This window comes from Natrix helvetica (assembly GCF_964273705.1).
Source record: "Natrix helvetica genome assembly, chromosome: Z".
In the NCBI taxonomy this organism is placed as follows: Eukaryota; Metazoa; Chordata; class Lepidosauria; order Squamata; family Natricidae; genus Natrix; species Natrix helvetica.
In genome coordinates this window covers 31,477,340-31,549,428 of record NC_138554.1, presented here as the reverse complement: position 1 = coordinate 31,549,428, position 72,089 = coordinate 31,477,340, and the positions used below count along the sequence as shown (strand labels likewise).

General features: G+C 39.8%; 4 protein-coding genes across 4 annotated transcripts; all 4 read right to left on the bottom strand.

The window, feature by feature from the left end:
* Positions 1 to 12,188: 12,188 nt before the first annotated feature.
* On the bottom strand, positions 12,189 to 13,103 carry LOC309401863 (olfactory receptor 14J1-like; the record flags this gene model as incomplete). The annotated part of the gene is made up of 1 exon (XM_081971163.1): positions 12,189 to 13,103. One exon carries the CDS (start codon positions 13,101 to 13,103, stop codon positions 12,189 to 12,191), a length of 915 nt encoding a protein of 304 aa, XP_081827289.1.
* A 22,536-nt stretch (positions 13,104 to 35,639) lies between these two features.
* On the bottom strand, positions 35,640 to 36,557 carry LOC309401395 (olfactory receptor 14A16-like; the record flags this gene model as incomplete). Its single annotated transcript, XM_081970464.1, has 1 exon — positions 35,640 to 36,557. The coding sequence occupies one exon, from the start codon at positions 36,555 to 36,557 to the stop codon at positions 35,640 to 35,642; it is 918 nt and encodes a 305-aa protein (XP_081826590.1).
* A 5,468-nt stretch (positions 36,558 to 42,025) lies between these two features.
* On the bottom strand, positions 42,026 to 42,940 carry LOC309401394 (olfactory receptor 14A16-like; the record flags this gene model as incomplete). Its single annotated transcript, XM_081970463.1, has 1 exon — positions 42,026 to 42,940. The coding sequence occupies one exon, from the start codon at positions 42,938 to 42,940 to the stop codon at positions 42,026 to 42,028; it is 915 nt and encodes a 304-aa protein (XP_081826589.1).
* A 7,683-nt stretch (positions 42,941 to 50,623) lies between these two features.
* On the bottom strand, positions 50,624 to 67,156 carry LOC309401861 (olfactory receptor 14A16-like; the record flags this gene model as incomplete). Its single annotated transcript, XM_081971161.1, has 2 exons — positions 50,624 to 51,282; positions 66,874 to 67,156. 2 exons carry the CDS (start codon positions 67,154 to 67,156, stop codon positions 50,624 to 50,626), a joined length of 942 nt encoding a protein of 313 aa, XP_081827287.1.
* Positions 67,157 to 72,089: the final 4,933 nt, after the last annotated feature.

Below are 72,089 nucleotides of genomic sequence, written 5' to 3'. Positions count from 1 at the left end.
TCTCATTCCCCACGAATTTGGCGTGCTGCATCACCTACGTCTAACAATCAAAGTTGTAGTGATTGCATCTCCACCACAATACACAGTGGCAAGGTCTCTAAGACATTGATATATCATACCATCAAACCTGAACATTGTCAAATTACTAGTCCATCAACTTGTAGAGTCAATAATACTGTTGATCACATGTGTACCCTTAACAACAAGATTCAATGTTACAACCCAAAAGAAGCGAAAACCGTTACTACATATGTAATGTCCATTTACACCATTGAATGCGGTAGACAAGAATTACTCAACAAAACTGAGTTTAAATCCCTCAACACGCAAGTCCGCCTCAGTTTTGACGCTTGCTTAGCAATCAATCGCAACTGTTGGAAATCAACTTGTGGGACATTACAATGGGAAAGGAGTCTCATGCTCGAACGAAAATACATGTGCTACAATAACAAAGGGACTTGCTCCGACCGGGACACTTACAGCTTTTGTCCATATTGGTCCTGTGTCAGCATGTGGTCAGGGGATCCACCTGGTGGAAACCATAAATGCAAGTTGGAAACGGGCATAGCCAACAGCAAGTGTCCAAGAAATTCGTGCAACCCAATTACCATAACTTGCACACCTACCAAAACATGGGAAGTAGAATATGGCTTGGCCATAGAAGCAAATGGTAGAGACCCACACATTGCGTTACGCTGGACAGTAACCAAGCAAACTAAGCAACTGCGAACAACTAAAGGACTTTTTTGGTCATTTTATCAGGAAATTGAGAAATTGAATATCCCCGAAATACCACAACATGTTACTAACACTTTTGTCCAACTGGCAGAGGACATTGCTAACACATTGAATGTTACTAATTGTTTTGTATGTGGGGGAACCAACATGGGGGAAAAATGGCCCTGGGAAGCCCAAGAACTGAATTATTCTAAAATAATGGAAATGGACAAGCTGGGTAATTTGTCATACACACAAGGGAAAGATGGGGACTGGACTCCTACAACAAATCTTGTGGGAAATGTTTGCTTCTCCAGACCTGTTGGTTCCAAATGTATAAAAGTAGGGAACTTAATTTGCACTGGGAAATGGGAAAATGGGATATGGTGGTCAGGAAAAAATAGCTCAGCTGGACAAGACGAAACTGCTTTGTTTACAGTTACAAACATGAAAAAGTTCTTGACAAACCCAAACAATCAATCACTCACATGGTTAGCACCCGATGGGCTGTATTGGATATGTGGAAAAATGGCCTATGGACACCTCCCAGCTAATTGGTGCGGAACATGTGTCTTGGGCATTATTAGACCTGGGTTTTTTCTCCTCCCACTAAACACACGACAAGTCTTAGGGGTCCCCGTTTACGACAAAATAGGGAACCACTGCAGAAAGCGCGAGGACGTTGTTTCCTCAATAAGTAAAGTTGTCATGGGAGGGAACCAAGGCACATGGGGAAATGATGAATGGCCAGCTGAACGTATCATACAAGTATACGGCCCTGCCACATGGGCCGAAGATGGTATGTATGGATACCGCACACCCATCTACTTATTAAACCGACTTATTCGTTTACAAGCTGTAGTAGAAATAATAACAAATGAGACTGTCAAAGGCTTGACACAATTAGCCAAAGAAAGTGTAAAATCCAGAACATACATAATGCAAAATAGACTTGCACTAGACTACCTGCTTGCTAAAGAAGCAGGAGTATGTGGAAAATTCAATTTAACTAATTGTTGTATTGAAATTGATGAAAGTGGTAAAGTCATTAAGGAAATTACTGACAAAATGATGAAAATTGCCCATGTTCCTATACAAACATGGAATGGATTTGATTTTGGAGGTATGTTTGATGGTATTTTACCCAAATTCCCAGGTTTAAAAGCTGTTTTTATATTTGTTGCAATGATTGCTATGGGATGTATATTATTACCCTGCTTATTGCCTATTTTTGTATACATGATAAAGCGTAGTTTGAATGCCATTGCTGAAGCAAAAACTACTGCACAAATTAATATGATGCTTGAGAATAATGCGTATATATTGGTACCAACAGATGACAGTAAGCAACCCTTGCTACATTTATCCTCGGATAACGATTCGGAAGATGACGCTGAAAGAATGGTAGGTGCAGACACAGGAAGCCTGGGGTCGGAGGGCAACACGCGACCTGAAATAGCACTCACCTCCATGGATGTAAAAGCTCCATGTTTTCAGCTTTAATAAAGTAAAAACAGAGGAGATGTAGCGATTATGTTAAAGTTGCTAGCTGCATCACATTTCTGCTGAGCCTGCACAAAGCTTGCTCAAGGTTCTGCTTTGCAACATTTCTCTGCAACATTTTTCTGTAACAAGTGAACAAGCTTGCCCAGTAACAAATATAGGTAACAAGTGAACAAAGCTTGCACAGTAACAAGCATTTTAACCAATCATGTAATAACACGCTGTAAAATAGAAACCCTTTGTATGTTTTCAATAAATACCGTCTCAATCGGCCAGCCGGGGTCTTTTGATCTCGCTGAGCTGGTTGGTGCGTTGCAACACACCATGGAGTCCGTTCTTCCTTGGCAGTTCCAGACCCGCCTAACCTAGGCGCACCCCTACGGGGGTCCCATAGCCGAGCTCAGTCAGGCTCACCTCTGCAGGGGTCTCGATGCCTAGCTCCGGCTCACCTTTGCAAAGGTCCACACCCAAAGATGAGGTTGCCGCGTGGCAGCCAGCCACTCACTCAATCACAGAACACAGTGTAACTGTAGCCTTCCGAAGGCTGAATGAGGAGACTGCGCCTCACAAGGTGCAGTGGCCAGAAAAGCCCCTCAGTGGCGCCTCTGCCTCCTACATGCATATAAAAGACAACCAGCACCAGGGTGGTTGTGGCTGCAGTGGAGAGGAAGGTGCTCGCCCTACCTGCTCCACTCTCACCAGCCAGAGGTAGGCTCCGTGCCACTACCTCCCAACTGGAGCATCACATTTGTTTGCTGCTGATCACCTCTGAGGAGAGAGCTGTTCTCAAGCCACCCAGGCTCCCACCATGGGGGGAGAGAAGGAAAGGGAATGGGTGTGTCTCCCCAAAGGGATCTGGGTTAAAATTGCCTAATTTTGTGTGAATCTCCAACACTTGGCTTTGCCTGCCAGTCTCCACTCCTTCTCCACAGCACAAGTGGTTGGACTCACATGACACATAAAGCTGGGTAGAAGAGCATAGATAGATAGATAGATAGATAGATAGATAGATAGATAGATAGATAGATAGATAGATAGATAGATTAGATTAGATATATGGAGGAAGGGAGGGAATATTAGATGAAACAGAGAGAAAGAGCAGGAGAGAAAGAGAGAGAGAGAGAGAATGAGAGAAAGAGAGGGCAAGAGAGCAGAGAAAGAGACAGAGAGAGACACAGAGGGAGGTGCCCATTTCTCACAGAAAAGAAAACACCAGTAGCCACAAACCTGGGAAGGGGTGGCTGAGCAGGGTTATGTGGCTAGATGGGAGTGAGTGATATCAAGCTGGTGTTTTAGGTTGCAAACCCCTGGGCTATATCCAAATGAGGTCAGTCATCGAACAGCCACAACTTATGATTTTCAAGACATTACCACACTTGTTTTACAAGTATATTCTCTAATACTCCAACTAATATTCTCCAAACAAAGGTATATTCTCTTTTTTATTTGGGGAAAATGTTTTGCCCATATACATTGATATGAATACATTAAAAAAGCTAATATAGAAGTAACACTGCCAAGTACTCTTGTGCTGAAAGTTCTTTAAAAAGGTAAACATCAAATGTAATAGTGACCTGGACTCCATAAGTTATTATCTCCTTATTTACACAACATTTAAATCATATTGTTTCCTAAATGTTAGAAATAATATTCTGTCATTAGTCTAGTTAATAGATTTTATAATTATGATTTATTAGTTCATTTGTTTTACATTCCAGCAAACTGTAGTTGATTCCACACTAAACCAGTGATGAGATTCAAATAATTTAACAAACGGTTCTCTGCCCTAATGACTGGCTGGGTAGGCGTGGTTAGTGGTCATGTGACTGGGTGGGCATGGCCAACTCAACTTCACTTGCCACACCCCTCCTCTTCCCACCCCTCCTAGCCACTCCTTGCCCGGACTTGCCTCGTCTGGCCTCTCCTCGACTTATGACTACAATTGAGCCCAAAATTTATGTTACTAAGTGAGAAATTTATTAAGTGATTTTTGGCCTATTTCACAACTTTTTTTGCCACATTTATTAAGTGAATCACTGCAGTTATTAACTTAGTAACATATCTGTTAAGTGAATGTGGCTTCCCCATTGACTTTGCTTGTCAGAAATTTGCAAAAGGGGATCACATGACCCTGGGGGATTACAACCATCATAAATGTGAGACAGTTGTCAACCACCTGAATTACGATCATCTGACTGTAGGAATGCTGCAATGTTGTAAGTGTGAAAAACGGTCATAAGTCACTTTTTTTCAGTGCCATTGTAACTTTGAATGGCCACTAAATGAACTGTTGTTAGTCAAGGATTACCTGTACAAAAATACAAAAAGCTTTTTTGCTTGCCAAAAGCTGCCCTAAATGTCAATTTTAGGTTAGAAATGGCTGAATACACACTGAAGATCAATGACACAGCCATCATGGAAACCTAAACCTTTCTGTCCAAATACTTTCCTTTTCATCAGCAATACCTGCAACACAGTGGTGGGTTTCAAAATTTTTTGGAACCTACTCTGTGGGTGTGGCCTGCTTTGTGGGAGTGGCTTGCCGGCCATGTGACCGGGTGGGAGTGGCTTGCCAGCCATGTGACCGGGTGGGAGTGGCTTGCCGGCCATGTGACTGGGTGGGAGTGGCCAAGAATGAGTCACTGAATTCTTTGCCCCAATGGATGATCTACAGAAAGAAGATATAAAAAAGGAAATTTATTATTTTGTGCACTTACTACTTAAATAAGATTAAAATAAGTACACACAAAAAAATAAAAGAGCTACTTACAGAAGGTAAGCAGCTACTACTTACTACTTGTATTTCAAAGGGAATACAATACATATTTAATTTTACACATGTTAGCAGCTGCTGGAATTGTGTTTGCATAACAGTGGAAAAACAAAGATATGAAAATGAATAAATATTAGAATGTGCAGGAATGAATTGACAATTAAAATCAAGAAGGCTTCAAATACTTTTTCACATGGGATTTGTTTTATCAATTGCTAACTAATAGAAACAGCAATTAGAAATCTAAAAGTATGAAAGAAAACGCCAATTATGTAAGGAAAGGTCACTAAAATGTATAAAGAAATATTATTAGTACTTGATCATTATTAATGTGTAGATAACTGCGGGACACTACACACCCACACACACAAACTATGACAGTGCCAGGAAAACATCAAAAATCAAGAATTTTCCCCCAAAAGACTGCAGATGAAACCAGTTTTTTCCCCTAACCCGAAGGACAGGAAAGACAAAGCCACTGGAATAAAAACCATCAAGGCATTGTGGGAAATTATAAATGACAATGCCAGGAAGCTCAAAGAACCAGCAACCACCTCACAATTACCCAAACAACCAGGTATCACACAGAGACACACAAAATCTGGCAAAGCTGCCTTGCACCAACCTGGCCTGCCCATAGAAAAGAAGCCACTTTGAGACACATAAGCCATGCACCAACCTGTACACTTAAAAGCAACATATTGCATCACAAATAAAACATTTGCAAAAAGGAATAACATTTCTTGTAATAAACATTCTATAAACAATAAATAAATAAAAATTCCCTAAAATAATTTTTTAAAAAGATATTCTACACATAAAAAATTAAAATAAAATCATTAAAAATATTCTATACACAATAAATAAAATTTAAGATTGTGGAGATGTAATTCCAAGGCTGGTCATTGTGGAAGGTCTTGATGAGGAGATCATGATGACCATGAGGCAGGAGGCATATAAATTTAATAAATGAAGAAATAAATGCCCCGTGGTTTCAAAGGCTTGCTTGCAGATATTTTATCGTCATTGGTGTGATATACCTAGCTGGGTCATGAAATGTCTGCAAGAAAACCACCAAGCTCAGGGAACACAAAGGACCCCACTGTTGTCTCTCTCCTCCCCCCCACCCCTCTTCCTCCTCTCAATATATCCCACACTTTCTAGCACTGATGATGCTACCCAGTTTGGTAATGAAACGTCTGTAAGAAAACCATCAAGCTCAGAAAGCAGCAAGGATCCCACTTTCCCCCACCTCCTCTTTTTCCCTCTCTTTCTCCTTTTTGTCCTTTCTCCTCCTCCCCCCCCCCCATTCCATTCTAGCACTGATAATGCTACCCAGTTTGGTAATGAAACGTCTGTGAGAAAACCACCATCAAAGGGACAGGCAGGCTGCCACAGCTCCACTGAGAAGACATTTCTGAGAAGCAAAACTTCTCCGATCGGGCTGCACCGGAGCTGGTGGAGCGCTGGCAACAGCCTGCCTGTCCCTTTCAGGAGCTCTACTGAGAAGACATTTCTGAGAAACTTCTCCGGGCGGGCTGCGGCCATGCGATCAGATCAACCACGCGGCTCACCTCACTGACTGTTTCCCTGCCAATGGGCCGGCTCCACCAGGTCATGTGCAACCGGAGAGGTTTCTCTTCTCAGAAATGTCTTCTCAGTGGAGCTCCTGAAAGGGACAGGCAGGCTGCCACAGCTCCACTGAGAAGACATTTCTGAGAAGAGAAACTTCTCCGGTCGGGCTGCACTGGAGCTAGTGGAGCGCCAGCAACAGCCTGCCTGTCCCTTTCAGGAGCTCTACTGAGAAGACATTTCTGAAAAGAGAAACTTCTCTGGTTGGGCTGCGGCCATGCGATCAGATCAACCATGCGGCTCACCTCACTGACTGTTTCCCTGGCAACGGGCCAGCTCCACCAGGTCAGGCGTGACCGGAGAAGTTTCTCTTCTCAGAAATGTCTTCTCAGTGGAGCTCCTGAAATGGACAGGCAGGCTGCCACAGCTCCACTGAGAAGACATTTCTGAGAAGAGAAACTTCTCCGGGCGGGCTGCTTCCATGCAATCGGAGTAACCACGTGGTTCACCTCACTGACTGTCTCCCTGGCAATGGGCTGGTGGTTGCCGGCAGTCCACCAGGTCGGGCGTGACCAGAGAAGTTTCTCTTCTCAGAAATGTCTTCTCAGTGGAGCTGTGGCAGCCTGCCTGTCCCTTTGAGGTGTTTCGACCCCCGGGAGGGAGGGTGCGGGGGGCATAACTCCAACCTCACTTGCATACACACACACACATTGCCCAGTAACCCTAATCTTCACTCTCTTATCCACACTCTCCTCGGCTCCTCATGACTGCAATAGATGACCAGAATTGGCTTTTAGGGCTAGGCCTTCCAGCCTTCGCCACTTCTGGATGTCTATTGCCATCGCAAGGAGCCAAGAAGAGTGCAGAGAAGAGTGTGAAGGTTCTTGGCACTCCGGGAAGCCACACAAGTGGCTGGGAGAGGCGCGCGGCTTGGTTTAGCCTCCCTGGACATCGCAGCAGCAGCTTCAAGTGCGCTGATCTCACCATTTTTTGCATCGGGGCATGCTGCAAGAAGGGGGGAGTGAAGACCTTTTCCAGCTGGTGCAAAGGACTTCCCCGGACTTGCTTTAGTGAGCACAGGCCCGCACCTCCACCACCAACAATCTGGAAAAGGTCTTTACTCCCTCTCTCTTGCAGCACGCCCCAGTGCAAAAAACGGCAAGGCCTTGCAAGGTCCCCAAACTTGGCCATCCCTGCCACATAATCTCCCACCACCGTCCCCACCCCCGCGCTTTCTGGCGGCCATGCGGCCCTGCACTATAAGTGAGCCCGGGATCCTTGCAAGGCTGCAAAAGGACTCGCTTATAGTGCAGGACCATGGCAGCCCCCTTCCCCCGCCCCATGTTTAGTTGCAGCTTACTTACCTCCTCAGAGTCAGCAGGCAGCAATAGAATGCCAAACAGGGGAAAAAAAAGGTTAGTGGGTTTAGGTAGGGTTCTTAGAGGTGGGTGGGGCAATTGGTGAGATAGCCAATCAGTGAGCGGTGGGCGGGTCTAGGATAGTGCAGATGGGCGGGGGGAGCGAGCCAGGGAGTGGCTTCTGGATGGGTGGGGGCGAGTGAGCGAGCGAGTGAGTGACGGGGCGGGGCAGGAACTTACGTCCAGGTCCATTGACGAACCGGTCCGCTTGAACTGGTGCGGACCGGCAGAAACCCACCACTGCTGCAACACAAAGTTACAAATCAGGCAGGATTCCAGAGCACCTTGAGGAATTAAAATAGTTAAAATGCAACAATAACTATCAGCAGCCAACTCTTGCTCATCAAGTAAATCCCTTTAGCGTAGAGGTCATTTAAGCTCTCCAGAAAGTGGGTGGGCACACATGGACTTCAAAATGCCCAGCTAAGGAGACAAATTAACAAAGTATTCTCCAGAACAGGTGCAAACAGGCTGAATCCCATCACTGCACTAAACTCTCTAATCATAATTTAGTGTGGTATGTGAAACACCATCTCTGGTAATAAAGTAGGTGAAGAAATTTTGTCTATTAGATCTTTTAAGATTTGAACAATCCTGTGGGGAAAATTTTTATAAACAGATGTTACCAAGAGCTGATAAAGATATTTCCAGATGAAGCTGGAACTAAAAAGACTCTTAAAGAGGTAGGTGCTCATTCCTTTTTCTCATATAAAATGGGTTAGAAAGAAACAAACAAAGAAAAAGTTAATTGAAATTTAAAGAGTTTATTGAGAAAAGCAGAACAAAATATTCACATTAATGGCAAAGTGTAATTTAAACAAGTAATATCCACAGGCAAAAAACAGGACAGCAAAATTCAAAAGAGGACTTAAAATGTAGAAGAAAATTTAATAATCTTTTAGCTGAAAGTTCCTCACCTTCATCAAAGGAAGTTACTGATGTCACCTTGGTGATTCAATAAGTATATGGCAACTTTCCCGCCCGCAAAGTCCTTGATGAACCTTCCATTTTGTACACATTTTGAGGGTGGTGGCAGAGATATCACAAAATAGTGATATAGTATTTCATTATCAACAGCTTGGATGGAATTCATTATTTCTCAAGGACATTTCATTATGATATCATCCTTGGTGTAGATATTGATGGATTGTTTAAGATAAAGATTCTAAAAATTTGTTTGATACAAAAGTTAACAGTTAAGGATTAAGAAGTAAAGAGCTGTGGTGGCACAGTGGTTAGAATGCAGTACTACAGGCTACTTCTGCTGACTGCCGGTTGCCTGCAATTTTGCAGCTTGAATCTCACCAGGCTCAAGATTGATCCAGCCTTCCACCTTTCCAGAGTTGGTTAAATGAGGACCCAGACTGTTGGGAACAAACTGCTTAGAGAGAGCTGAAAAGCACTGTGGAGCAGTATATCAGTCTAAGTAGTAAATATTGCTGCTGCTAAGGCATCAGGTTGAAAACAGGACTTCTATTCCGCTTTGGAATGTAGCAAATGGGTGACTTTCGGCCAGTGCCCCACTTCAGCCCTTAAAGTAAGTAATATCAAACCCCTTCTGAAAAAACGTTGCACAGAAAATTATATAGAATTGTCCAGGCAGTCACTAGCAGTTGAGATTGACGGAAAGGTGCAAAATATCAAACTTATGGAATAAATGATCAATTAACGAGGGAAATGTAATTGAGGCCCATGTACTTTTGGAAAAGCTAAGATGTAACTAGCTACATTATGGGCCAGCATTAGAAGGAAGCTATTTTATACAAGAAAGTAAAGGGAAAACTAGACCACAGCTCCTCTAGATTTAAAGTTTTAACTCCCCTAGATTTAAAGTTTTTCCTCCATTCACATTATACCTTGATACTTACTTCACTAAACATCAGGAATTGTCCCCCTGTGGAATGCCAGAGCAGTCAAAGATCCATATTTGCCATCTGTAGAGTGCATTAATAATAATTTAGGATGTAGGACATTCACTCCACAATCCCCATCTTAGACACACCAACAACAGCTGGGCCTCCTACAGCTGTCCCCATCCTATTGAGCCCATTACCACTGGTAATTTACAGAAAATGAGGTGAAAGGTCTATTTCACAGACAAAAGCCAGGGAAAGCACCAGACCCAGACAACATAACTCCTTCTTGCATTTGTGCTGACCAAGATCCCCATCTTCACTCACATCTTTAATAAATCAGTAGATGTGCTGTGATCCTTCTTGGTTCAAATACTCTACTATCATCCCAATGCCGAAGAAAATCTCCATTAAGGAACTGAATGACTTCAGATTGGTTGCTCTAACATCTGTAGTTATGAAAACATTTGAAAGGCTAGTGCTGGCCCACCTGAAAACCATCATGGACCAGCTATTAAACCTCCCTTGCAATTTGCCTACTGAGCAAATAGATTGAGAGATTATGCTGTTTATATGATTCTGCACTACATCCTATAACATGTTGAATCTCCAAAGACCTATGCAAGGATCCTCTTTATAGACTTCAGCTCAGCATTCAATACCATCATTCCAGATATTCTTCTAACTAAACTAATCAGCTAGCTGTATCTGACCACACCTGTAAATGGATCATAAGCTTCCTAACAGACAGGAAGCAGCAGGTGAAGCTAGGCAAAATAATATCAGATACCTGCACAATTAGTACAGGAGTCCCCCCCCCCCCAGCTGTGAGCTCTCTCCACTTCTCTTCTCTCTATACCCCAATGACTGCATCTCAAAAAATTCCTCTTTTAAAGTATTGAAGTTTGTAGATGATACAACTGTGATTGGTCTCATTCAAGACAATGATATATTTGCATACAGATGGGAGGTTGAACAACTCACCTTGTGATGCTACCAGAACAATATTGAACTAAACACACTCAAAACCGTAGAAATGGTGGTAGATTTTAGGACAAATCCTCCTACACTACCAACTCTTACAATACTAGCCAACACAATATCAACAGTAAAGACCTTCAAGTTTCTAAAACGTAAAGGTTCCCCTCGCACATATGTGCGAGTCATTCCTGACTCTAGGGGGCAGTGCTCATCTCTGTTTCAAAGCTGAAGAACCAGCACTATCTGAAGACAGCTCTGTGGTCATGTGGCCAGCATGACCAAATGCTGAAGGGGCATGGAATGCTGTTACCTTCTCACCAAAGATGTCCCTTTTTCTACTTGCTTTTTTGCTTTCAAACTGCTAGGTTGACAGAACCTGGGACAAGTAATTGGAGCTCACGCTGTAATGTAATGCTAAGGATTCGAACCACCAAACTGCTGACCTTTCTGATCAATAAGCTCAGTGGCAGAGCCACTGAGCCACCATGTTCCTTCAAGTTTTTAGGTTCTATCATATCTCAAGACCTAAAGTGGACATCTAGCATCAAAAATGTCATCAAAAAAGCACAACAAAGAACGTTCTCTCTATGCCAACTCAGAAAGCTCACACTGCCCAAGGTGGTGCTGATTCAGTTCTACAGAGGAATTATTGAGTCTGTCATCTGTACCTCTATAACTGTCTGGTTTGGCTCTGCAACAAAACAAGACAGACACAGACTTCAACAGATAATTAAAACTACAGAAAAAAAATTACTATCAACCTGTCTTCCATTGAGGACCTGTATACTACATGTGTCAAAAAGAAGGCTGTGAAAATATCTACAGACTCCTCACTTCCTGGACATAAATTGTTTCAATTTCTACCCTCAAAATGACACTCTAGGGCACTGCACACCAGAACAACTAGACACAAGGACATCCTTCTGCTAAACAACTAATTCCCACAACACTGTCAAACTATTTATGAAGACTGTATTACTATTCTTCTTCTCATCCTTCCTATTACCTATCTCCTCCCACTATAACCATGTTGCTTGTATCTTTATGATTTATATTGTTTTGTTTCCTAATATGATTTGATTGTGTATTTGTATCTTATGACTATCACTAAGTATTGTATTTTATGATTCTTGATTAATGTTTTTTTTCTTTTACGTACATTGAGAGCACATTCCTTGTATGTCCAATCATAAAGAATTATATTCTATCTATTCTACTAAGCAACATATGGTGTTATATGGTTCTTCTGATTTGAGATTTTGAATTTGCCTCCATCACAATTATCCCTTTCTACCTTAATCTTTAATTCATAGAAGTAAAAAAAAAGCAAAAAATGCAAAATTGTGGTAAATAAAATATTAAAATAATTTGTCAGAATCTGCACAGTTGAGAAAGGGCACATTTCATATTTTTATTTCGCATGCTATAGATGATTGGATTGAGCAAGGGTGGAAGGAGGGAATACAGAGCAGTCAACCCGAAATCTAAGTAAGATTGTGTCTTAGGAGGAGGCCTCCCATAGGCCAAACATCCACTTAATAATAACATACACACTACTGTAAGATGGGGAATACATGTAGATAAGGCTTTTTGCCTACCTTGATCGGAAGGGATTTTTAACACTGCCTTGAAGATCACTGTGTAAGATACAATAATAAAACTGAAACAACCTAGCGCACCAATGATTCCAGCTAGAGCAATTCCAACCTCAAATAGATTTAAGCCAGAGCAGGATAGTTTTAGCAAGTGTGGACTTTCACAGAAGAATTGGTTGACCACATTAGAACAAAACAGAATGGAAAAACTGCCAATGGTATGCAACATTCCATACAGGAGACCAGAAAACCACACTAGAATTACTATTTCAGTGCAGGCTTTCCAATTCATCACTGTCTCATAGTGCAATGGATGGCAAATGGCAACATACCGATCATATGCCATGGCAGTCAGAAGGGAGAAATCAGAAGCTTCAAAGCAGAGAAAGAAAAAAATTTGAGTAGCACAACCAAAGTAAGAGATGTGTCTGGTGTTCATTAGAGAATTGATCATGGATTTGGGGACAATGACTGAAATAATGCCCAGGTCCTGTAGACTCAAATTCATTAAAAAGAAGTACATGGGGCTGTGTAGTCGACGGTCAAATGCAACTGCAGAAATGATGAGAAGATTCACTGTTACACTAGCCAGATATAACACAAGGAAGAAAAAGAAATGCAAAAGCTGTAAATGCCGATTTTTTGAGAATTCCAGGAGTAAAAAGTAAGATACTGTGGTTTGATTCTCCATCTGTCATTTAGTAGAAAGCTGCAGGGCATAACTGCAAGAAAGCAAAAGAGAGAGATGAAGTTAGATACATTTTAGTAAGTGATAATTTGATACGTGGTGAGAACAAAAAAACAAAAAAATAAAGTAGTACCCAATGAACAGAGGATTACACCATAGACATACAGAGAGAAGAGTACATTCTGTCAATTTCAACCCATCAAAAATCCACTCAAGGACCAATTGCAAATCTGATATTTTCCTTCTTTGCTCCTTTCAGTTCTACTACCCCATTTCCTGTTCAAAAAGATTAGCTAGGAGTAGAAAAAAACCCTATTCAAATCCATTTTCAACAGTGAAGATTATTGGAAACATTTGGTATGGTCACAATCCCTTACTACTGGTAAAGGATTATGGTACTGTTGTAAAAATGTGTGATATGCTATGTGTTATGAAGCACTTTGTGCTTCTAATAAAAATGAACTGTAAGTCTATCATAGAACCATAAAAACAAACTCTTACATTTTTCATGAGAATTGCTGTATGTCTCGGTATTTCTCTGTGTTTTATTTGGCAATTAGATGGAAATGTTTTTTTTCCCTCCTCTTTCTGTTTTACCCTAGCAGCTTTTAGACAAAACAAAATAAACACAAAATGCCTTTAGATTAATACATAAACACTAGTGCCCTAAACATGTATTTAATGATTTATTATTAAAAGGAATATAGAACTATACTTATAACATTTTTAAATATTCTTTCATTGGTATTATATACACTATTATCCTACTATAAATATATTTAATCAAAATAAATCAGATATTAGGAGAGTACATTCTTCCCTTTAACCAACTATCAGAAGGAAATGAAAGCTCAGTTTTAAAAAAGCAGTCTCTTTCAATACTCATCTATATTCCCATGAGAGTTTGATGGTAGAACGATAAACAACCTATTATGGCTCTGAAATCTGACATATCAGCATTTTTTAAAAAGTGAACCAATGTTTTTAATGCTAATACTAAAATGTTTAAAAAGAAACAAAAATAAAATAAAATAAAAGGATGTTTTGAAATATTACCACCCATTTATTTTATCTGTATGCATGGAAATTGTGAAATGACTTTATAGATCACAATTTACCTATTATTGCACCCACTCAATTTCATTTCAAAATTCATTTACATGCATTAAGATTTGGTCTATTTTTTGCAAATTATAGAATTAAATATACCATTAATACAAATATAGAAATCTCTGTAGATTGGGTTCTGATTTACAACAATTTCAGAATTTCTGTATGAGATCCATATTTTTAATAAATAATGTTAAAATTGTCTTTCCTAAATAGCTTCTCTATTATATTAGAACACCACATTATGCAATTATTTGATTCAATTATCATCCTAATGGATGAGTTATAAAGCTAACAGTGTTATAACACAGAAAATATATTGAAATTGTCAGGCGTGCCTCCACCAATAACCAAGAAAGAAAACTCCCAACTCCATTGTTTGTGGAATTAAAATACCTTTAATGGTTATTAAAAGATAGCAGCGAAAATAAAGCAAGATCTGAGCCATAAAGGTGTGAACAAGTACATATCAAATGATAACCTAACCCCCTCTCTCCAATGACCCCACCCCAGTGTCCAATCTGCAATTCCCTTAGGTGTCATGTGGATTGCATCTCCAAAAGGCATCATCATGTTGGTATGCAGACAGTTGGCCTTGACCAGGTCCAAACACCAGCCACCAGCATGCACAGAAGATGTTGAGAAGAAAACTCCATTTTCCATATCACCTCCTGTACCATTTATTCCCACCCCAAATACCATCCCCCCTCCCTCATCGTTTCTATGGCAGACAATATGTAAGTAAGCGAAGCAGAGACTGACAGAAATACTGTAAATATCAATTTGTTCCTTTTCTGTTAAACTTTCAATTAATCAGTGATTTATTTGTCTGTATATATTATATATTGTATGCTTTAAAGACTGTTGAATATCTTACTACTAAGTCAATGCTGTCCCAATAATTTCCATGCAGTGGAATATCTATCTGCAGTCCAGTGGTGGGTTTCAAATATTTTTAGAACCTATTCTGTAGGTGTGGCCTGTTTTGTGGGAGTGACTTGGTGGTCATGTGACTGGGTGGGAGTGGCTTGGCAATCATGTGACTGGTGGGCATGGCCAACTTGGAAAATGTGGTGAAACTCACTTAAAATATTCTTGTTTAGCAACCAAAATTTTGGGCTCAGTTGTGGTCATAAGTTCTCTCTCTCTCTCTCTCTCTCTCTCTCTCTCTCTCTCTCTCTCTCTCTCTCTCCTTCCTTCCTTCCTTCCTTCCTTCCTCTTTCCCATTTTCTTACTTTTTTCTTTCTTTCTTTCCTTCTTTCTTCTCTCTCTCCCACTTTCATTTTCTTTCTTTCTTTCTTTTTTTTTCTTTCTTTCTTTTTTCTTTCTTTCTTTTTTCTTTTTTTCTTCCTTTCTTTCTCTTTCCTTCTTTCTCTTTCTTTCTCTCCCTTTCTCCTTCTATCTCTCTCTCTCTTTTTCTCTCTCTCCCTCCATTGCTTTCTTCCTTTCTTTCTCGTGTGTATTTCTCCCAATTTCTTTCTTCCCTCCCCCCTCCTTCCTCCCTCCCTTCCTTCCTTCCTTCCTTCCTTTATTTATTTCTTTTTTTCTTTCTTTCTAAATCACAAGGTTTGATGAAAGCAGTCACAAGTTTAGGTCGAATTAAGTCTTTCTCCAACAAAAGCCTCTAGGGCAGCATCAAACTCAGGTTTTGACTTTTATCCAGAGCCCTCCAGCTTCAAAGGTTTGGAACAGACCAGGTCTCTCCAGTTTAGATTTCCAAAATAGCCCTGGCAATCAGGAAACCATGGGTGTGTGCCACCTCTGAACCGTCAGCCATCCTTGATACTACAAGAGGACTTATTGATGCTCAACTATCATGGGCTTTGGGAGAGTGGCCACCACAAGGGATGGAAGATGAGCAAGGCTAGGAGGCCTCAGAAAGGAAAGCTAGGATGAGGAATGTCTATGGGGATTCTTGGTCATCCAGGATGTCCCAAAGAAGTTTTTCCCCCAAAAACGCAGCTGGATTTTCTGCTTTTTCTCCAAAGACCTTTTGCTTCTCCTCCAAGAAGCTTCTTCAGATCCTCCAGAAGCTTCCTCAGTGCTGAAGAAGCTTCCTGGAGGAGAAGCAAAACATCTTGGAAGAAAAACCAGAAAGTCCAGTTTCCTCTTGGGGGGGGAAATCACCTTTGGGAGAAATGGATGAGTGCACCCAGTCCTAGCCTGTGCCCCTTGTGTACGGACATCCATCCCAAGGAAGGACTCAACCCAGCTTGAAAAAGGGCCCATGCCCCACAGGCAGCCAATCTGCAAAAGTGTGGAGGGGGTCACAGGGGGATGTGCATGTCCAATGTTCAAGACCAATAATGCCCAAGTTTCCCCAATATAGTGCCCGGACACGGAGGGCAGATGGGTGGGTGAGGGATAAAAGTTGCAGGCACGGCATCCCCCCTCCCCAGCAAAAAAGCATCCATGCCTTTGCATTGGGTGGTTTCTTCAACCCTTGGCTGTGCTGCGCTTTTGCAAAACAAGCCTGCCCTCAACCGAAAGCAGGTGGGTGGCAGCTGCCATTGCTATTGACGTTGTTGCTGAGCTCCTGAAGAGCTATGCACATTCTGGCGATCTGGAGGGCAGGGGGAAGAAGTTTCTCTTCTGCCTTACCACCTCCTCTCCTCCTCTTTACCCAAAGTGAGACACAGCTAGCAGAGAGCAAAGCAACCTCACAGGCTTTCAAAATCATCTGGAGAGGAGGAGGAAACCCCCCAAAAGCAGCAAGATATGGAGAGATGGGTGCTCAGTCTTTTTTGGGGAGAATCCCCAGAACCAGGTTGCCCAGCACCCTGAAGATGTCCATGTGGGACTCCGGCAGCTGCAAAGCATGTCATGAGGGTAGAAGCCCCCAAACCCAGTGGTGAGCCTAAGCAAAGGAGGAGGCAGAGAGCTGGGTGGAAGAAGGAGGAAACCCTAGTGAGAGCTGCCTGCGCCAAGTCGACTCCACAAAGAACGAGCTGCAGAAAGGAGGAGCCAATGTCATGATGTTACAAAGTGCAGTCTCGACACTCCGAGACTGCCTTTGACACTTTTGGCACTGGATGGTCCATTTGGACATAAACTGTCCTGAAGAGACGGTGATCAGGAAGACGAAGACTTGATGATCTCAGGGACACCGCAAAGTCCCTGATTGACCCAAGGGAAGCTCTTCAAGCCGGCGGTAAACAGGCAGCCCCAGGCTGATGAAGTCGGGATGGCTCCAGAAGGAAGGAAGTGAAAAGGGAAAGTGAGTCCATCTGGTGAAGTATTTTTTTCTATTTTGGGAAATACTGCCCAAAGAATTTTTTTTAAAAGCCAAATTAGATCTTAAGCAAAAGAATTAAGCACCGAAATTAACTTATATTGGATTGCTTTGGAAAGCTTTTTTTCTCTCTTTATAATTATACTTTGTCGATTGAAGTGTTCGCAATGTTTCTTGTTTCTCCTCTTAAAGTGATTAATTTTTTTCTTCTGCTTTTTGTTACTTTCTTTTTTGACTTCTGGATTAAAACCTTCCTTTCTATTTTAACAATTCTTCCTATTACTTGTTATTAAATTTCATTAAAGAATTTTCAAGCTAACCTGCTCCTTTTTCCTTTGTACTTGCTGAATAAAGGGGTGAGAAATCTTCACACAGCTCCATAGCTCCTTATACTTCTGAAAGTCTCAGACTTTTGACTCCCATTACAGAGTCCTCAACATCCTCAGATGGAACTAGCATTAAAAAGACTCTTAAAAGTTATTTCCTTATTCCTCTATGCCACACACAAATATGAATATGAGAACATGGATTAGAAAGTAATATCCACGCAAATTAAGTAAAAGTTGAGTGTATTGAATAAAGTAACAACTACAACTGCGGAATATACTGTAAACAGAAAATTACACAAATAAGGCATGTAAACAAGAAAGCAACTATCAATATAGGTGCATGAACATAAAACAAATTTTTATATTCTTTTAGTTTAAAGCTCCTCACTCTCAAAGGAAGATACTGATATTGTCTTGGTGATACCATTAAGCATATGGAATCTTCACAAAATATATTTATACTTAGCCATTATTTGGTGAAACTTCATTTAAGTATAGATGTTATATACATTTAGTTAAAATAATTTTTAAAAAAGTGTTGGATAGATGATGGCATGGAAAACACAAAATTGGATAAGGCTTTTGGTATATCTTTTCATGAGATTGGATGAAATCCTTCTCAGGCACATTTCAATAAAGTATCATCCTGATGTACATTTATTTATACTCCTTCTTTCATGTGTTATACAATAGAGCATGTATTATCTTTTCCAATTTGTATCAATTTGTAAATGTTTCTGAAAGGTTATATGATGTTCTATTACAATTTTGAATTACACATTTTGCCTTTTCTCAAAAAGTTACTGTAGTACCAGTTTATTCATTCTGCCCACCCTGTTAGGTTTCTCATATTGCCTGTGGTCATTTCACATGTGTGAAAAACAGTTTGATGTAGAGTTCTACTAATCAAGGTTAAAACCAGAAGACACTGAGATGTACTCCTGTGGTAGGAATGAAACAAAATGAGTGACTTTAGCCAGTCACTGTCCTTCTCCTAGACAGAAACTATGGCAAACCCTTTCTGAAAACCCTTACCAAGAAAAAATGCAGATAATTCTTCAGGCAAATGACATGAATTAAGGCTAACAAGGTACAAAATATCAAAAGAAAGATAAATTTGGAGCAGCTAAAGCTTTCATTTGCCATATTATGTGCAAGCAATGAAGGAAAAGCCATTTTATACAGGAAAGCACAAGGAGAAAAAAAATTAAAAAAAACCTTTTCTCCATTACACTTCTTTTTCACAATGGCATTACCCCCAGTACTCACTTCATCCAAAATCAAGGGGAGTCACCCTGTGGCATGCCAGGGGCTGCCAAACACCCATGTTTAGCACCTCAAAGACGTACTAACAATAACTAGCAATGCAGAATGTTTGCTGAGTAACATTTTGAGTTCTACCATTCTTCAGGACTAAAAGAAGTGTTTTCCTTTCTCATCTTTATTTTCCTTCTCTGAATAAAGAATAAGGCAGGAGAATGGAAATCTGCCATGAACAGGATTCAATGTTAAAAGAAAATTTCACATCCACACAATTTAGAAACAACACATTTGATATTTTTTTATTTTGCATGCTATAGATGATTGGATTGAGCAAGGGGGGAAGGAAGGAATATAGAGCAAAATCTAAGCAACATTCTGCGTTAGGAGGAGGCCTTCCATAGGCAAAACATCCACTTAATAATAACATAAACACAACTGTAAGGGTTAGGGTGGGGAATACATGTGGATAAGGCTTTTTGCCTCCCTTGTTCAGAAGGGATTCTTAACACTGCCACTAAGATACAACTATAAAAGTAAAACAACCTAATCCAATAAGGAAACTAGACGCAAGAATTCCAACCTCAAGTAGATTTATGCCAGAGCAAAATAGATTCAGCAATTGTGGAATTTTACAGAAGAATTGGTTGACCACATTAGAACAAAAGATGATGGCAAAAGTGCCAGTGGTATGCAACATTCCATAGAGGAGACCTGAAACCCCCATCAGAATCATTATTTTGGTGCAAGTTTTCCAATTCATCACCATCTCATAGTGCAGTGGGTGGCAAATGGCAACATACCCATCGTATGCCAAGTCAGTGAGGAGGAAAAAATCAGAATCTTCAAAAGAGAGAAAGAGAAAGATTTGAACAACACAGCCAAAGTAAGAAATGTGTCTGGTACCTATGAGTGAATTTATTATGGATTTGGGTACAATGACTGAAACAATGCCCAGATTCTACAGAGCTAAATTCATGAGAAAGAAGTACATGGAGCTATGCAGGCGATGGTCAAAAGCTACTGCAGGGATGATGAGAAGATTTGCTGTAATAGTTGCCAGATATAACACAAAGAAGAGGAAAAAATACAAAAGCTGCAGATGCCTATTTTTTGATAATTCCAACAGCAGAAAGTAAGACATGGTTTGATTATTCATGTTTCATTTAGGAAAAAGCTGGCATCTGTGTTTGATTGACAGACAGATGAAAATATTGGTGTCCTTTGCCCAAGTATCTATTGGCAAAAAAAGAAAGGAAATTGAAAAATAAGCATCAAAACTAATATATATAAATACTAGATTCATTAGCATGTATTTAATTATTTATAATTATATGTAATTATGTATGATTCAACTAAAGAATGAGTTTTACTTACAACATAAATCTTCTATTATTCACTAGGTCAGTGGTTCTCAACCTTCCCAATGCCGCGACCCTTTAGTACAGTCCCTCATGTTGTGGTGACCCACAACCATAAAATTATTTTTGTTGCTACTTCATAACTGTATTTTTGCTACTGTTATGAATTGTAATGTAAATATCTGATATGCAGGATGTATTTTCATTATTACAAATTGAACATAATTAAAGCATAGTGATTAATCTGCCAATTTTGTTTTGGGAGATCAGCCAGGCTAGTATTTTCCAGGATAAAACAACCTCCATGCTTGCCTCCAGCAGCAGTTCGTGGTTTACATGAGTTTCACTTTATTAAGTTTACTTTTTTTACATTCCATTCCCCCACCCACCCACCTACCCAGTTGTTGTTGTTGTTTTTTTTTCTTTCTTTCTTTCTTTCTTTCTTTCTTTCTTTCTTTCTTTCTTTCTTTCTTTCTTTCCTTCTTTCTTTCTTTCTTTCTTTCTTTCTTTCCATTCCTCCCTCCCTTTTCTTCTTTCTTTCTTTCCATTCCTCCCTCTTTTCTTCTTCCTTTCTTTCCATTCCTCCCTCCCTTTTCTTTTTCTTTCCATTCCTCCCTCCTTTTTCTTCTTTATTTCTTTCTTTCCATTCCCCCCTAATTTCTTTTTTCTTTCTTTCCATTCCTCCCACCTTCCCTTTTCTTTCTCTTTCTTTCTTTCTTTCTTTCTTTCTTTCTTTCTTTCTTTCTTTCTTTCTTTTTTTCTCTCTTTCTTTCTTTCTCTCTTTCCTTCCTTCCATTCCTCCCTCCCTCCCTTTTCTTTCTTTCTTTCTTTCTTTCTTTCTTTCTTTCTTTCTTTCTTTCTTTCCTTCTTTCTTTCCTTCTTTCTTTCTTTCTTAACACAGATTAAAAAGTTAAGCTTTAAATGGGATTTTAAACAGAGGCTTAAGCTACATCGAACTGTGCTTCCATCCTGAGTGGAATTCCTTCGGATGGATAGAATGGATGGGTGGGGCCTATCCTCCCCTCAGGCCCTCCTGCCAGCCCTTCCCAGGGGGCAAAAAGCCTCTGAGCTCAGTTTAGCCCACAGGACACGACCGGCAGCGGGGGCAGTAAAGGCAATGTCCAGGCCCAAGGCAGCTTGAATCCCGACATGCTCCTGCCTTGGCGAGAGCCAGTCCTGCCGGCTGAAGCAGGTGGCCCACATGACTCGCTGGTGTCCTGCTGTCTGGGAGACTTCAAGCACCTGTGCAGACAGCTGGGCTGAAGCAGAACCATCGACCGTGATTGCTTCAGATGTCCGTTGGAGCTGAAGCTGATCCACCACCCAGAAGAACCCATCTCTCTCCTCCTTCAGTATCTCAGCCTTTTCTTGGCATGGAGACTGGGTGGGGCGGCTTCTACATTGCGCCCGAAGGTGGGAGGAGGCTGCTTTGCCACCTGGCACTCTTACAATACAATACAATACAATAGCAGAGTTGGAAGGGACTTTGGAGGTCTTCTAGTCCAACCCCTGCCTAGGCAGGAAACCCTATACTGTTTCAGACAAATGACTATCCAAGATCTTCTTAAAGACTTCCAGTGTTGGGGCATTCACAACTTCTGGAGGCAAGCTGTTCCATTGATTATTCGTTCTAACTGTCAGGAAGTTTCTCCTTAGTTCTAAGTTGCTTCTCTCCTTGATTGGTTTCCTCCCATTGCTTCTTGTTCTACCCTCAGGTGCCTTCAAAAATAGTTTGATTCCCTCTTTGTGGAACCCCTGAGACATTGGAACACTACTATCATGTCTCCACTAGTCCTTCTTTCTATTAAACTAGACATACCCAGTTCCTGCAACCGTTCTTCATATGTTTTAGTGTCCAATCCCCTAATCATCTTTGTTGCTCTTCTCTGCACTCTTTCTAGAGTCTCCACATTTTTTTACATTGTGGTGACCAAAACTCAATGCAGTATTCCAAGTGTGGCCTTATCAAAGCATTATAAAGTGGTATTAACACTTCACGTGATCTTGATTCTGTCCCTCTGTTTATGCAGCCTAGAACTGTCTTGGCTTTTTTTGGCAGCTGCTGCACACTGGTGGCCCTTATTTAAATGGTTGTTCACTAGGATTCCAAGATCCTTCTCACAGTTACTACTAATGAGCAAGGTACCACCTGTACTGTACCTGTGCATTTTGTTTTTCTTGCCGAAATGTAGAACATTACTCTTTTCACCATTTAATTTCATTTTATTAAATAGTGCCCAATGTTCAGGTTTATCAAGATCCTTCTGTATCTTTAGCCTATCTTCTAGAGTGTTGGCTATGGCTGCCACCTTGGTGTCATCTGCAAATTTGATGAGTTCCCCATTTATTCCCCCATCCAAATCATTGATGAAGATGTTGAAGAGTACTGGGCCCAAAACAGAGCCATGGGGTACTCCACTGTATAACTCCCTCCATGTAGATGCAGTTCCATTGAGGACTACACGTTGAGTGCAATTGGTCAGCCAGTTACGAATCCATCTGGTGGTAATGCTGTCTCACGCACATTCTTCTATTTTACCTAGTAGTAGATTATGGTCTACCTTATCAAATGCCTTACTGAAGTCCAAGTAAACTATATTGATGGCATTCCTCTGGTCCACTAATTTTGTCACTTTGTCAAAGAATGCAATAAGATTAGTCTGGCATGATCTGTTTTTGACAAACCCATGTTGGCTTTTGGCTATTACTTTGTTTGTATCTAGGTGTTTGCTAATTTGTTGTTTGATTATCTTTTTCAGAATCTTTCCTGGTATTGAGGTCAGGCTGATAGGTCTGGGTTTCCTGGATCTATTTTTTTTTCCTTTTTTGAAGATGGGAACCACATCAGCTCTTTTCCAGTCCTCTGGTAGTTCCCTGGTGCTCCAGGATCTCTGAAATATATAGTTCAGTGGTTCTGAGATCTCGTCTGCCAATTCCTTCAGAAGCCTGGGGTGTAGTCCATTCAGTCCTGTTGATTTGAACTTGTCTAGGGTAGACTGGTGCTCACTTACCATTTTCTTCCCTATTTCAACTTGTGTTCCTAATCTGATTTTTGTGGTGCTGTTTTTGATAGGTTGGACTGTTTTGTCCCTTTGTGTAAAGACAGATGCAAAACATGAGTTAAATAGTTCTGCTTTCTCCCTGTTGCTTGTCACCTTCTTGCAACTTCCTCCCAGCAATGGACCAATTGTTTCCTTAACTGTTTTCTTGTTTTTAACATGTTGGAAGAAGCTTTTTTTGATATTTTCTACTTTTGTGGCAAGCCTTTCTTCATTGTGAGCCTTAGCTTTCCTCACTTCATCTTTACATGCTTGGGTTATTTCCTGATATTCTGCCTTAGTTATGTCCCCCCCCCCTTTCCACTTTTATTCTTATCTTTTTTGTCTTTCAATTTGTCAGAGAGTACTTTATGCAGCCATGCTGGTTTCTTTTGGGAGCTGTTATTTTTCTTCTTCATTGGTATTGTGCTATATTGGGCTTTTATAATCTCATTTTTTCAAAATATCCCAAGCTTCTTGAGCTGTTTTCCCCTTGAGGATTCTCATCCATTGAAGTGTTCCAATATCTGATGGGCTGCCACAAAGAAGAGGGTGATAAGAAAAGAGAAAGCAAAACTTACAAAAGAAGAAACACAATAAATAAGATATAGATTTATGTACACAGATGTTTTGGAAAATTTGTACCACTGATTTTGTCACTTTGTCATTTTCAACTGTTTTTTTAAACCATCACATTGAATAATCTGGACCCTCATATTCAACAAAACTTAAATGTTTTTAAAAAGATATTTAGAAATATTTCATTTTGTTTATTCATGTCCAGAGAAGTTTGAAATGATGGCCAACACCCTAGATGATAGGCTCAGATCCAGATGGATCTTGACAGACTTGAACACTAGCCCTATCTAACTAAATGAAATTCAAAGTAGAGAAAAGTAAAGTCTTATACTTAGGCAAGAAAAACCCAAAGTACACATATAAACTAGGTGAAAACAGGCTTAATAGTGGTAACTGTCTGAGGGATCTTGGAGTCTTAGTGGACAACCAATTAAATATGAGTCAACAGTGTGCAATGGCAGCCAAAACAGCCAATATGATCCTAAGTTGCATTAACAGAAGGATACAATCAAGATCAAGGAAAGTACTAATACCACTCTATAAAACCTTAGTAAGACAACATTTAGTACTACATGCAGTTTTGGTCACCACACTATAAAAAAGATGTTGAGACTCTAGAAAGAGTGCAGAGAAGAGCAACCAAGATGATTAGGGGACTGGAGGCTAAAGCCTATGATGAACAGTTGCAGGAACTGTGCATTGCTGGTCTAGTGAAGAGAAGAATCAGGGAAGACATGATAAAAGTGTTCCAATATTTGAGGGGCTGCCACAGAAAGGAGAGGATCAAACTATTTTCCAAAGTAACTGAAGGTCAGATAAAGAATAATGGATGGAAACTGAACAAAGAGAGATTCTTGGAAATAAGGAGAAATTTTCTGACAGTGAGAACAATCAACCAATGGAAGAACTTGCCTTCAGATGTTGTGGGAGCTTCATCACTGGAAGCTTTCAAGAAGAGATTGGACTGCCATCTGTCAGAAATGGTGAGAGCAGTGATGGCAAACCTATGGCACGCGTGCCACAGGTGGCACGCCAAGCCATTTGTCAGGGCATGCAAGGCGCTGCCCTGTCAGCTGGCCAGCGTGCATGCGCATGCTGGCCAGCTGAGTTCACCTTTTTAAAAGCCATTTTTCACCCTCCCCAGGCTCCAGAGGCTTTATAGGAGCCTGGGGAGGGTGAAAAGAGCCTCCCCCGCACTCCCGGAGGCCCTCCGGAGGCTTCAGGTACCGTCCGGAGGCTTCCCTGAAGCCATCGGAATGCTAAAAACAACCCTCCGAGCAAACCGGAAGTGACTTCCGGTTTGCTCGGAGGGTCTTTTTAAGCATTTCGAAGGCTTCAGGGACTGTCCGGAGGCTCCCCTTATGCCTTCGGAGCGCTTAAAACCACCCTCCGGAGGGTGAAAACCACCCTCCCTGAAGCCTCCAGAGGGCCTCTGGGGGGTTGGGGGAAGCTCTTTTCACCCTCCCCAGGCTCCTATAAAGCCTCTGGAGCCTGGGGAGGGCGAAAAAAGCATGTAAAATGGGGGGGTCGCACGTTGTGCGCACATGCACACTGGGGGGTTGCGCAGTGCCTTATGGGTGTGGCACGCCCGCACACAACCCCTCTGCGCTCCCCCCACTTGTGGCACACGAGCCAAAAAAGGTTCACCATCGCTGATGTAGAGTCTACTTGGGTGGGGGGTTGGACTAGATGACCTACAAGGTTCCTTCGAACTCTGTTAATCTGTATCTGATGCTCATTTTTTTATTATTGATCTAATATTTATATAGTGAAATAATTCTCTGCAGTCTAAGAGGTTCCTATTCTCAGTGTTAATTCAACATAATACATAGCATAATTATCAAGCCAAAATAAAATTGATATCTGTATGCCTATTAACATAATTAGAAATCTGAACTAAAACCAAGCACTATGTGCTTATTAACATAATTGGCCATTAACAATTCTGTAGATGCCTCCCAATGCTCCAGTACCAATTATCAGATAGCATAATAATATCTCAAAATTATATTAATATAATTGGGGCTGCAGTTATACAGCAATCCAAATTGTGAGAGGTGAAACTTGCATCACATGAGAAGACTTCCCTGGAATAAGTTTCATCACTTGGGATTCTCTTTCAGCTCTAGATTTTAAGAAATGTCATCCACTATTCGATCCATAATGTCTGGAGCTGAGAACTAACCCAGATCATTAATACAAGAGTGAAAATTTCCAAGACTTTCTATAAAATAAAATAAAATGTAATAAGCTGAAAAGAAGTTCATGAAACCCATAGAAACCTGGTGGAATGCCAATAGAATAAGATATACAATAAAGGTCTTTAAAAAGTGGCATTTGTGGTGGAAGGGTAAACAAGCAAGATGATAATTAATTGTTCTATTCCAAGCCACACCCCTTTCTATGGTGCATTTCCCAGCTTAAGTAAAAAAGGTTCACAGAGATCTATAAAATACCTATACTAGAGTAAGTAATACAATAGATTCATTAGAAATCAATAAACAAAATCACAGGAAAAAAACCTACAAAAAATAAAGGGTTACATAAAAGGGTTATATAGATGTTTTAGAAAGTAAGTAAATATGGTGTTATGTACTGAACTTTCCCTGCCATAGACTTGCATTGTTGACTCCTGATTGGCTAAGACACAGCAGCCTTCCGGCGGGAGAATCCAGCTACCTGATTGGTTACACACCTGACAGCTCGACTATAAAAGAGCTGCCAGCTGTCTTTTGCCGCTGTTTGCTGGTCCGAGATTTGCCGTATTTATGAGCTGTTTGTCACTGTTAATAAAGGTTGTGTTAGCTTCAACCTGCCTTGCCTCAGTCCCTGTCTACCTCGTTATCCCCACAGAACTCTGGCGATGAGGATGTGATCGGGTCTGAGGTAAAGGACAAAGGCGAAGTCACTGTTAGAGCTGTCTCAAGTCGCTAAGCGACGAGACGTCGCTCATCGCTGATTTTTTTTCTCTGATCCTTCATGCTCGTCCTTCTCAGGACGGCTACCCAACCAGCATTCTCGGCATTCATCCTGGCCACTGAAACATGGGATGCTTACCTCGAAAGGTTTGAGTGCTTCCTGGAGGCAAATGTCTTCACTGGTTTGTCTAGTGGCCGTAAAAGAAGCTATTTCTTCAGCGCCTGTGGTCACGAGATGTTTGGCACAGCCAGGGCTTTAGCAGCCCCTCAGTCAGTGCACTCAATGCCCTGGGAGACACTCTTGGAGAAGCTGAAGAACCATTATTCTCCAACTCCCTCACATATGGCGAGGCGCTATGCGTTCCGAGAATCTGTGTCGGACTACATGGCATCCCTCAGAACGGCGGCTCTACACTGCAATTTCCCTGTGCTGGACAATGCCCTACTAGAACAGCTGGTCTGTGGTATCAGAGACCTCAGACTTCAGAGGCGTTTGTTGGCGTGAAAAGAGCTGACACTTCAGGCAGCCGTGGACGAAGCCATGGCATACGACATGTCTGATAAGTCTACCACAGAAATTCAAAAATTTCTGCCACCAGCCACTCATGCCAGCAGGGGCCATGCTGTTCACTACGACGAGGTTGAAGCAGATGATCTCTCAGACACTGAAGAGGACATCAGCTGCCTCAACCTGACAACCAGAAAGGCCGGTCACAGAGAGACTTTTTGCCTCAGCCGGGTTGCCTCAGCTGTGGCGGGAACCATGCAAGGGCAAATTGCAGGTTCAAAGCCGCCATCTGTCAATGTTTTGACAGGAAGGGACATTTGGCCAAGGTGTGCAGGGTGGCCATGCCTGTTGCTCTTCGGCCACCCTTGCCTAGGCAGTCCACAAGACAAGAGCCTATGCAGTGCCTATGCACTGCCGGGACTGTTTTGCCATTGCTGATGACCAGCAGCAGATGACCAGCAGCACTCTGAATGGGCTGTCAGTCATGCGTCGCTCTCACAGCCGGCTCGCAAAATTTATATGACTGTTCAGATTGAGGGGAAGCCCTGTAAAATGGAGGTGGACACGGGTTCTTCCAAGTCCCTTGTCTCGTGGGCCACTATCAAGTGGATAGTGCCCAGCCTTGCTAAGGCTGCCCTCTAGCAATGCCCAATTCGCCTCAAGGACTATCAAGGGCAACTAATTCCTTTTGTGGGCTGTGGCACATTCCAAGTCGCCTGCCAAAATTTCAAAGGGCCTCTTCCTCTCATCATAGTCGATGGCCAGCTGACCAGCCTCCTAGGGCTGGACTGGTTCTCCGCACTGGGGCTCAATGTTTCCGGCATCCTGGTTCCAGACCCTTTTGCCGCGCTGACCAGTGAGTTCGCAGACGTCTTCGACGACCGGCTGGGTAAATATATGGGGACACCTATTTCCTTTAATTTGGACCCCCAGGTGGCACCAATCTGCCTTAAGCCTAGGAGAGTGCCATTTGCTCTGTGGCCCAAGGTAGACCTAGAGTTAGACAAACAAGTTGCGCAGGGGGTGCTAGAGGCAGTGGACAACTCTCCCTGGGAGACCCCCATTGTGATACCCATCAAACAGGATGGGAGCATTAGAATCTGTGGTGACTTTAAGTGCACTATCAATAGAGGGTTGAAAGCCAACCCTTACCATGTACCTGTGGTGCAGCACCTGCTCCACTCCCTGGGGCGGGGTAATGTCTTTGCCAAGTTAGACTTAGCACAAGCCTATCAGCAGCTCCTGGTGGATGAGGCCACTGCCTTAGCTCAGACTATCATGACCCACCGGGGAGCTTTTAAATGCAAGAGGTGACAGTTAGGGGTTAGCATTGCCCCAGGCATTTTTCAAAGCCTAATGGAGTGATTGCTTCAAGGGCTGCCTGGGGTGGTGCCTTATTTCGATGATGTGCTTGTATCCGCCAAGGATCAAGACAGCCTCATCGTCAAGTTAAGGGCGGTCCTGCATAGGTTTCGCCAGGTGGGGCTTAAACTTAAGCGAGGCAAATGCAAGTTAGGAGTCCCCAGCGTAGAATTTTTGGGGTACCTCGTGGATACCAAAAGCATCCACCCTACCCCGTCTAAAATAGAGGCAATCAAAAAAGCTCCCACACCCACATCTAAGGTAGAGCTTCAAGCTTTTCTGGGGCTTCTCAATTTTTACGCCATATTTTTGCCCCATAAGGCTTCATCGGCAGAGCTTCTTCACAGGCTCCTGGACTCTAAGATGCTCTGGCATCGAGGTCGTAAGGAAGCCCATGCTTTTAAGGCAGTCAAGGACGTTCTCACGTCCCAGTCACTGCTGGTCCAGTATAGTGACCGTCTTCTTTTGGTTTTGGCATGCGATGCATTGCCTTTTGGCATTGGGGCTGTTCTGAGCCATGTTCTCCCTAATGGCTCAGAAGCCCAAATTGCTTATTATTCCCGCACCCTCTCAGCTGCGGAAAGAAACTACAGCCAGCTAGACAAAGAGGCTCTAGCTGCTGTAGCAGGGGTCAAACGATTTCATGATTACATATATGGTTGGTCCTTTCAGTTGGTGACAGACCACAATCCCCTCTTGGGTCTCTTGGCGGGAGACCACCAGACCCCGCAAATTTTATCACTGAGAATGTCCAGATGGACTGTTTCCTGGCAGCATACAATTACCAGATTGTCTATAGGCCAGGGAAGAATTTGGGGCATGTGGATGCCCTCAGTCACTGCCCTTTGCCAGCTCCAGTGGAGGACCCTGCTCCCGCTGCCTCAGTCCTCTTCGTAGAGGAATTAGCTATGCCAATATCCGCCCAGGATATTGCGAGGCTATCTGCATCTGACCCTGTCCTCTCCAAAGTGCTGGACTGGGTGCACAGGGGGTGGCCACAAGGGCCAGTAGGTCAGGAGTTCCAGCCCTTTTGTTTACTCCAGCATGAGCTATCCATTCTCAATGGATGCCTGCTGTGGGGAAACTGGGTAGTACCTTCTCCCAAGCTCAGGGCACCAATTTTGGACTGCCTGCACACTGCTCACCCAGGAATCGTGCACATGAAGGCGCTGGGCAGGAGCTACGTGTGGTGGCCCAAAATTGACCAGCAGATTGAAGACTGGGTTTCTGCCTGCCAACAGTGCCAGCAGTCAAGGCCAGCTCCCCTGTCACTGCCCATCAGGGAGTGGGACATGCCCCGGGCTCCATGGGCGTGAATCCATTTGGATTTCGCTGGCCCATTTTTGGGGCAGAATTTTCTAATTGTAGTGGACGCTTACTCGAAATGGGTGGAGCTGGCACTCATGCCATCCACCACTTCAGAGGCCGTCATTAAAGTACTGGAAAGACTTTTTGCAACCCATGGGTTACCTGATGTGGTGGTGTCCGACAAAGGGCCCCAGTTCACGTCGGCACCATTCCAAATGTTCCTAGGCCAGCTAGGCATCCAATATGCAACCATGGCTCCGTTTCACCCAGCAGGCAACAGCCTGGCTGAACGGACTGTCCGGTCTGCTAAGGAGGCATTGGGCCGCCTGGGGCCAGGCAATTGGCAAAATAAATTGTCCCAATATCTCCTGGCGCAACATACAACACTGTGCCCGGTCACCAAACAAAGCCCAGCAGAACGGCTAATGGGATGCCAGCTCTGGACAACCCTGGACCGGCTGCTCCCCAGCTACATTTCAGAAAAAAGCCCAATCACAGACAGCAGTGCTCTAGCCTTTAACTTGGGAGACCTGGTCTACGCTCAGAACTTTGGAGCTAAACCAGGGTGGCTCCCTGGACAAATAATACAGCTAACTGGACCCTACTCTTATAGGGTCCAGCTTGACAATGGGAGGGAGTGGCGCCGACACGTTAATCAACTTCAACGAAGATCGACTGGTGCCTCAGACTTCCAACCAGGGCAGGCCCAATCCTGCTCTGGCGAACTAACACTGCCCGAAGCCGCTTCCGTGCCCGTCTCCAATGACTTCTCATCTCCAACCCTACCTGGTAGTCCAGTTGGTCCAGCGATGGTCTCTCCTCCCGCCGTCTTGGCTGCTCAGTCTCCAGCAGTTCCACACGCTCAGCCAGCAGAGACTCCTCCTATGGCCGCTGCCCCTGAACTAATATGATCAGGGTGGATCCGACGTTGGCCAGCGTACTTGACGGACTACGCATGTGCCAACTGGGAGGAGAGGGGTGTTATGTACTGAACTTTTCCTGCCATAGACTTGCATTGCTGACTCCTGATTGGCTAAGATGCAGCAGCCTGCCGGCGGGAGAATCCAGATACCTGATTGGTTACATGCCTGATAGCTCGACTATAAAAGAGCTGTCAGCTGTCTTTTGCCACTGTTTGCTGGTCCGAGATTTGCCATATTTATGAGCTGTTTGTCACTGTTAATAAAGGTTGTGTTAGCTTCAACCTGCCTTGCCTCAATTCCTGTCTACCTCGTTCTCCCCACAGAACTCTGGCGACGAGGATGTGATCGGGTCTGAGGTAAAGGACAAAGGTGAAGTCACTGTTAGAGCTGTCTCAAGTCGCTAAGCGATGAGACGTCGCTCATCGCTGAATTTTTTTTCTCTGATCCTTCATGCTTGTCCTTCTCAGGATGGCTAGAACAATCCATTACACCCATTACATTAGTAAATGCAAAGAAATCATTAAAAAGAACCTCAAAGAACAAAATACACAGCAGAGAAGATTTAGAAAGGGAATTAGTTATATAAATAACTATGTAAGAAATTAGTGTACATATCCTCAACTTTATTTAGAAATATTTTATGCAATAAATTATTGATAATTTCAGAATTTATTCTCCCCCACCTTCCGGCCTGTACCACTTCCCCAGAAGAACCCATCCATTGGCCATATGGCAAAGAATCAAGAAACTGATTTCAGCATTTTTCATATTTCAATATCTTTTATTTTTTTGCAAGAATTGCATACTACATAATCCTAAAAGTTTTAAGGAACATAAAGAGTAAGATTAAAAAATATAAGATCTGAGAGGCAGATTGTAGGATGGTTGACTTTTTCACTGTATCTGGCAATTCTTCAGCTTTGGCTGAGATGAATGGAAAAATAGCTAGAACAGGAAGAAAAAACTTAACATCCCATGGAGAGGGTGTGTATTGTGGACCAGAAGACGCATACCCTCTGCTAATATAGGAGGGAGACATATTGAACCAGGTGGAGGAGTCAAATGGAGAATTAGTCTGGAATCCCTATACTGGCATAAGGGGGCAAAGTCTGACATCCCCACCACCACCACACACAGACACCAATGCTGTTAATCCTTATCTAGTTACACCCAGGTGCCAACCATCAGTCTGAGATGGTTCCTTTGTAAGGGTTTGACCAATAAAAGAGCTAATTGACTTCTTCATTTTTGGGTCTGGTTGTTGTTCCCAAAGCTAAGCAGTAGAAACAAAAACAGCACAGACAGGAGTGATCACATTGACAACATCAGTATTGTGGTATTATAATGCAAGAATCACTACTGTTACATATATACTAAATTTTCCCATTTATACATGAAAGGGTTAGAAGACAGCCTTTCATGGCACTGAAAGTCTCCTTTCATTGGATGGGTGTTTTTGGCTTCCTGGAACTGTTGATGATCTCAAGAGAGTTTCAGTTCCCCAATTCTTATTGACTCTAGTCAACCGCATTTATTACTTGTTGATATTTTGGATCAAACTTTTATCTTGTTCTAATTTTACAAGCCATGCTTAATCATGGCATGTCTTTCAAGATTCTTAAACTATAATTTCAGTTAAGCTTGTGGAGTTGGTTTCCTGATTGACCTATCTTTAAAAAACTGGCATCTCTTCAAATTCAGAATGAGATTCTATGTTACAGCATGGGTTTTAATAACAGTAGCATTCCATCACAAGGGGTCATTTTCAACCCATAATGTCATTTCCCACAGTATATTTGCCCACCCCCACAAGTGATGGATTACATTACAAATCGTGTTTTTAAAAGCCTAGCCAGATATGATATATGAAAGCTGCTAGAGTGATTTTCCAGATAGAAACTTCCTTTTTTCAAAGACTTCAGAAACTCTGTGGAAGCAGAAGTGGTAAATAAAGTTAAGATAAAGAGATAAAATTAAATGCAATTTAGGAAGGTACATTTTGATATTTAGTTAAATCAGAAAGCAAAAGAGAGAGATAGTGGGAGGGAAGAAAAGAGATATGAGAACATGATGCAACCTGCATTTTTACACCAATCTCCACAACATTTTTTTTAAACCTTCACAGTTTCAGCTTGTTTCTATATATTTTTTCTATCCGTTGAAAAAATGTTTCTCTACTACTCAGAAGACCCTTTTCAGCTTACATCTACAGCCAAATGTGGTCAGTCATGGAACATCCACAAAGGGAGATTTCTAGGGCACTACCAGAGTCATTTTCAAATATATAATCTAGTAACCCAGTGCATCAATGTCAATGTAACGTAATACAGAAGTAACATTGCCAAGTACTCTTCTTCCAAAATGTCTTTTAAAAATTAAATTAAATTACTTCCTTATTTACACAACTTGCTAAAGTACACTGTTTCTTAATGTGATGGTTAGTATGCTATTGTGAATGTACCATATTTTTCAGAGTATAAAACACACTTCCCCCCTTATAAAACACATTTCCCCCCCTTAAAAAGCGTGGAAATGTTGGTGCGTCTTATACACCAAATAGAGCCATTTTTAGTCTCCTGAAGCCCTGACCTCGGATCTCCTTTTTGCAAAACACAGGCCATTTTTGTTTGCAAAAAAACAAGCCATTTTTTTTTGCAAAAACTGAGGCTTTTTTTGCCTTCCCTCAGCCCCCAGCAGCCCTCTGCTGGCTTCAGCAGGGCTGGAGCAAGGCAGAAACGGGGGCGTTTTTGCCTTGCCCCAGCCCTGCTGAAGTCTGTAGAGTGCTGCTGGTGGCTAAGGGAAGGCAAAAACTTTCCCTCCCTTTGTGGATGTTCCATGACTGACCATTTTTTTACTTACCTCTTTGAAATCTTGGTGCGTCTTATACAGCAGTGCATCTTATAGTCCGACAAATATGGTAGTTAATAGCTTTTATAATCATGATTTATCACTTAGTTTGTTTTGATATTCCAGCAAATTGTAGTTTACTCCTCAGTAGAACTATTAATTATAATTTATCATCATATGAAATGTGGTAATAAAATACCCTAAGCAATTGCTTCTGTTAGATCTTTCAAAACTTGAGCAAAAATGTTCATCAACAGATTTGCAGAAATCAAATTTCTCTTTGTCCTTGATAGAATACTGACTTCTTTCATACAACCAGGGGCTGATATAGGCACCTCTGGATGGAATTGGAATTAGAAAGATACTTAAAGAGGTTGATTAGAAAGAAACAACCATACACCCCCCCCAAAAAAGTTAGTTTATTCAGTAAAGCAGAACAAACAATATATTTAGCAGTGAAGTATAACACAGACAAGAGACACCACAGATAATCCAAGAAAACAAGACAGCAAAATTCAATAGAGGACTATAAATGTAGGAGAAAAATGTATATTCCATTTCATGAAAATGCTTCAACCTGATCAAAGTAAGTTACTGAGGCTGCCTAACTTATTCAACAAGTATATGACATCTTTCCCAAGTAAACTTACACCAAGCTGCAAAATACTTGTTGAATCTTCCATTTTGTACACAGTCAAAGGGTGATAGCAGGGATATTATAAAATAGTGATATGGCTTTTAGTATAAGCTATCAGTATCTTAGATGAAACTCATTATTTCTCAAATACATTTCAAAAAGATACCATCCTTGGTGTAGATCTATGTATGTTTCCTTCTCCAGGTATTGGATCAGAAAACATATATCTCTTCTATTTTGCATCAAGTTGTAAAATTTCTGAAAGCTTATTTCAGAATTGAATTAGTTGAATTATGTATCATCCTAATTTAATTTCTTTTTTCATTTCTTGTGGCTATCAAAAGGTTATGCGAGATAATATCACCTCAACCTGCTATGTCTCTGTTCTTGCCAAAACACTTCTAAAGGAGAGAAATAATATTCTTAGCTAAAGAATATGGAAAGCATTTTAATGTAGAAGTTAAGACATTGTGTTAAAAACCAGGAGTTTGGAAATGTAGAGAGTTAAGTGACTTTTTGACAGTTCCCCTCTCTCAGACCTTGGAAGGAGGCAAATCCCTTCTGAAAAATGTTGCCAAGAAAACTGTGGAGAGTTGATCAGGCAGTTGCCAGGAGTTGAGGTTGACTGAAATATGCTAAATAACAAAGTTTGTGAGGAAATGATTATTTCAGGAGAGAAGTGTTAAAAGGCCTATGTACTTCTGGAAAGGCTGAAGCTATAACTATCCATATTATAGGCTAGTGTTAAAGGGAAGCCATTTTATACAAGAAAGAACAGGAACAAATAGGCCATACAATTTAAATTCCTCTGATTTCAGGTGTTTACCCAATTGCATTGCACCCTGATCCTCATTTCACTACAAATCAGGAAATATCAGCTTCTGGAATTCCAGAACTTCCAAATATCCATGTTTAGCATCTATAAAATGCATTGATAGTAATTAGGCATGCAGGATTTTTATTGTATCATACAGAGTGCTTGAGTTCTCCTGGTTTGAGAGATAATATTTACATCCTTCTGAACCATCCTTTTCTATTTTTATTCATTTATTCAGAAATGTAAAATAAAGGTCAGTAAAATGAATAAATGTAATGAACAGAATAGAACAAAACATTGAAATAATTTGTCAGAATCTCAATAGTTGAGAAAGGGCACATTTGATGTTGTTATTTCTCATGCTATAGATGATTGGGTTGAACAGGGGTGGAAGTATGGAGTACAGAACAGTCAATCCAAAATCTAAGTAAGATGAAGTGTTAGAGGGAGGTCTCAGATAAGCAAAGCATCCACTTAATAATAATGTAGACACTACAATGAGGTGGGGAATACAAGTAGATAAGGTCTTTTGCCTTCCTTTTTCAGAAGGGATTCTTAACACTGTCTTAAATATCACTGCATAAGATAGAACTATAAAAATAAAACAACCTAGTCCAGCAATGATAGCAACTAGAAGAACTCCAATGTCACATAGATTTAAGTCTTTGGAGCATGATAATTTTAGCAATTGTGGAATTTCACAAAAAAATTGGTTGACCACATTAGAACAAAAAACGATGGAAAAAGTGCAAATGGCATGCAACATTCCATAGAGAAATCCTATCATCCAACTTAGAATAACTATTTCAATGCAGGTTTTCCAATTCATTACCATCTCATAGTGCAATGGATGGCAAATGGCAACATACCGATCATATGCCATTACTGTCAGGAGGGAAAAATTGGAAGCTCCAAAGGAGGGAAAGAGAAAGATTTGAGTCACACAACCAAAATAGGAGATGTATCTGATGTTCATGAGAGAATTTATCATGGATTTGGGTATAATGACTGAAACAATGGCCAGGTCCAGTAGAGACAAATTCTTGAGAAAGAAGTACATAGGGCTGTGCAGTCGATGGTCTAAAGTTACTGCAGAGATGATGAGAAGGTTTGTTGTTATAGTTGCCAAATAGAACACAAGAAAGAAGAAGAAATGCAAAAACTGCAAATGCCGATTGTTTGAGAATTCCAGGAGCAGAAAGTATGGAATTGTAGTTTCATTCTCCATGTTTAATTTATGACAGCTGACATGACTGCAAAGAAACAGAGGAAGGAGATGCAGTTTGATAAAATTTGGAAAGTAGCATTTTGATATGTGATGAGGATAGATAACATCGAAAGACATAAGGCATGGACAGAATGAAAAGAGTATCAGAGCATGGAGAACAGAGGTGTAGAATGGGAATATTAGATCATGTTGTCATTTTCAGTCCATGTGTAGTAACGAACCAACCACCAATCTCACATTTTTAATTCTTTCATATTTTCCCCAGTTATGTTACTTCATGCATTAATCAAAGCATTGCAGTACAAAAACCCTTTTAAGATCTATTTTCATCTAAGGAGAATTATTCAGCACTCCTACAGGATTGTGGTAATGTTCAAAAATTGGAGAATAAAGAATTGCAAATTATACAAATTATAACTGTCATTTATTTTTTGTAAATAACATGTGGAAAAGATGCCAGCATGTTAAATAGGTAATTAAGTCATTATTTACTATCTACATTATTTACTATCTACACAGAAATCTCTTCAAATTCTGTTCATGTTTCATAATATCTTTAAATATACTGCCTGAATTCCAATTTCTGAAAAAAATATATTTAAAAAAACTTGCTATCTACTTTTTCCAAATTATACTAAAACTATTTTATGGAATTATTAGCTTCAATTCTCTTCCAACAGAAAAATTATAAAGCCAACTCTGATATGTAACATATAAGACATATTCAAATAAACACCAATTTTCTCCAGAATTGAACGAAATACTTTTTCTGTTAAACTTTCAATTTATAACTGATTTGCCTCTATAGATTATATCTTTTATGTTTTAAGAGTATTAAATATCTTACCACTAAGTAAATGATGTCCCACTAATTTTCATGTAGTGAAACATTTATCTACAGTCATAGAGATTTTCTATCCTATATGTTTATTGATTTCTGTTTTGTTTTCCTCAAGAGACTTGTATCCTAAAATAAAAGTTTGTTTATTGTCATAATTGGTCATTAAGAACACAGAAGTTATCTCTAAATACTACAGGGCCTGTTATTATATCCCACAGAATTATAATAGCTCAGATTGTTAACACAATTTATCAGCAGTGTAAATTGTGAAGTGAAACATGGATCACATGAAAAAATCTCCCTCAAGCTTGAGATTCTGTTTCACGTCTAAGATTTAAAAATTTTCATCCTCTATTCTGCATGTCATGTCTGGGAAAAGAATTTGAATAAGGCTAGGGTAGGGCCACATCATTAATGCAGGGGCGGCAAATTTAAGCCTTTCTGCAAATTATAAAGGGAAAAGGCAGGAAAAAAAATTACCACGAAACCCATAGAAACCTGATGGAATGTCAATTGTTATACAATAAAACCACAGAAACTAGTGGCATTTGTAGTTGGAGTCCAAAAAAAACAATAAATAATATAATAAATGCAAAGAAATCATTTAACAGAATCACAAAGACCAAGATACATAATAGAGAAGATTTAGAAAGGGGCCCTCTCCCTCCCCCCCCTCTCTCTCTCTCTCCCTCCCTCCCTCCCTCCCTCCCTCCCTCCCTCCCTCTCTCTCTCTCTCTCTCTCTCTCTCTCTCTCTCTCTCTCTCTCTCTCTCTCTCGTATGTATGCATGTATGTACATATGTATGCATGTAAGTGTTATGTCAAAGCACTTGGTATGCCTAAATATAGGAGGGAGCATACTGCTTCCCTTTTGCCTTTCAGCTCCATCCTAGGAGCCTTCCAAGCAGGAAACCATTTTTTTACCAGCACGAATGGTGTGTGTGTGTGTGTGTGTGTGTGTGTGTGTGTACGTACGTACGTACATACGTACATACATACATACATACATATCTCTGTGTGTGTGTGTGTGTGTACACACACACACACACACACAAACACATACATACATACATATACATACATATCCTCAAATTTATTTAGAAATATTTTTATGCAATTAATTATTGACAATTGATAATTGCAGAATTTATTCTCCCCCAACAGCCATGGCCTATACCACTTCCTCAGAAGAATCCATCCACTGCCCATATGGCAGAACATCAAGGAACATATTTCAGTTTTTTTTTTAATATTTCAGTATTTTTGACTCAAGCAAAGAACATTTCCAACAATTACAAAGCAATCACAAAACCTTTAAGAAACATATACAAGAATCTCTAGGGGAAATTGGTAGGATGACTGACTCCCTCTCTGTATCTCACAATTCAGTAGCTTCAGCTGATTTGAAAGTATAAAAACCATAGCTGAAATATGAAGAAAAGAAAGAACATCCCATTGGGAGGGCACAGCACGTAGAAGAAAGTCCAATATTTTTGTACTCCTCTAAGTTAGTAGAAAGAAAGGCTACATTATTATTATGTGGGGGCAAGAGTAGAATAGAATGGAACAGAGTTGGAAGGGACCTTGGAGGTCTTCTAATCTAACCCCCTGCTTAGGTAGGAAAACCTATACCAGTGATGGTGAACCTTTTTTGACTTCTGTGCCAAAAGTAGGGGGAGCACAGGGGAGTCATGCACAGGCAAGCCATACCCATAATGCTATGTATGTGCCTCCTCCCTATGTACATACATGCGTGACCAGTGAGCCCCTCCCACTTTTGGTGGGTTTTTTTCACCCCCCTGTCTCCCCCAGACACCCTCCGGAGGCCTCAGGAGCTTCCCTGAAGGCTTCAGAGGGCAAAAAAAGGCCCTATGGAGAGCCCAGAAGTTCATGAATGGTGACTTCCAATTTGTATATAGAACCAATTTTCGAACTCAGGAGGCTGCTCTGAAGGCTCCGGAGGGTGAAAAATCGACCTATGAACAAACTGGAAGTCACTTCTGATTTCTCATAGGGCCAGTTTTTGCCCTCCGGAGCCTTCAGGGAAACCTCCTGAAGGCCCCTGATGGCTCCAGAGGGCAAAAAACAGACCTACAGAGAACCCAGAAGTTTGGAAATTGTGACTTCCGGTTTGTCTGTAGGGTCAATTTTCCACCTCCGGAGCCTTCCAGGGCCTTCAGCAGTCTTGGAGCTGCTTCAGCAGCTCCAAAGGGAAAAAAATCGCCCCTACAAGCAAATCATAACCAACTTCTCCGGAGGGCAAAAAACAGACCTACGGAGAACCCAGAAAATCGGAAATTGTGACTTTTGGTTTGTCTGTAGGTCCATTTTTCCAGCTCCGGAAGGAGAAAAACAGCCCTATGGACAGACCAGAAATCTGTACTGGATGATAAACGGCATCAAAAGAAGTGCCATAGGTCATCATGGACCTATACCATTGCAGACATGGTTATGGTTAAATGGTTATCCAATCTCTTCTTACAGACTTCCAGTGTTGGGGAATTCACAACTTCTGGAGACAAGTTGTTCCACTGATTAATTGTTCTAACTGTCAGGAATTTTCTCCTTAGTTCTAAGTTGTTTCTCTCCTTGATTAGTTTCCACCCATTGCTTCTTGTCCTACAGTCAAGTACTTTGGGGGATAGCTTGACTCCCTCTTCTTTGTGGCAGCTCCTGAGATGTTGGATGTCTTCTGTCATGTCTCCCCTAGTCCTTCTTTTCATTAAACTAGACATACCCAGTTCCAGCAACTGTTCTTTATACAGTTTAGCCTCCAATCCCCTAATAATCTTTGTTGCTCTTCTAGTTTGATGCTATACTCAATTGTTTTATATATTCACTAATTTTTTACATTTATGTATGAAAGGGGTAGGAGATAGCCTTTCATGGCATTGCAAATTTCCTTTCCTTTCTTCAAAGTCTTGATTATCTCAAGAGAGTTTAAAATTTCTCCATTTTAAGAAAAGTCTAAAAGTTTAAAGTCCATTCTGAGTTAACCTCTTGCTTCTTCCCTTTTACTTGCTGAATAATTCTTCAAATAGCTCCAAGGCTCCTCATATCTGCAAAAGTTTCAGATTTTTGGTTTCCATCCCAGAGTCCTGGACATTTCTGGATGGAATTATCATTAAAAAAAACTCTTGAAGATATGGGTTCATCCCTCTATGCCACATAAAAATGTGAATACGAGATACATGGATTAGGAAGTAATACCCACACAAATTAGGTAAAAGTTGAAAGACTTTCTGGAGTAAAGCAGGACAAAATAATAACTACCACCACAGAGTACATACTACAAACAAGAAAATACACAAATAAGGCAAGTAAACAAGACATCAATCATCAATACAGACATATAAATATAGGAGAAAAATGAATATCCTTTTAGTTTAAGATCCTCACTCTCATGTTTTGATGTTACTACTCAATTGTTTTATATAGACACTTAAGTCTTATATTTATATATGAAAGTGGTAGAAGACAACACTTCAAGGTACCAAAAGCCTCTTTTAATTAGACAGATGGATTTGGTTCCCGAAATCTCTTGATGATGACTTTAAGAGTGTTTTAGAACATGAGAATTTGTTCAGAAAACTTTCTGTCCTCCTAATTACTATTAATGCATTTTGCAGATGCTATATGTTGGTTCTGGACATCTCTACCATGTTTCACCAAAATAAGACAGGAAAATAAGATCTTATTTTCTTTTGACCCCCAAAATAAGCACTTGGCCTTATTTTCAGGGAGGTCTTATTATTTTTGAGGTGCAGGAGGTGGCGAGCATGGTCCTCATGGCTGCTGCTGTGTTGCAATATTTTTGTGGAGGGCTTATTTTTGGGGGAGAGGGCTTATTTTAGCACAAGCACTCTAAAGCCCAATTGGGCTTATTATCTGAAGAGGACTTATTTTCGGGAAAGCAGGGTAACATGCCCCAAATTGACGGACAATAAGTTCAGGTTAAGTGAGGATGAGAGTGTAATATTATTTTGGAAAATAATGGCAAATAGGTTTAAATAATGTGTCCTATTTCCCCGTGTTTTTTTTAAAATATCAAATGGCTTACCCTTAATACACACACATAATGCAGCTATTTAAAGATTTAGCTCTTCCAAAAATACACAGAACTGTACACTCTTCTGTCCTTAAATGGTCATTAGTCCTCACACATTCGTATTTTACATCTTTATGTCAGTCTTAACTCCTGGTGACTGCCTGGAGAAATCTTTGCTGTTTTCTTGACAAACTTTTTCAGAAGGATTTTGCCATTGTTTCCAAGCTTCTGGCTATATTCCTAAAATGGGAATAGAACTTCTGATTTCTAACTTGATGCTTTAACCTCTACACCAAACTATTTTTCACATTATCAAGAATATTCTTTCTTTCCTTTAGAAGCAAGTTAGCAAAACCAGAGACCTGCCATGGGGGAGGGGAAAATATTAAGCTTGTACTATCTTACATAACCATTTGATAACAAAACTAAATAGAAAAAAAATAAGAAGCATAATTAATATGATGTACAACTGTACTATTTTACTTAACCATAGATAATTTCTTTCTCTAACTCATTCAGAGAAATAAAGGGAAATGCAAAACAGTGGTGAAAGGAATAGAAACAACATTAAAAGAAATTTTCAGAACCTCCACAGTTTAGAAAGAACAAATCTGATATTCTTATTTCTCATGCTATACATGATTGGATTGAACAGGGGTGGAAGAACAGAATACATAACAGTCAGTCCAAAATTTAAGTAAGATGAGGTGTCAGCAGTAGGTCTCAAATTGGCAAAGCATCCTGTTAAAAAAAACATAAATACTACTGTAAGGTGGGGAATACATGTGGATAAGGCTTTTTGCCTTCCTTGTTTAGAAGGGATTATTAACACAGCCTTGAAAATCATGGCATAAGATACAATAATAAAAGTAAAACAACCTAGTCCAGCCAAGCTATAGGCCATGAGAACTCCAATTTCAAATTGATTGAAGCCATAGCAGGACAATTTTAGCAACTGTGGAATTTCACAAAAGAATTGGTTGATCACATTAGAACAAAACAGGACTGAAAAAGTGCCACTTGTATGTAAGATTCCACAGACAAAACCTGAAACCAACACGAATATCACTATTTCAGTGCACGCTTTCCAATTCATCATTATGTGATAATGTAATGGATGGCAAATGGCAACATACCGATCATACGCCATAACTGTGAGAAGAAAGAAATCAGAAGCTATAAAAGAAACAAAGAGAAAGATTTGAGCAACACAACCGAAGTAAGAGATATGTCTGGTGTCTGTGAGAAAATTTATCATGGCTTTAGGGAGAATCACTGAAACCATGCCCATGTCTTGTAGAGCCAAATTCATGAGAAAGAAGTACATAGGGCTGTGCAGTTGATGGTTGAAAGCTACTGCAAAGATGATGAGAAGATTTGTTGTTACAGTTGCCAGATATAATACACAGAAGAAGAAGAAATGCAGAATTTGCAGATGTCGATTTTTTGAGAATTCCAGGAGCAAAAAGTAAGGCACTGTGGTTTGATTCCCCATGTTTCATTTATGACAAAGTCAATATAACTGCCAGTAAACAGAAGAAAGAGAGACAATTAGATGAAACATAAAGCATGGACAGAATAAACAGAGGACCAGAGTGTGGAATACTTAGATGTAGGATGGGAAAATTAGAGTACATTCTGATCAATTTCTATTTACCTGCAGTCAAGAACCAACTCCTGTCCTCACATTTTTTTCTTTTTTTCTTCTTTCCTCCTACCAGTTCTGTTAATTCATGTACGGATCAAACAGATTTCCTAGGATTAGGAAAAATGTTTTCAAATCAATTTTCAACCATGGAAGGCTACTGGGAATATTTTTACCAGGCACAATCTCTTGCCAGAGGTGCTGGGTTGTGGTAGTTTTGGAAAATTGATGAATATGTTCTGTATGCTTTATTCTTCTAGAGGAAAGGGAATGTAAATCTAGCAAATAAGTATAACAATAAATTACTATATCTTCTGCATAGAAATCTTGATGGCAGAAATTACTCCCTCTATAATATACTGGGGTGTTCGTGTAAGTGTGTGTGTGTGTGTGTGTGTGTGTGTGTGTGTGTGTGTGTGTTATATTTCTTATTTGCCCTAAGAGAGAAAATAGCACAACAAGCATTAAAACTAATACATAAATACTATATCCCTGAACATGTATTTAATGGTATACAATTAAATAGAAGAAAGATAGAAGTTTACTTACAATATAAATCTTGTCTTAATACTCACTAGGTGATATTATACATAATAATCACATTGTAAAATATTTTAATCAAAATAAAGCAGACATTAGCAGAATGAATTAATACATCTCCTCTTCCAACAATCAGAAGGAAAATAATAGCTCAGTTTGAAGAAGCATATCTGATTAAGCACAAACTACATTCCCTCCAGGAGAACTTGGGCAAAAAATTATAGATAACTTATTATGACTATGACAACTCAGTATTTCTTTCAAAAATGCAACCCCACATCTCCAACAATAAAACTTAAATGTTTTAAAAGACATTTAGAAATGTTACAAATTATTTCTTCTATTCAGTGATTTGAAATGATTTTGCTGCTGCTCATTTTCCTATCACAGATCTAATTTTTGTGTAGTGAAACAGGTATCCGTAGTTTAAGAAGTTCTTATTCTGAATGTTTACTAATATTTGTTATGTTTTTCCCAAGAGTTTTGTATGCCAAGATAAAACTGACTTCAATCTGCTTATTAATATAATTGGCCATTAACAAATCCATAGATACTCAATACAATACAATACAATAGTAGAGTTGGAAGGGACCTTGGAGGACTTCTAGTCCAACCCCCTGCCTAGGCAGGAAACCCTATACCGTTTCAGACAAATGGCTATCCAACATCTTCTTAAAGACTTCCAGTGTTGGGGCATTCCCAACTTCTGGAGGCAAGCTGTTCCACTGATTAATTGTTCTAACTGTCAGGAAATTTCTCCTCAGTTCTAAGTTGCTTCTCTCCTTGATTAGTTTCCACCCATTGCTTCTTGTTCTACCCTCAGGTGCTTTGGAGAATAGTTTGACTCCCTCTTCTTTGTGGCAACCCCTGAGATATTGGAACAATGCTATCATGTCTCCCCTAGTCCTTCTTTCTCTTAAGCTAAACTCAAAGTGATCCAGTAGCAGTGTCACATTGAATAATATTATCTCAAAAAGATATTAGCAGCATTGAGGCTGCAGTAATACTAGGATTCCAAACTGTGATAGATAATCTAGCTAGATAGACGGGGGGGGGGGGGGAGGCAGGCAGGCAGGCAGACAGATGAAAGAAAGATGATAAATATATAGACAATAGATGATAGATGATAGATAGATAGATAGATAGATAGATAGATAGATAGATAGATAGATAGATAGATAGATAGATAGATAGATAGATAGATAGATACATTGATCAAGAATCAGGTGAGAAGACCTGTCCAAACCATGTTTCATCACTTGGGATTTTCACTCTATCTTTTAAGAAATCCCACTCTCCATTTTGCCAATCTAAGGGAACAGCTGAGAACTGGGTTAGTTAAGCCCAGATCATTTACATAAAGTTGAAAAGTCAAGCTTTTCAGTAAAATAAAAAGGGAATAGGAAGTTCAAGAAACCCAAAGAAACCTGGTGGATTGCCAATAGAATAGGGTACACAATAAGACCATAAAATTGGTGGCTTTTGTGGTGAGAGTGCAACAAGCATGTTGATACTTCATTGTTGAATCCCAATCCACTCCCTTTTTAGATGTGGCTGAATATTTCACTGCCTGAGTAAATTGCAAATACAAATCTAAAACAAGCCTCATAGAATGAAATATAATACAAGCTCATAGAGACATATAAAATATCTATAATAGAATAACTACTAAAATACATCCATACAAATCAATATGAAAACTCATTGAAGAAGAAATACAGGAAATAAGATTTAGAATGAGAATTATGGGGCTATATGTTTTGGAAAATAAATGTACATATCCTCAATTTTGTTGGTTAATCATTTTTATTTTCTGCAATAAATAGTTCCCTGCAATAAGGTGATGATAGATTCCCACCACTATATGGCCTCTATCACTTTCCTAGAAGAACAGCTCATATGGCAAAGGACCAAGAAACAGATTTTGACATTTTTCACATTTCAGCATCTTTTACTCAAAAAAAAATGAAATATTATAAAATAAACCTAAAACTTTTAAGAATCATACACACTAAGGCAGGGCTGTCAAACTCCTATTTCATGGGCCAGATGCATCATGTGCTGGCCATGCCCACATCCAATTTAGCAAAAGGGGAGAAAGTCCCTATATGTCACATGATGCCGCCATGACAATGTGAGTTTTACACCCATGCAATAAGGTATTAAATAAGAAGATCCCTAGAGAAAGATTGTAGGATGACTAACCCTCACTCTGCATCTGGCAGTTCCACAGCTTTGATTGGAACGAAGGGAAAAATAGCTGGAAATTGAAACAAAAAACCTGAACATCATGTTTGGGAGGGGAGGGCATGTACTGGAAAGTAAATATGCATACAGTCCACTATTCAGATGGAAATAAAAGCTGTCATGTCCATACGTGGAGACAAGAGTGATTGAATTGACAAAACCTGTACAACAGCATTCTAGCACAACTGCCACTCCTCTTATATAAATACTAAAATAGCCCATTTATATATGAAAATGGTAGAAGAATGCCTATCATGGCACTGTAACTCTTTTCCTTTGACAGGTCAATATGATTTCCCAAAACTATTGATAATCTAAAGAGAGTTCCAGCTCAGGGGTGGGTTCAATTTTTTTTACTACCAGTTCTGTGGGTGTAGATAGGTGGAGGAGGCTTGTGACTGAGTAGGCGTGGTCAACTTGACATCACTCGCACATACTCAGTCACATGACTCCACCACCAAGCCACATCCACTGAAACGGTGGCAAAAAAAATTTGGGACTCCAATGGAGGGAAGGGGGGGAGAGCGGGAAAACTCCCAAAAATAGAGTGCTGGAGGATTTAGGGCCAAAATTGGGGAGATTGGAGAAGGCAGGGGAGGGATTAATCCAGGAGAAAACTATTGCACGCTGGGGAAAGTAGTTGGGGAGATTGTGGAGGGCAGGAATACAGGAGAAAACTATTGCATGCTGGGGAAAGCAGTTGGGGATATTGGAGAAGGCAGGAATCTAGGAGAAAACTATCACACACTCGGGAAAGCAGTTGGGGGGATCAGAGAAGGCAAGGGAGGATGGAATCCAGGAGAAAACTGGGTAGGCAAGTAGGCTGGGAGAGAACAATGGAAAGGAAAGGGTAGAAGATAGAAAAAATGCAGGTGGAGGTGCTGAACTGTGCAAGCAGGGCAGGAGGGAGGGAGGAAAGTTCACTTGATTCTGGCTTGGGACAAGGGGGGGGAGGAAACAGCTGTAACCCCCCAAAGCAAACCCAGGTATGGCGGGGGTCATGGGAAATCACAGAGCCTGGATGTCAAAACCCCCCTTCTCAAGAGGTGCTTCTCAATAGAGAAGTGCTGTTAGTGTCTGCAAGTTCTCACTTTGCTCACTGGCATAGCACTGACAATTGATAGGCCACCCCCTGGCCATGTCCCAGACTCCACAGCTGATGAGTATCCATTCCTGAGCATGCTGCTGCTGTGGATTGTGCCACCAGATCCCTCCATGCCTCTCCCTTCACCACCTCCACCCCCAGGTATGGTGAGTTCCACAATGGGACTCGACACTGGATTGCACATATGCACTTGTGCTCTGCAGGCATATGAGGTGCCCCCACCCCACTTTGGTTCCTCCTTTTGTGTTTTGTTTTCATGACTTCAGGTGGAGGGAAACGGGCCCTGTGCGGCATCCTGGTTGTGCACTCTGCTCTACCCAGAAGCATGAAAATGGAATGCAAAAAGTTTGGCTGCCTTGCCAAGTCTAGGTGCTCATTTTCCTACTTAGAGACCAGGCCTGGCCTGCCTGCTCACCTGCTTGCCGCTTTCTCTGCTAGCCCAAATGCTGCTTAGCTGTTTGTAGACAGGAGGAGATAGTTCTGTAGATCCACATGGTGATGGCAAAGCAGGGCGAGCTTCAGAGTGGGTCAGTTTGGTGGCCTGGCCAGCTAGTGCAATAAAAATTGTTCTGCGTATGTGCAGAATCAAAAAACAAGATGGCGGCACCTATGGCCAGGAGAACCAGTTCGAGGGTCCAGCAACCCAGGCTGCCAAACCACTAACGGTTCAGCTGAACCAGGCCGAACTGGTAGGAAACCACCTCTGTTCCAGCTCCAACAGGTCTCATTGTATCCAGTTTAAAAAAAAGGGGGCGGGGTTTCAAGACTTTTCCAGTTAAGACTGTTTCAATAGTACAGAATATCAAAATCTATAAGCAAAGGAGATATAGAGGCCTGCATATTATTGGAAAGAATACAGATTTAACAAGTCATAATATTGGCCACCATTAAAAGGGAAACCATATTATACCCTGATCTTCACATTACTAAATTTCAGGTGTTATCAGCTTCTGGAAAGCCACAGTTGTACAAGATACACATTTAGAATCTGATGTGTATTAACAGTAATAAGGGATGAAAAATATTTGTTGAAAAACTTTTGGAATTCCACTATTCTTCTTTTTGTGCGGTTGGATTTACCTGTATTTCACCCATGCCTTTCTAACATATTCCCTTCTTCAGATAAGAAAAAGAAAAGATAATGTAAGTAAGTAAGTAAGTAAGTAAACTTTTATTTCTAAACCGCGCCCTTTCCTAAACAGGACTCGGGGCGGTGTACAGACATATTAAAAACCATATAGATACAAAATATAGATGTACATAAATATATAAACATATAAACATATAGACGGAGGAGGTAGAATGTGCTGTACCAAATTTAAATTAAAATACAAATATAATTAAAATTTCCCTTAAAAATTACACAGTAAGATGTTTGCCAGGAGGTTAAAGATGGGACTATACATCAGTCAAGCCAGCTAATTGGAACAGGTGGGTCTTAAGCTTCTGTCGGAAGGAGCGGAGGTCATTAGTAGTTCTAATATCGGGAGGGAGGTCATTCCAGAGGGTTGGGCCCATCACAGAGAAGGCTCTACTCCTAGGCGCCGCCCGCTGGCACTGCTTGGCGGATGGCACCTGGAGGAGTCCCTCCCTGTGAGAGCGGATTGGTCGTGAGGATGTGTGAGGTAAGATGCGATCCCGCAGGTAACTAGGTCCCATGCCATGGAGCGCTTTGAAGATAGTAACCAACACCTTGAAACGCACCCGAAAAACCACAGGCAGCCAGTGCAGCTCACGCAGGAGTGGTGTTATATGGGAGTATCTTGTCCCTCCCATGATGGCCCGCGCGGCCGCATTCTGAACTAGCTGTAGTCTTCGGGTGCATCTCAAGGGGAGCCCCATGTAGAGAGCATTGCAGTAGTCCAGGCGAGACGTCACCAGCGCATGAGTGACTGTGCGTAAGGCGTCCCGATCCAATAGGGGGTGCAATTGGCGCACCAGGCAAACCTGGTGGAACGCCCCCCTCGCCACGGCTGCCACATGGTCATCCATCGACAGCCGGGTATCAAGGAGGACGCCCAAGTTGCGCGCCCGTTCCACAGGGGGCAGTTGTTCGCCCCCTATGGCCAGCAATGGCATCCACTGGTTGAACCGGGGCGCCGGTAGCCACAGCCACTCAGTCTTGGAGGGGTTGAGTCTGAGTCTGTTGTCCCCCATCCAGACCCGGACGGCTTCCAAACACCGGGACATCCTTTCGGAAATGTAGGAAATGACACACAGCCAATAAAAACTGGGTCAGTGAAAACAAAGAGACTTTATTGAAAGAAAAAGAAAGCAGTTTAGAAAGTGTAGTGCCCTTAGGCTACACCTTCAACAGGAAGTTTTTAGTCAAGAAACACACCTTGGATTTCAAAAGGTTACATTTGATAGTTTTCTATCTTGATCCCCCTCATGCCCCTTCTGTATCAGATCCATTGACTAATCACAGCTAATCCGAAGTGCCTTTAGAGACAACATAATCTCTTTACATGTTCATCAATATCTCCCCATAAGTGGCCATGACATATTTTGCTAGCATGGCTTTTTCCTATCTCTATCTCCTGGTCATTAAGGAATGTTTCCTTAGCAGGGCCTCTTTCTAACCATTTTCAAACAAAAGAACATTTATTTCTAACACACAACACTGTTATAGACTTGTATACTTCCTTTTCTCTAACTATCATAAAGCAGCCTAATGTTTATTCATATTTCTACCTATATACCTACATATTATTTTATTTTTGAATTTTCTTATTTCCTACATCAGGATACTAAGTTATCTTTTTTTACTTGGTTTTACTTGGTTTACTCAAATTACTTTCTCTCATATATATGTTGTATATATATATATATATATATATATATATATATATATATATATATATATATATATATATATATATATATATATATATATATATATATATATATATATATATATATATATATATATATATATATATATATATATATATATATATATATATACACACACACACACACACACAAATATAAAAAGGCAACATTAAAAATAAAAATATGGTTTTCTGCCTGCATGGTCTTCTGTGATGAGCCGAAGGACAGAAAGAGGGAGTAGTGACCTTCCTCCCATATTTAGGCATACCAGGGGTTGTAACACAAATACATACATACATATATATATATATATATATATATATATATATATATATATATATATATATATATATATATATATATATATATATATATATATATATATATATATATATATATATATATATATATATATATATATATATATAATGTTACACCTTAACTGTTACACATTAACTAGTATTAAGGAATGTATTCAAAAAGATAGAAGTGAAAGTTCTTCATGAGAGATGATGTCCTTTCTTATAAAAGAATTATATAAGAGGATTCATAATGTAAAAAGGTTACAATTGATTCCATGCATATCTTTTACAGTGGTATATGTTTAACAATTAAATGATTAAAAGGAAACCACTTTAATAACGGTATAATGTATTTCTCCAATAGAACAAATGTTCATAGAATGATAAGTGTCCCTTCATTACTATTATTCCCTTCACTATATTTTACTTTTGAATTCCTTTATCTGTGCAATAAAAGTATGCAAAACTGTAGTGAATAGAATATAAAAAAAATAAAGATTTTCTTCAGAACCTCCACAGTTTAGAAAGAACAAATCTGATATTCTTATTTCTCATGCTATACATGATTGGATTGAACAGGGGTGGAAGAACAGAATACATAACAGTCAATCCAAAATTTAAGTAAGATGGGGTGTCAGCAGTAGGTCTCAAATTGGCAAAGCATCCAGTTATAAAAAACATAAACACTACTGTAAGGTGGGGAATACATGTGGATAAGGCTTTTTGCCTTCCTTGTTCAGAAGGGATTCTTAGCACTGCCTTGAAAATCATGGCATAAGATGCAATAATAAAAGTGCAACAGCCTAATGCTGCAGCAGCACTAGTCACGAGAACTCCAATTTCAACTCGGTTAAAGCCAGTGCAGGATAGTTTTAGCAAGTGTGGAATTTCACAGAAAAACTGGTTGACAACATTAGAACAAAAAAGGATTGTAAAAGTGCCAGTGGTATGCAATGTTCCATAGAGAAGACCTGCAAACCAAACCAGAGTCATCATTTCAGTGCAGGCTTTCCAATTCATAACCTTCTCATAGTGCAGTGGATGGCAAATGGCAACATACCGATCATATGCCATGACTGTCAGAAGAGATAAATTAGAACCCAGAAAGGAGACAAAGAGAAATACCTGAGCAACACAACCAAAGTAAGAAATGTGCCTGGTATCTATGAGGGAATTCACCATGGATTTGGGAACAATGACAGAAACAGAGCCTACATCCTGCAGAGCTAAATTCATCAGAAAGAAGTACATGGGTCTGTGCAATTGTTGGTGAAAAGCTATTGCAGAAATGATAAGAAGATTTGCTATTGTAATTGCCATGTATAACACAAAGAACAAGAAGGAATGTAGCAACTGCAGTTGCCGAGTTGCTGAGAATTCCAGAAGCAAAAAGTAAGGCATTGCAGTTTGGTTATCCATGTTTCATTTATCACAAAGCTGCATGTCATAACTGCAAGAAAGTAAAAAGCAGTTAAATGAAATTTGTGAAGTGACAATTTTCTGTTGAGAACAGAAAACAAAATGAAAACTAAAGCATGGATGAATAAACATAGAATCAGACAATGGGGAAAAACCAACATTTTTGTGCTAAAGACAAAAATACAAAAAAAAAAAAAAAATCCCACAGAAAATCCATAAACCTCACATTTTCCCTTCTTTCCTCTTTCCAGTTCTATTACTTCATGTGCTGATCAACAGGATTGCCTAGGATTCAGAAAACTCGGCTCAAGTCCATTTTCAACCATGAAATATTTGGAACAGTGACCTTTCCCACTACTTGTAAAGGATGATGGTAATGTTGGAAAATTGGAGGTTGTGTTTTGTGTGGTGCCCTGTGTTTCTGGAAGAAAGGCAATGTAAATCTAACAAAACAATAGAAAAATAAATCGATGTATCATTTACTTGGAAATCCTGGTCTGGTTGTGTGTGTTTGTTTATGTGACAAACAGATGGATTTTTCCCCTCTCAGTTGCCCTAGCAGCTCTTAGATTAAAAACATAGCATAAAAATTCCTTAAAATGATACATAAATATGAGATTCCTACACATGTATATAATGGTGCATGATTAGAAGAAGTAAGATAGCACTTTACTTAAAATGTAACTGCTATTTTAATATTCCCTTGGTGATATACATGATTGTCCTGCTTCCAGGAGTGTTTAGATGGAAAAATGAGACACAACCTATTACAACTATGATCTCTGACATCTCAGCATTTTTACAAAAAATATGGATCCACATTTTCAACAATAATACTTAAATGCATAAATGAAAGAAGAAGAAAGGACATTTAGAAATATTACCATCCATTTCATTCATTCATTCCATAGAGATTGTAAATTACTTTGTTCATGCTAATTTACTTATTAGTGATCTGTTCAACCACTCAATTTTATTTCAAAATTCATTTACATGCATAGAGGTTTGATCAAAATTTATGCATATGTAACTGAAAAATTACCATTAATATCTATATTGAAATTTCTCCAAATTGTGATTGATTCTGATTGATATTTACTTTTAAATATACTAAGATTCACATTTTGTAAAAATAATCTTTAAAAAAAATTCATATCTCTTCCAAAAGAATTTAGCTTCTTATTCCATTATACCTGAATACTACTTTATACAATCATTTGATTCAATTCTCTTCCCAATGGAAAAGTTATAAAGCCAAGCCTGAGAATAACAAGTCAGATATATTTAAATAAACAACAATTTACTCCAGAAAAGAGGGAAATGCATTTTCTGTTAAGTTTACAATTTCTAAACCTTACTATTTATTTCCATAGATTGATTCTTCTATTATATGCTTTCAAGAGTATTAAATAAATTAAATATCAAATAAACATTATCCCCAAAAATTTCATGTACTAAAAAAACTATGTGCACTCAGTTCACTGTTCTTATTCTGAATGTATATTAATATCAGTTTTGTTTCCCTCAAGAGTCTTGCAAAATAACACCAAAATAAAATGTATTTCTGGGTGTTTATTAACATAATTGGCTATTAACAACACTGTAACATAATAACAACACATTGCATAATAATGTCCCATACTGTTAAGAGAATAGGGGCTGCAGTCATGCCAGCAGTGCAAACTATGGGAGGTGAAACTTGTATCAAATGAGAAGACCTCTCTGAAGTATGACTCATCACTTTGGATACTATTTCACCTCTGGCTTTTAAATAATCCCAAGTTCCATTCTGCACACCAGGACTGGAGAAAGAGCTTGGACTGGGTTGGTAAGGGCACAACATTAATGCAGGAATGGAAAATTTAAGACTTGCTGCAAAATAAAAGGGGGAAAAGACAGAAAAGAAATATCACCAAACCAGGGGTGGGGTCTGGCTGCTGCTACTGCCTATTCGCTCAGGGATGCGCTCCACACATGTGCTTGCAACTCACGCATGTGCAGTATTTTAAAAATGCAAAAAACAAGACGTTGTTTTTTGCTTCACTTTTGCTTAAATAAAGCAAAAAACAAGATGTCAGCACCTACAGTGCTGCGAAGAGAACCAGTTCGGGGGTATGGCAGGACAAGTTACCACCTACTCAGCCAAACTGGTCTGAACCAGTAGGAAACCACTTCTGCACCAAACACATAGAAATCTAGTGGAATGCCAGTAGAATAAATTATACAATAAAACCATAGAAACCAGTGACATTTGTAGTGGGAGTGCAAACAAAATGATAGTTCATTATTGTATGCCTAGCCACACCCCTTTGTAAGGTGCATGTGGATGCCTGAGAAGACTGAAATACAAACCTAAAACAAAGCTCATAAGATCAGATACATTGTAAGCCCATAGAGGCCTATAAAGTACTTTGAATAAATTATAAAGTAAATCCGTACAAATCAATAAGAAAACACACAGAAGAAACACAGCAAATAAGATTTAGAAACAGAGTCATATGGATACATGTTTTAGAAAATAAGTGTACATATCTTCAATTTTATTGGGAAACAATGTGTTTCCTGTAATAAATGTTACCTGCAGTAAGGTAAATAGTAAATTACCTGCAGGGAATTCCTGAAGCTGCTACCACTTCCCCAGAATAACCTATTTGTAGCCCATGCGACAAAACATAAAGAAGTAGATTTCAATGGTTTCATATTTTAGCATCTTTCACTCAGTTGAAGAATATTTGCAATGATTACAAATTTAAGCCTAAAACTTTTAAGAAATATACCTTGTAAAGTACAATATTGTTAAGATTCCTAGATGTAGACTGTGGGATGACCAAACCATGTTCTGTATCTGGCAGTTACACAGTTTTCACTGGGATGAACAGAAAAATATCTGGAACATAAAGAAAAATCTGAATGTCCCATTTGGGAAACCAGGGCATGTACAAGTAGGTGCAGGATACAGACACACCACTAAACAGATGGGAACAAAGACAGCAGTGTCTATAGGTAAAGGCATGTTGACAAAGTCAATATAGCACTATAGCAGCATTGTGACTCAAGTGCCTGTCATGTTACCTATGCCTTAAAGTCTCACATTTATATGTGAAAGCAATATGGAAGGCAGCCTTTCTGGCATTTCAAATCTTCTTTATTAGGATGGCGAGATTGTGTCTTCTACAACTTTTGATGATCTCTAGAGGGTTTCTGCTCCCTAGTTCTTATTGGTTCTGGTCAACCTCATTCCTTCCTTGTTAATATTTTATTAACAAAATAGTTTTGTTAATATTTTGGGTTGAACCTGACGTCTCCTCAAATTCAGAATAAGATTCTATGTTTACAGCCTGAGTTGTAATAATATTAGCATTCCATCATAATGGATGTAATTATCAAATCCATAATGTCATTTTTACCAGCATATTTAATTGTCCCTCACAAGTGGTGGGTTATATTATAAACCATGATTTAAAAGGCCTGACAAGATAAGAGATGTGAAAGGCACTATGACAAAGGTTTTCCAAATGAAATTCTTTCTTCAAAGATTCTAGAAAACTCTGAGGGAGCCTCAGAGAATAGATTCATGTGCAATTAGTGTACACAGATTGAACTTTAATGTTGGCTCTTTTTTTAATGGAGTGCCTTTCTTTTGGCAGAAGCAAACAACTTCCATACAAATTTCTCAGTGGAGGTGCAATTCCAGAGATTTTTATTTAAGGTGTTAATTCAGTAATTGGATTGATTCTGGCTTTGTGAATGTGAAAAGTTCTGTCATTATTTGGGGGCAATCCAGATGCTGCTAAATCTCTGGCATTTCTAAGAAGCATGACTTAACAAAGGATTGAACTGAGAGGCATCTTAGCTACAATGCCCTTTGTAGCTATTTACTATAAGAATGGAGCAAAGAGATAAGAAAAAAGTCCATTTCTGAGAGAAATGAAGAAAAAGCCTCACTGAAAGAAATATTTAATAACTCCACAGTTTAGATAGGGCATAAAAGCTATTCTTATTTCTCAAGTTGGATTGAAGAGTAAAGGAATACTGGAATTTAGGATAGATAACTGCCATACCCCTAAAAATGATACTGACATTCAACTGAGAGGAGGGGGGCCTTGGAGTTGATTTATTAGCAGTGCCTGTGACAACTGATATTTTACAACTGGTTTCCTGGTGCCAAAGCACCTTGAGATCCCTTCACCTTTTGGGGTAATGTTTATGATGGCCATGTGGGATGATTCACTTTAATGTCTAATGAAAGATAGCCATGGGAATGTATGTTTATTTGGTTCTCAGGACAGTTGGTAAAGGAAACATCTTCACACTTGTGTATTGGCTAAAATCTGCATTCTAACTAATGGGAGGGGTCTCTACTGCTTTAATTCTATTCGCATTGCCTAAGGGGATTAAGATATTGCTTTGAACTTAATGGTTTCCATTCTACTTAATAAAAGGTTCTTTTTGAAATACTGCATTTCAAGAGTCTTACTTTTTAAGCTAGGAGAACGATCCTTACATAGATAATGATAAATCTAAATAAGCTGGGATGCTAGAAAGAGGACTCAGACATGCAAACAAAACAGTTTACAGAAATATGTAAGGTAGGGAACACAAGGGAGAAGGCCTCTAGCCTTCCCTACATGGAAATGATTCTCCTCACTATTTTGAGGATTGTCATGTAAGAGAAGATATAAAGCAGTCTAATCATGCAAACCATGAGCTGAAACAACTCCAGTTTCAACCAGTTGAGCCAAAAACAGAATATTTTTAGTAACTGGAATGTCACATAAACAAAAAAATCTGATTAAAATCATTGGAACAGAAAGGGATTCGGAAGATCTTGATGGTAAGCAACATTCCATGGAGATTGGTGATCCAAACTAGAATCATTATTTCACTTCAATTTTCAAACTGATTAATGCCTCAAATTATACTTGATTTCAAATGATAACATACTAATCATATGCCATGATTATCAGGAAATCTAGTGGCAATGCAAAAGACTATTATATTTTGAGGAGTTTAGCCACATGTTTTGATTTCTACTTCATATTTTAAAAAGATTAAAAGTTTATAGCCCATTCTGAGCTAACTTGTTTGCTTTTTACCCTTGCAGGCTGAAAAAAGTTCCTCCCTCCCTCCCTCCCCCCTCTCTCTCCCTCCTCTCTCTCTCCCTGTCTCCCTCCCTCTCTGCATGGGGTAAATCTTGCCATAGTTGTGTAGCTTTTCTGATTGGTGAATTTCTCAGACTTTCAATTCTCATTCCAGATTCATGTGTCACTTGGTCAAGGTAGGTTTTGTAGTATCATGACCATAGAAAGAAAAACATGAAGTCATCATGCCAGATTTTAATAAAAACCCAGTACTGGCTTTTAAGCTGGGAGCTTCAGCAGAGAACCTACTATTGGGTAATGCAGAAATTGGCCACACTTGCTTTATGTCTGTTGTTATTAACAAACTCCTGATAGCTTATAAGAGATCTTGCTTGGATGTATGCTTTTTTATGAATGAAAATACATACTGTATATGTTTTCCAGGATAATGTTGCATAATCCAATTTGAGTTGGTCACCAGGACCAAAGGTTTATTCTTCCAAGCTTTCAGGCTTGTGCTGAAGCCCATCATCGGGAACTTCTCCCTCTCTAGAATATGTGCATTTGCCTGTTGCAGGCATTGCACTTATATGATTCCTGGTAGTGGGTAGCTTTAAGTTGTTAACTAGGGTCTTGATAGCTGGCCAAGGAGCCAAGGACACGGTGGACAAGGAAGCAACAACCAAGAACTTAATAGCCATCCATCAACATCCTAGATAACAACTTGTAGTTTTTAGGTGCAAAGTCATGTCCAAACCATTGTGACTCTATGGACCACATTCCGCCAGGCCTTCCTTGTCAGGGGAAAAACACCCTGTTGGAGATCAATGGACCGTGGCTGATTCCCTTCCGCATATCTTTTGAGATATTGAGAAAAAATAAGTCTTTAAAATATTCTAATTAATAAACAAACTTTAATAATAAAATAATAAAAGTAAATGAAACAAAAAATAACTAATTGGTTACATTTTGATAATGAAAGCTACGTTTGCCAAAGTTGGCTGCCGAACAAAGAAGAGAGGAATTTTGGAATGTGTAACGCGTGCGCAATAAATCACTTTCAGATAACATTTTGTTTTATGACCTGCGCAATAAAGCTTTCTTAGTTTAACTCTTGAATGTCAGTTTAGGCAGTTCAGGCCTAGCAAACTTTTTAACATCGTGACACCCCTTCTTTTGCTAGTCTGGGCTGACATCATCAAATCATCAATTAAGGCACATCTTCTTTCGCAGATACTCGTGTTGATTTGCGGCGAGTGGTTTGTTAAGCATGTCTGCAATCTGATCATGTGTAGAAACATATTGCAATTTAACAAAACCTTGCTTAACTAATTGCTTTGTGTTTTGATAACGAATGTCAATGTGTCTGGACCTAGAACCTGTAAAATGTGACTCAGAAATATAAACAACAGATACATTATCTTCCATCACGGTGATTGGTCGAATCGGACGTGTCCAGATATCTGTGATCAAAGCATCAAACCACGTTAGAGAATTACAAGCATCTGAAACACAAGCATATTCAGCTTCAGTAGATGAACATGAAACAAAACTCTGTTTTCTCACTTGCCAGTAAACAGGACAACCATTTAGGAACATCATGTAGCCAGAAGTGCTTTTGCGTGACTTCTTGTCGCTCGCCCAGTCGGAATCAACAAAACAAATCAGCTTTGGTTGATCAGTGTGTGTTGGTTCTAGCAATAACTTCATGTGCTTAGTGTGTTTCAGGTATTTCAACAACTTCTTAATGCATGACCAATGAAATTGTGTTGCCTTACCTACGTGTCGTGATAAAAGATTAACACTAAGTGCGATGTCAGGTCTGGTCCAACTACTAATGTATAATAGTGAACCAATGACTGAACGATAAAGTGTTTGATCCTCGAACTCAGGACTTGGTTCATGTGTTAAGTTGTGAAAATCTGTTTGCATGGGTGTCTTTGTTGTGCTAGCATCTTTCATGTTGCAATGATGTAGAATGTGGTCAATTTTCTCCTCTTGTGAAAGACTAAACCCCTTCTGTGTCTTTTCAATTTGAACACCTAAATAAGTGCTAATGTGTCCTAAAGATTTTAGTGTGAAGTATCTCTGCAAATTTTTGGCAAAAATCTCACTCATTTTCTTATTTGGACCAATATAAACAATATCATCAACATAAACAAGAATTATCTCATATGCATTGTTAGATCTTTTTTTGAACACGCATTCATCAGTTTCGGACTTAATAAAGCCCATTGAATTTAGTTTGTCAGTAAGACATAAATACAACATTAAACCTGACTGTTTCAGACCATAAAGACTTTTGTTCAGGAACCAGGTATCCCCTTCTTGCTTTCGGAATCCTGGAGGGCTTCTCACGTAGATCTCTTCATCTAGGTCTGCATGTAGATAAGCTGTGTCCACATCAAATTGAAAAACTTCTAAACCAAGAATAGTTGCAGTGGTTAAGGCAATTTTTACACTTTCAGTTCTGACTGTTGGTGAGTAAGTGTTTGTGTAGTCCTCAGGATAACGTTGAGCGAAACCCTGAGCTACCAGTCTGGCTTTGTATAAAGACTCACCATTCGGTTTCTTCTTGATTCTGTAAACCCATCGGGTGCCAATGACTTTCTTGTTTGCTGGAGGTTTTGCAGGTGTGAATACATTAAGTTTCTTTAAACTGTCCATTTCATCCTGCATTGCATCATACCACTTGTCTTGTTCTGAATCAGGAAGCTGTTTGATTTGTTTGAATGTCTCAGGAGGAAGAGTAACGTTGCAAATCAAAGGTACTGGTGTTTTTGTCAGTTGCCATGAATAACGTTGTGGAGGGATTCCTTTTGTGGCCCTCTTGGAGCGTTTAGGAACATCAGTCCAGTCTTCTTCTTCTTCATCATCATCATCCTCATGTTCGTTGCTAGCATCAGCATCCGCGGCTTGCGAAGACGGAACATCAGGTTGTGAAGAACTGGTAGAAGGAATATCTGCCTGCGAATTGTCATCAGGCTGCGTGGCATCTGGAACACCATCTCTAGGAAAATAAACTTCAGGATCATTGGAATGAATCCTGGACCAGTCAATGTCTTCCTCAAAATTAGCAGATTGTGAAATGACAATCACATGTTTAGTATCAATGAATTTGTACCATTTTGAATTATCATCAATACCCATAAATCTCAGTCTCTTTGCTACTGTACCTCCCTTTCTTCTTTGACTTAAGGGAGTGTTCACCATAGCATATGAACCAAAAATATGGAGGTTCTTGAGATTAGGCTTGTAGCCATACAGCATGTAGAAAGGAGTTTGATTGATTACACTGCTCCAAGTACGGTTGACAATGTAATTTGCATATTTGATTGCTTCACCCCAGTATGCGTTACTGAGATTGGCATCTTCTAGAAGACAACGCATCATGGTTTGTAGAACCCCTTGTCTTCTTTCTACGACTCCGTTATGAGCCGGTGTATATGGAGCAGATGTCTGATGAAGAATTCCATTCTTACGCATCCAGTCCTGGAAACGCTGAGACATGAATTCTGCACCACGGTCACTCTGGATTCTGGCAATGCGAACTTGGTATTGTGTAGAAACAAATGCTGCAAAGTCTTTAAAGATCTGAAAGGTCTCAGATTTCTCTCTCATAGGATATACAAATCCATATCTAGAATGATTATCTACAATTGTTAAAAAATACTTTCTGCCACCAAGTGTTGGTGGGAAAGGACCCACTATGTCAGTGTGTACCAAATCAAAAATGCGTGTTGACCGGCGTGTAGCGTGTTTGGGAATTGCAGCCGCCTTGGATTTAGCCTTTTTGCAAACCGCACAATCCAAAAACACCTTACACCCCTTTAGATCCAAACCTTTTGCGAACTCCGGCATCTTTCTAAGAACACGGAAACTGGCATGCCCCAATCTTCTGTGCCACTTGTGAATACACCTGGAATGCAAAGGTTTACCAGTTAGTGAATTCTCAACATTAACAGTTTCATGAGGACCCTCAGGCTTGCTTTGAGCAATCTGTTTCTGTTTTCTTTGTTTGTTGGCTTTAGGAGCCTTTGGCACAGTAACGCTTTCTCTCTCTGGGACAACTCTCTCTGGGTCTGCGTTGTGCCTTTTTGGAGTTTGCATACTTGCCTGTGCTTGCCCTTTAGGCTTTGGCTTTAAGTAATAAACACCACCAATCAGCATGGTTTCAGCAACAATATCTCCATCTTTAACTAAGTAACTTGCTTTTTCGAGGTGGTGAACCTGGAACTTTAAATCTCTAGACAAGTGACTTTGACTAAGCAAATTACTGGTTGCTGAAGGTATGTAATAAACATCAGGGATGTGTGCATCGAGCTCTTCAATGTAAACAGTTCCTTTTCCCATAACCTTGCAAGTGTGGTTGGTGAAGGAATACAGTTCTCGATACTCGGGCTCTGGTTCGCCCATCTCTGTGAAAAGTTCCCTTCTGTGGGTAACGTGCACAGCTGCTCCACTATCTAAAGTCCACAAAAGACGTCTGTCGAACTTTGGATCAGGTTGTGGAACGTTGGTTATGGCCAGTGTTGCAAGCGGAGCTTGTGCATCACGCCTTGGACCACGACGACCTTGTCTTCCGCCTCTACCTCTGCCTCTGGAATCTGTTCCTCTGGGCTGGTACGTGACGGGAGCTGGAACTCGTTGGGGACAATCCCGGGTGTCATGTCCCACACGGTTGCAGGTGTAGCATTTTGGCATCCTTGGAGCGTAGCCTCTTCCTCGGAAGGGACGTCTGGCTGGAGCCTTTGACGTTGGAGGTCGTTGCAGATGTGGGGTAGCTAACCTGATAGTTTCGTCTTCCACTAAAAGTCTGCAAACGTGGTTAACTGTGCGTTGAGCAATAGGCACGTAGTTAATCTTTGCAACAGCATCTTTCCATTCATAATTCAATGAGTTAATGATGATGCTAATCATTTGGATATCATCGATTACATGGCCATTTTGTCTCAATTCACTTCTCATTCTTTTCAGTTTGGTCAAATGTCCACCAATTCGTTCACCAGGTTTCAACTTCGAACCATGGAACTCAGACATGAGCAAACATGAAGATTCAATTGAAACGGGCCTGTAGCAATCTTCCAAAATAGCCCATATTTCTTGGGCAGTTGCATCAGGTGGAAAGATACCTTGGATCTCAATTTCCATTGACATGAGTAAAGTCGTGATTGCTCTGTTTTCGAGGTCTCTTATTGCAGGTGTCCAGGGTTGACGGGGAGGATCAAAAACCATGGAATGTGTGCCTTCTCTTCGAAGCAAGAGCGCAATTTCACTGACCCAGGCTTTATAATTCTCTCCTGACTCCTTTAATTTGGACTCACCAGTCAAGGGGGTGACTGTGAATACCTGCTGAGGAACAATTTGTTGCTCTGGTTGCAAATCTGGTTGTTGAACCAGGGGATGCTGGGGTTGCATCATTGGCCTTTGCGTGGCAACATCAAATTGGCTTCCTCGAATTCGCCTTTGGCTTTGCCTTTTTCCATCTAGGGAGAATTCCGCACCGCCAGGGGGTGTTGAAGACTTAACCTTTGGGGGCAAAGTTTGGGCTTCTGTAAAACTCATAGCTAATTCTTTAAACCTCATCATCTTTTGCTGTAATGATTTTTCTCCGCCAGCAGATGGCAGTGCAGCTTCACTTTTTGGCTGCCTCTCCTTTCTATACGTATGCGGAAGTTCAATGGGCTCAAAGGGACCACGTGACCTCGGTGACGTGTACATGTCTCTTTGTTCTAATTGACCAATGAACTCTGTGGGGTGTGTCTTAGGCTGTTGTTTTGAAGACAAGATGGCGTCCTCAGACATTTTGGGAGTGGGGGAGCTTCTCCTACTTTGCCTTATCTCTTCAAAACACGCTCTCGCCTCCCTAGCATATTTTTCAAACAGCTTTATTTGATCAAGATAGCTTTGCATTTCTTGCTCATCATCTGGGGAGATTTCATAAACTTTGCTTTCTGCGTGGGAGGATTTTTTTTGTGCCGGCAGTTGCCATTCATCAATCGTTTGATAATCTGCGAGGGTCTGGGAATGGAGTGGCTCTGGCAGAGTGGGAAGTTTTGGCTTGGCCCCCAAAAATTCATAATCTTCTGGAGATATTTTAGAAGGAGGAACCACTGACCTCGTTTCGTGGATGTCGCGTCCTGTAGCTCCTTCTCCCATATCTGGCTCGGCACCTGAAGGAATTTGTTGTTCCTGAAGCACGTTTTGATCTTGCTTCTCTGTGTCCGAGGGAGCCTCCTTGTCAGAGAAAGCTCTTTCCATTTTTCTTCTTTTTTCTTTTTCTCCGACATTGCTAATTAGCGTAGTCGGTTATCTTAAGATAGCATGAAGGGAAAATACAGCCATAAATTGTAGCCATCTCAGCTTGTATCATCAAAAAGCCAAAACTCTGCTACCAAGTTGTCAGGGAAAAAAAATGCCCTGGGAAATTTGAGATCAATGGACCGTGGCTGATTCCCTTCCGCATATCTTTTGAGATATTGAGAAAAAATAAGTCTTTAAAATATTCTAATTAATAAACAAACTTTAATAATAAAATAATAAAAGTAAATGAAACAAAAAATAACTAATTGGTTACATTTTGATAATGAAAGCTACGTTTGCCAAAGTTGGCTGCCGAACAAAGAAGAGAGGAATTTTGGAATGTGTAACGCGTGCGCAATAAATCACTTTCAGATAACATTTTGTTTTATGACCTGCGCAATAAAGCTTTCTTAGTTTAACTCTTGAATGTCAGTTTAGGCAGTTCAGGCCTAGCAAACTTTTTAACATCGTGACATTCCTGTCCTCTACCATCCTCTACCGTCCAAATAAGCTCACACCTAGTGCTTTGGTGACTCCATCTAGCCACCTCATTCTCTATCATCCCCTTCTTCTTTTGCCTTCAATCTTTCCCAGCATCAGGCTCTACTCCAGTGAGTCCATGGGGAGAGATAACAACTTAAAGTGACAAAAAACCAGGAATCCTATGAATATAATGCATAGATCAGCCCAGTGCACCTCTTCTAGAGAGAGAGAAGTTCTCCGAGGATGAACTCCAGCACGAGCCCAATTCTAATAGAATATGTCAGGGGAAAAACACCCTGAAGAAAAATGAGGTCTATGGATCGGGCTAATTTCCAACAGCATATGCATTAAGATGTTAAGAAAAGAAAATAGTCTTGAGAAGCATATTCTAATTAATAAACAAACTTTAATACGAAAATAATAAAAGTAAATAAAACAGAAGCTAACTAATTGTTACATTTTGATAATAAATGTTCCGTCTGCCAGCATGGCAGCCAGACAAAAGTTCAGCAGAAGCTTTCTGTTTCTCCTTCGCCTCTCTCTCTGGAATGTGTGAAGACATGCGCAATAAATCACTTTCAGATAACTTTTATGACCTGCGCAATAACTCTTTCTCAGTTTAACTCTTTAGTGTCAGTTTCAGTCAGTTCATGTCTAGCAAACTTTTTAACACCGTGACAGAATAAACCTTTGGTGCTGGTGACCAACTCAAATTGGATTCTGTATGATTTTTATTTTATACTTTTAAATCAGTTTACATGGATTGATAATAAAAGTTAACATATATTTATTCATCTCTTTATTCACTATAGCTCCAAAGAAACCAAATGTTTGGGCACCTGATCACTTCCTTAACATTTGGCAAAAGTTAAGGAGGAAATCATGAACTGTAAAAGGGTTTGAAGAATGATTTGACTAATTGAACCAAAGGAATAAATGAAAAAAAATATCTTGGAAAAGGCTTGAAACAGATCCAGATGTCACATAGTCAAATCAGAAAGAAATTCATGGGGTTGTACAATTAATCACCAAAGTTACTGCAGAGATGAGGATAAGATTTGCTATTGCACTTGCCAAAAATAGTGCAAAACCAATATCAGTTTAATTTTGAGAAACTAATGAGCAGAAAGTAAAGTACTATGTCCATATTTGCATATTTCACTGATAACAAAGATGACCAATGCACCTAGAAAATGCAGAAGTGGACAATAAAATTAAATATGATTTGGGAAGTTATAATTTGATTTTAGAAAACAAAAGGGAGAGACATGAGGAGTGAGGAAGATATATGATAACAGATTACAACTTGCATTTTGGTACTTGTATGTATATTGAAGAAAGAACCAAATATCTACTGTATTTTCTTCATCTCTCACAATCTCACTTTTTGTTATAGTTGCAAAAATGTTTGTCTAGTACTCAGAAGACCTTTTTCAGCAATGTCTACAATCAAATGTGGTCAATTCCTGAAATTCCATACTGAGATTTCCAGGGCATTTCTAGGCTTGTTCAGAAAAGTATAATCCAATATCCCAACTAATATTCCTCAAATAGAGGAATAATTTATTTTTCTTATTTTTGGAAAAAATGCCCTCATATATAAATATGAATGTATAAAATACCTAATACAGAAGTAACAATGCCAAGTACTTTTCTGAAACTTCTTTTAAAAAATAAATATGAAAAAAATAATGGTGTTTTAGAAGTTATTACTTACATACTTAACTTGTCAAATCATATTGTTTCATGATTTGAGTCTTAGTATGCTATTGTTAATCTAATTAATATCTTTTATAATTGTGATTTATGACTTAGCTTGCTTTGACATTCTAGGAAATTGTGGTTTATTCCACAATAAAACCACTAATCATCATTTAGTGTGAAATATGACAGCATCTCTGCTAATAAAATATCCCAAGCAATTTCTCTGGTTAGGTCTTTCAAGAATTAAACAACTCAGCAAAGGCAAAAGGGAAAATGTTCATTAACAGATTTGCAGAAATCTAATATTTATTTGTCTTTATCCTTCATAGAATGCTGACTTCTTTCATCAAACAAGACTCATATGGACATCTCCAGGTGGAACTGGAATTAGAAAGATTCATAAAGAGGTATGGGCTCATTTATTTTTACCACACAAGATGTGAATAGGAGGTTTGTGCATTAGAAACAACCATCTACAAAAAAAGATATCTAAAAGTTGAAACATTTTATTGGGCAAAGCAGAGGATAATTTAAAATTTAACAGCAAAATAATATGGACAAGAAATATCCACAGATAAGGCAAGAAAACAGGACTGCAAAATTCAATAAAAGACTATAAGTATAGGACAAAATTTCATTTCCCTTTGTAATTTGTAATTTGAAAATGTTATGTGAGATAGTATCAGCTCACGTATCTTCCCTAGCATGCCAGTTGTCTTGTCTTATAATTTCTACATGAAAAAAAAAATAGTCTGGGCTAAAAGATCTGAAAATTGGTTTGATGTTGACACATCAGGCTAGAAACCAGAATCTGAATCTTAAAAATGCATCCAAGTGGGTGACTTTGGGCCTCTCTCCATCAGCAAGGCAGGAGGCAGTGGTAAACACATTCTGAAAATGTTGTCAAACATCCACATTTAGTAATTAGAGATGCAGAGCTGTCAAACATCTACATTGACAGTAATTAGAGATGCAGGAAGATTGCTGAGCAATATATGGAGCTCAAGTATTGTCCTGGTGTGAGAGGTTGGATTTCCTCCATCTCTACCATATTCCTTTATTCAGAAAAGTAAAAAAGCACAGGAAAATGAAAAACTGGGGTGAACAGAATAAAAACATAAAAATATTTTTTTTAGAATCTCCACAATTTATAAAGGATAAATTTGATATTCTTATTTCTCATGCTGTAGATGATTGGATTGAACAGGGGTGGAAGAAGGGAATACACAACAGTTGATCCAAAATCAAATTCAGATGAAGTGTTAGAGGGAGATCTTAGATAGGCAAAGCATACACTTACTATTAACACAGACACTACTATAAGGTGGGGAATACAAGTGGATAAGGCTTTCTGTCTTCCTTGTTCAGAAGGGATTTTCAATACTGCCTTAAAAATCACCCCATAAGATATGAAAATAAAACTAAAACAACCTAATGCAGCAGTGATGTTGGCCACAACAATTCCAACCTCAACTAGATTGAAGCCAGAACAGGATAGTTTTATCAATTGTGGGATTTCACAAAAGAATTGGTTGACAACATTAGAACAAAAAAGCACTGAAAAAGTGCCAATTGTATGTAAGATTCCACAGAGAAGACCTGCAACCCACACCAGAATGATTATTTCAATGCAGGCTTTCCAATTCATCACCATCTCATAGTGCAACGGATTGCAAATGGCAACATACCGATCATATGCCATGACTGTCAGGAGGGATACATCAGAGGCTTCGAAGGACAGAAAGAGGAAAACTTGAGCAACACAACCAAAATAAGAGATATGTCTGGTATCCATGAGAGAATTGATCATGGATTTGGGCACAATGACTGATACAATGCCCAGGTCCTGCAGAGCTAAATTCATTAGAAAGAAGTACATGGGACTGTGAAGTCGATGGTCAAAAGCTATTGCAGAGATGATGAAAAGATTGGTTGTTAGCGTTGCCAGATATAACATAAAGAAGAAGAAGAAATGCAAAAGCTGCAGGTGCCGATTTTTTGATAATTCCAGGAGCAGAAAATAAGGCATTGCTGTTTGATTATCCATGTTTCATTTATGACAAAACTGGTTTAACTGCAAAGAAACAGAGGAAGGAAAATAAAATTAAATACAATTTTGGAAGTAGTATTTTTATATGTAATTAGAATAGAAAACAAAGAAACAGAAAGTACAGAAAGAATGAACAGAGGCTCACAGCATGGTAAACATAGATAAAATATGGAGCTAATAGAGCACGCTCTTGTCAATTTCTATCTGTCTGTACTAAAGGACCAACCACTAACCTCAATTTTTTTCTTCCTTCCTCTTTCCAGATCTGTTTCTTCATCTAATGATCAAAAGCATTCCTAGGAGAAGATAAGCACTGCTCAGATTCATTTCCATCAATGGAAAATTATTGGGAATAATTTGATCCACCATAATGTCTAACCATTCAAACTGGATAATATTGGAAAATCAGAGAATGTTTAATGATTCTTTGAGCTTCTAGAAGAAAGGCAATGTAAATCTAGCCAATAAATACACAAATACTCTAATTTGCTGTATTTTTTTACATGGAAATTTTGAGAGCAAAATTTTCTTTATTTTATAATGAGTGTGAGTTTGTGTGCATGCGTGCAAGCATAGAGAGGGAGGAGGGAGAGGGGAAGAGAGAAAGAGATGGAGGTGGGTTTTTTTCTCAATCTCCCCAGCAGCTGTTAGGCTAAAAATACCCCTTAAATTAATACATAAATACTAAATTCTTAACATGTATTTAATGATATATAGTAAATGAAAAATTAACTATTTATAACAATACTGGTATTCTGATATTCACTTGGCAATATTAGACATAATTATCTCACAATAAATATTTATTTAATCAAAAGAAATCAAACTTTAGCAGAATAAATTAATAAACCCCCTTATCAAACAATGAAAAGGAAAGTGATACCTTAATTTGAAAAAGCAGTTTCCTATCTAGTACAAGCCAATATTACCTATAGTAATATTACCAAGCCAGTATTACCTTAGTATACTTAAGTATAGTAAGTCAGAAATGAGGCACAAGCTTTTGCAACTATGAAGTCTTGACTTGTCAGCATTTTTTAAACATTGTTGAATGCCATGTAAGCACATTTTCAAGTATACTACTTAAATGCTTAAAACTGAGTAATAAAAAGAGATTTAGAAATCCTTCTATCCATTTCTTTTATTTGTATCCAGAGATATCAGTTCATGCATGAAAGCTTGGTCCACAAATTCTGTAATTTCTCATATGTACTCTTTGTAAATATCACATGGAAAATGTATCAGCATGTTAGATATGTAATTAATTCATTGTTTAGTATTTACACTGAAATGTCTCCAAAATATATTCTGTTTCAAAATTCCCTTTAAATCTACAATGTGAAGTCTAATTTCTAAAATATTATCTAAAAAACCTCCCATTTGTTCTCTTCCCCAAAATAGCCTAACTTATTTCATTAAATCAGAAGGCTGTATTATGCAATTATTTGCCAACATTCTTTTCCAGCAAAAAAGTTGTAAACATATGAGTTGCATTTGAATAAACATCAAGGTTGCTACAGAAAAGAGGGAAATACCTTTTCTGATGAACTTTCAATTTATAACTGACTATTTTTCTCCATGGATTTTGTCTTCTGTTATATGCTTTTAGGAGTATTAAATATCTTACAAAGTAAATGATGTTTCACTAATTCTCATGAAATGAAACTGCTGTCTGGAGTTCAAGAGCTTTCCATTCTGAATGTGACTAATATCTGTTTTGTTTCCCTCAAGAATCGTCTACACTAAAATAAAACTGCTTAATGTGGGCTCATTAACATAATTAGGAAACCAAAATAAAACTGACTGCTGACTTAACTATCTTAACATAATTGGCCAGTAATAACTGTACCTCCAAATCTCCACTACCAGTTATCACCTAGAATAATAATATCTCACAATGTTCTTAAGAGAATTGGGGTGGCAATTATACCAGCAGTGCAAATTGTAAGAGGTGAAACATAAATCAAGTGAGAAGACTGTTGAGTTCTGCCGAGCCTGGCCAGCAGAGGGCGTTCAGGGAAGCCCTCTGATTGGCCTAGGCGCGGCTCCAGCCGGCGGGAGAATTGTCTAGTTCTCATTGGTTAAGCCGTCTGACAGCTGCAAGTATAAATAGCTGTCAGACGGCCCGCGTTGTGTTCCTGTCAGCCAGTTGTTGTTCGAATAAACCTGTTGGACTGACAGTCGCCTCAGACTCGTTATTGCGAATCTAACAAAGACCTCCCTGAACCATATTTTATCACTTGAAATTATCTTTTAAAAGCTAGTTTTTAAGAAATTCCTTCTATTCTACCTTCCACAACTGGGGAAAGAGCTCAAACTGGACTAGTTAAACCCAGATTATTAACACAGTGGTGAAAGATTTAAGCCTTTCTGTAAAACAAAAAGTGAAAGGCAGGACAGAAGCTCAAGAAAGAGAAACCTAGTGGTAAGCCAATAGAATAAAGTATACAATAAAACCATAGAAACCAGTAGCATTTGTGATGGGAGTGCAAATGAGTCAGATGATAGTTCATTGTTGTATTCCAAGTGTCATCCCAAATCACGCCCCTTTATATTTTACTGCCTGAGGAGATTGCAAATACATATGTAAAATAGGATTAATAGAAAATGATATAATGTAAGCTCACAGAACTCCCTCCCTCCCCCCTCCCCCCTCCCTCCCTCTCTCTCTTTAAAATGTTGCAGCTTTAAATTGTTCCTTGAATTAATAATAAAACTTAAAACCTTACTCATGTGCATGTTTATTGTCCCTGGATCCAAACAAACCCAGTTGCCTAGGCACATCACTACCTTGGCAGGAGCTATAAAAGATATAAATTGAAAAAGACTTCAGCAACACAACCAAAGTAAAAAAAAATGTGTCACATTACTATATAAAATTTTTCCATGGCTTTGGGGACCCAGACACAAATAGGACCAAATTCAAGAGAAAAGAATGCATGAAGTTTTTCAAACATCCAAAATTACTGCAGAAATTATGAGAATATTTGCTGTTGCAATTGCTAAGTATAAGGCAAACAAGAAGAAGTGCAAAACTTAGAGTTGTCAAGTGTTTAAAAATCCAATAAATAGAAAGTAAGGCATATGATTATCCATGTTTCATTTTTAGCAGATGCATATACCTGAAAAAAGAGAGGTGGATGATAAAATTAGATACAATTTAGGCTTTTTCCATTTTTCCATTTGATTTTTTTTTGTTTAGATCTCAGAAGACCTTCTTCATTTATATGTACAGCTAAAAAGTGGTCAATCATAGGACAAACACAAACATTTTGAGAGCATTTGGAGATTTGTTTCCTAGTGCATAACGCAATATGCCAACTAACATTGTCCAAATAAAGGAATAATCTACCTTTCTTATTAGAATATGGAATTATAGGGCTGGAAGGAACCTCAGAGATCTTCTAGTCCAAACCCCCCACTCAAGGCAGGAGACCTTACATCATTCCAGTCCAATGGTTGCCCAGTCTATTTTTGAAAACCTCCAGCAATGGAACATTCAAAACTATAGGAAGCGAACTATTCCTTTGACTGACTATACTCACTGTCATATTTCTCCTTATTTCTAATTAGGATCACTCTTTAACAAGCTCTCATTCATTATTTCTTGTGGTGCCTTCTGGTACTTTAAAGAATAAGTCAATCCCCTATTTTCTATGATAGCCCCTCAAGTATTGGAAGACATATATCATTTCCCCAAATCCCATTTATCATTCAGATCCTTATAATCTTTGTTGCTCCTCTCTGCATACTTTCTGTGACCCCAGCATCATTTTTGTATTGTGGTGATCAGCATTGAACACAATATACCAAGAGTGGCATCACTAATATAGTGTAAAGCAAGGTTGTAAAATTCAAGGGCCACAAGTCAGATCCAAGAGGTAGTTAGATCTGGATGCAAGGCTGCCCTGGAAGAAGTGAAGGACCTCCCTGTGATGTTTTGGCCTGGCCCAGGCTAACCGGTGCTGATCTACAACCTGGTGGCAGCCACCTAGGCTGGAACATGACCAGCCTTAGATCTGTGGGACCACCCTGGAGCCCATGAGGGGCCAACCCAGCCCTGCCCCCAGGTGTGTGCACAGGAGGCAGTGAGCATGCATGGGGACCATCTTGCCCCGCAAACTGGCTGTGGTCTGAGCACTTAACTTTAACCCAGGAATCCAGCACTCATGTGCTCACCACCTGCTGTCTGCCCACCTGGAGATGAGGGTGAGGTGGAAGGGTGATCCCATGGGTCATATCAAAGGCCAGGCTCAAGAACCAACACCATCCATGGCCTGAATTTGCTGCTTGCTCACATGCCCTAGCCCAGTGATGGTGAACCTTTTTTGGCTCGCGTGCCACAAGTGGGGGGAGCGCAGGGGGGTCGAGTGTGGGCGTGCCACACACATAATGCAACACACGATCCCCCCAGTGAACATGCATGCAAAACGCACGACCCCCACCCATTTTTACATTTTTTTGCCCTCCCCAGGCTCCAGGGGTTTTATAGGAGCCTGGGGAGGGTGAAAAGAGCCTCCCCCGGCCCCCCGGAGGCCCTCCGGAGGCTTCAGGGACTGTCCAGAGGCTTCCCTGAAGCCTTCGGAGCGCTTAAAACCACCATACGAGCAAACCGGAAGTGACTTCCGGGTTGCTCGGAGGGTCGTTTTAAGCGCTCCGAAGGCATCAGGGAGGCCTCGGACGGTCCCTGAAGCCTTTGGAACGCTTAAAACCACCCTCCAAGCAACCCGGAAGTCACTTCCGGTTTGCTTGGAGGGTGGTTTTAAGCATTCCGAAGGCTTCAGGGACGGTCCCTGAAGTCTCCGGGGGGGCGGTGGAGGCTGTTTTCGCCCTCCCCAGGCTCCTATAAAGCCTCTGGAGCCTGGGGAAGGCGAAAAATAGCTTTTAAAAAGGTGAACTCAGCTGGCCAGCGCGCGCATGCGGGCTGGCC